Source organism: Peromyscus maniculatus, chromosome 10, assembly GCF_049852395.1.
Source record: "Peromyscus maniculatus bairdii isolate BWxNUB_F1_BW_parent chromosome 10, HU_Pman_BW_mat_3.1, whole genome shotgun sequence".
NCBI lineage: Eukaryota > Metazoa > Chordata > Mammalia > Rodentia > Cricetidae > Peromyscus > Peromyscus maniculatus.
In genome coordinates, this window is record NC_134861.1 from 93,952,861 (window position 1) to 94,024,949 (window position 72,089).

At 43.0% G+C, this 72,089-nt stretch overlaps 1 long non-coding RNA gene across 6 annotated transcripts; it reads right to left on the reverse strand.

Annotated features, from left to right (window-relative positions):
• Window positions 1-30,891: 30,891 nt before the first annotated feature.
• LOC121820980 (uncharacterized) lies at window positions 30,892-57,859 on the reverse strand. 6 transcript variants are annotated; one of them, XR_013043053.1, is made up of 8 exons: window positions 57,692-57,859; window positions 53,925-57,228; window positions 53,299-53,370; window positions 51,537-51,686; window positions 50,570-50,659; window positions 38,944-39,217; window positions 37,848-37,993; window positions 30,892-35,309 (listed from the first exon to the last, which is right to left on the reverse strand). It is a non-coding gene; the product is annotated as an uncharacterized LOC121820980 (long non-coding RNA). The 6 variants fall into 6 exon arrangements; XR_013043052.1 differs by lacking the exon at window positions 30,892-35,309 and having other exon boundaries at window positions 36,583-37,993; window positions 51,592-51,686; XR_013043054.1 differs by lacking the exon at window positions 30,892-35,309 and having other exon boundaries at window positions 36,583-37,980.
• Window positions 57,860-72,089: the final 14,230 nt, after the last annotated feature.

Here is a 72,089-nt window from a genome sequence, read left to right on the forward strand (position 1 = left end):
TAACCTTCTTTACCCTCCAACTGGAGAGCTAGATGGTAAATGCTCATGAGTGCCTATGCCTTGGTTTGCTAGAACGTCTCATTGCTGAGCTTGACATGGCCAATGCTTCTTGTTCCTTGTTTCCAAACTGATGTAGCCAGATGATATTAAATCAAATCAGTCACACTCTTGAAGGCCAAGTGGAAAGATGTACCCTTCTGTAGACACAACTTAACTCCCATCATGTTTTCATGTGTTAACATAACCAATGAAAAGCCAGAACTACTAGATCATACAAGTTCAACGATTTTTTTTTTTTAAGCAGAAAAACTGAGGAAATCCACATAGGAAAAAAATCTTAAAATTGGTGAGAGACAAAGAGAGATGTGTTTAAAAAAACAAACTTTATGTTAGCCACATTAAGAACTAAGAGTCAGAGGAATACTATTTCCCAAGGCCTAACCTCTGAGTTAAAAGAGAGGGCAAATAAATATGTTTTCTGGACACAAACAGAGAGTTTACCACACTTAGAAAAACAAATTTACAATTGTGCTAAAAATACATAAAATAAGCACGCATAGTTGAAAGGGCATCTAAAGGAAGGACGGGCTGAGTGCCAGGTCATCTGCTGGTGGGCGGGAACAAAGACCTCTGCCCTCTTACTTCATAATCCTGAATTAGAGAGTCAAAAATCTGCAAATGTTGGACTTTTTACCCCCTGACCTTTCCATAGGTCGAGTCCGTACTCTTCTCTTCAGTCCAAATAAGAAAGTTAAAAGATGTTGAACCTGTGCTCGGTGCCTTTACTGCTTCATTTGGGGAGAAGCCACGAGCATTTTAACTGTTGTTGGAAGGTCTAATAACAACTGTACAGAGTAATAGTGTCACTTGTTTGTAATAAGAATAGTGAAATAACAAATAAAAATTGCAATGATCATTTATTTTGTAGTTATATGACAAAGCTACCCAAAAGTGTCAGTCCCTCTGTCAATGGACTAATAAGGGATTAATCACCACCACCCCAAGCTGTAAGTTATCCTGCAGGGGGAATGACATCTTAGGTGAAGGGAAAGTTACCAACAGAACTTGCAGAGGACACAAACCTGAGGCTATGTCTAGGTCCTTCCATATTGTATTCTTTGCCAACATCTAAATTATTTGAGTTTCATTGTTTCCCATCCATGAAATTGACTAATGCCTCCTTGTAGTACCACCCATGTACAATTGGACACAATCATGGAGTAGCTGATTTAGTGACCCACAGCAATTTCTGTATGCCTAATGAGACTTGAATTCTAGAATCTCACACCACATGCTTCCTAAGAAATACTGAGAATGAATTTACTAGGCCAAGAAATCCAAAATTTTCTGGTTCTCACTCTTCACCTGGGTCTTTACTTCAAGCAGCCTTACACCTCCCCAGTTTGAACCAATGTGACACTCCTAACCCCCACCCCCACCCCATTCTTTAAAAACAGACCCCAGAAGGATAGCTTAATGCTTCATCTATTTCCTAATGTTCTCACTTTCTTGATCCACGAGAACCTTGTTTTCCTTGGAAGTTTTTTTGTTTGCTTTTTTTTTTTTTTTTTTAGACAGGGTTTCTCTGTGTAGCTTTGCACCTTTCCTGGAACTGACTCTGTAGCCCAGGTAGGCTTTGAACACACAGAGACCTGCCTGCCTCTGTCTCCCGAGTGCTAGGATTAAAGATGTGTGCTGCCAGCTCCCGGCTTCCTTGGAAGTTTTTATTCCCAGCATCAAGTATGGCTGTTTTCTCACTCACACACCTGTCAACAGTCATTGGTCCTTCTCCTTCCTTAAAAGCTGCAGCATTTTTGAAAATGCTGCTTTAGATCATAAGGTGCTCTATTCTCCTTGGGGAAACCATCCCCAAATCTCAACATAAATGTCATTCTCTGAAGGTTTTGGTGTCTATGCTTTCTTAAACATTGCTATTATCATTTTGACCTAAGTCAGTCTCTTAACTCTAGCTCCCTGTAAAATCAAAAAGCAAATTGTATACTTCCAATGTACAGTGGGACAGATATACATTACATTCCAAAAAAGTAGGAATGAGTATAGTGAGGAAATACCAGACCAAAATAAGACAAAAACCCAGAAAGGCAAATAACAAATCCTGTGGCCCCATGTCCTGTGTCTGGAACTTTAGTTTCGAAGGACTTTACCATCTAAGCCAAAGCTGGCTGCAATGTATGTTGGTCTCTTTAAGTAGACGAAGTGAAGGAATTGAGATGGGGGACTTTATACCTCTATAAACATCTATTTTATACCTCTGTTTTATACATTCATTCTATCATTCCTGTTATTTTAGAGAACCCTGACTAACATACCCCACTTTCAGATTGCTTTCCCTGGTTCATGTTTGAGACTGGAGATGTGCTGTCTCCGTTTCTTACTCTGGCCCCCTGTTGCCTGCCTCCCTGGTAATTATGGACTACCTCTAGAGCCATAAGTGCAAGTGAACTCTTTTTTCCACAACTTACTTTTTGTCGTTGTATTTTCTCACAGCAACAGCAAAGCAACTAATACACTTCCCTATTTGTATCCCTTTATTTCCTTCTCTTGTCTCATTGCGCTGGCTAGGACTTCAAGTGCTATGTTGAATAGATATGGAAAGAATAGACACCCTTGTCTTGCTTCTGATTTCAGTGGGAATACTTTGAGTTAACATGATGTTGGCAAAAAAAAAAAGATGATGTTGGCTATAAGCTTATCATATATAGCCTTTATTATTTGTTAATTTATTATAGTTTCATGTGTACGTGTGCATGTACATGTGTGTGTGTGTGTGTGTGCTTGTGCACACTTTATGGTGTGTGTGTGTGTGTGTAGATCACAAAGGACAGCATGTGGATATTGATTCCCTCTTTCTACCATGTGCACTCCAGGGATTTAACTCAGGTCAGTGTCCTTGGCAACAGGCACCCTCATCTGCTGAGCCATCTTGCTGGATGTTTATCTTTTGTCATGCTGAGATAGAATCTACCCATAGGTTGTATAAAACAGAAGGAGAATACAGGGGCAGGGAGTCTAAGTGGGAATGGAGGTGGGAAAGTAGGTGAGGCAAGGGGAAGTGAAGAATGGTTAATCCTAACAGAGGATGCATGAAAAAGTCACATGGAAACCTACTTCTTGGAAAAGCAAGTAAAAATTAAGCAAGCCAGAAGAGTGATAGTTTGAATAACTGAATAATACTGTACCCAACAGCCAAGGTTATTAAACAAAATCCCTTTGTCAAGTATGAGTTATTTCCAAATGAGTTATTGGTCAGAAAGGTCTCAGAAGATCCATTGCCCACCAGAACTAGTCAATAAGACCCTAGTTCTGAGGATAACACACATTTTGGGTATAAAATACAGAAATCAAACAGGAACCAAGTTGGAATTTCTTCCCTACTGGCCATGTACATTGCCAGGGAGTAATGTCATCATTGGTTTCACCCATCTGAGAGCCCTCCAAACTGTAACAGAAGCGTTCCAGGTGAGATGTACCCACTGCACAATAGTGCCACAAGTGCTATGGCGGCAACCAAGTGTTCATTGATTGATTTTGAGAGCTACTCTAAGAGGAAACCATGCCTGGTCTGTAACTATCGTTAAAAATACACACAGGCTGAGGAGGTCCTATGCCTTGGTGGGAGCTTCCTACTAGTATTTAGTTTAATTAACGTAGCACCAAGTTCTCTTCCAAATACAAGTGTTTATGCCATAGGCAAATACCATTTTGGGGCTTATTCCGAGAAGCATCTCTTTGCAATGAATCCTGGTTAAAGCAGAGATGCTTGGCTGCTCAAGATGCTTACAAGTACATCGGGATGAGTACTCATCCCTGAATAGGATAGTCATGACACCTCCCACCCCCAAAGCTCAGGGAACAATGTAGAAGAGGCGAGGGAAGGGGTGTAAGAATCAGGAGATGGGGAGAAGGGCTGTGAATGCCATCTTTGGGCATGGCACAGCCAGTGCAGTGGTGGAACCACAGCACAATGGCTGCCTCAGATGGGTCTGCACAAGACGGGCTGTCTGTTGTCCCAACTGTTGTAAATCATAGCTCAGGGAGAGACCCGTGAGATCCCACCCCTCACTGCCGAACGACGGGATACTTATGTATTCCAGGGGAGGGACAGACATTCTGTTCAGATGGCTACCCACTGATGAGCCTACCATGTTCCAACCATGGTCACACAGATTGGCCCCAGCTGATCTCAATGGGTCACAACACAACACAGAAATACTTGAAGGTAAGAAGAGGAGGACTTGTGGGGAGGAGAGGCTGTAAGGGGTGGGAGGAAGATATGAGGATAGTGATGGGGACCAGAACTTTAAAACCCAATCACGTTCTCTCTCTCTCTCTCTCTCTCTCTCTCTCTCTCTCTCTCTCTCTCTCTCTCTCTCTCTCTCTCTCTTTCTCAAACTTGATGAATGTTTGAGAACTGAAGTCAGTAACCTAAATCCTCTCTCCTGGTGAAGTCATTCAGCCACATCTGAAGTCGGACATTTTGCAGATGGCCTAAGGCAGCATCTTGGGTCCTTCCCAGAGTCATCTCTCTGCTCCTTGCTGTGACTGGCAGGCAAGGGAAGGGCAGGACTTGAGCCATTGCTCATGATTTCCATGTAAACAAATTTTCCCTCGTTCTGTTTTCCTTAAAACTTTGACCTGATTTCTTTCACATGCGGAGTTCATTCTCCTGAAATCTAAAGGTTGCTAAAAATATCAGTAAAGTCTGCAAAAAAAAAAAAAAAAAAAAAACTCAGAAACAAGAGCCCATTCATTCAAGCCCAGGACTCCTGAGTCATCATTTCCTTAAATGCACGATACAGATATATTTTGTCTCTTCTATTGATAATTTTACATTAAGGGATCATTAAAAAGCAGCTGCTGGGCTGCTTTTCAAGACACAGTAGCTGAACTCATTTTCCCCCCATTCACTAAAAAGGTGCTTAGTTCACATTATAGATTTCCGATTAGCAGTGAACCCAAAGGGCTACGTCGGGCGCTTGCTATACTTAAGGGACTGCCTTCAGAGGGAACCTTTCAAGGCTCACATCCAGGTTCTTCCTAGTGCCTAGCAAAGGCCCGTGTTTATTCCTCCAGAAGTTCTTGGTTGTTCTGTGTTTATTTTTCACTGCTGTTGACTGCTGGCACCTCTCACACAGGGATATTTGTTCTGAGAGGGCAGACCCAGGACAAGTGGAGGCAGGGAATCCAGTGCAAGCCTTCTGCTGGAGGCACTGTGGGTCTCCTTACTCTGCAGTAGTTGTATTCATTCATACCAAGAGATTCTCCAAGACTGAGGCTTTGGGTAGAGGAGTTGGAGGAGTGGGGACTGATTTAGACATTGTTGTTCACCATCACAGCCCATCAGCACAAAATGGCCTCCCCAGGGCAACATAGAATGACTGACTGGAGACTCGCAGTGAGTTTTGCAAACTGAAAGCAGGACGAGTCAGTCTGCTCCAGATCTCCTCCATCCGGGCTTCTGTGATGGTCTAGTCTGTGTAGGATGCTTCTGAGTTTTAGAGACACAGCACTTCCCAGTTCCACAACCCTCCATTCTCAAGCATGATCCACTCACAATTTAGTATAAATTCCAACCAGTATGCCATCACCTCCAGGAATTGCCTATTTTTGAATTTTGAACTTTCCTGAAGAAAACGATTATCTTCAAGATTTAAAGGCTAGCTTTAATGCCCCTGAGAGAAGTGGGTGGAACCTTCCTCTAACCTCCAAGGTCTCTCTTCCAGCACTAAGGGTGGCACACAAGGCCCTGAGGAGGGTTTGTGTTGTTTACTGTGGGTCTGGGCAAAGACAACAGGACAAATGATAATTTTCCTTCCCTTATTATTCATCATGCTGTTACTTTAGTGTTGGTTCATCTGGACTGGTGGGGGGTTTCCAAAAGGCTGAGGATGGAGGAGCTGACCAGCACGCACTCTCAGCCCAGGCAGACGTCAATATGAGTGGGCATGGTGGCATTTTGTCCTGCCCAGAGCAGCCTTCGGCCTGTGTGGCATCCATCACTGCTTGTTGCCTTTGTTTGGCTCTCTGTTTTCCTGGCCTGCTCAGCTGCCTGCAACAGCATCCGGCATTCTTCTCTTTCTATTTTCCTGGGTCACAAACTGCAATTTATGGAAGCCTTTAAGCAGAAAGGGCTTTTTGATAAAGGTAGATGCCAGGGAAATGACAAATGTCAGAGGCAAGGCACACATTTGGAAGGAGGCAACATCTGCTGTAGTATGTCCTGTTCTTATTACAGTTTGTGTCCTGAGGAAATATCACAACCTGCAGAGTAGTCAATATAAAGACAGGACCGTGGCAGAACCAATGAGAGGGCCCGGCCCTTCCTCCTTTCCAGCTGAAGGTGGGGAAACTTTGAGAGAAGTCTCAAAGGTCCTTGGTGACATAATTAAAATTTGAACCAAGCACTTCAAAGGCCTTCGTGGCTGTGTCCACCGCACACTGCCGACTCTGTTATGTCTTTGATAATGAAATATGGGGGAAAGGAGACGAGCTGGTAAGAGGAAAAAATAGAACATGATCTTCTGTGTTTTAAGAATCGAAGTTTTGCTTTAGAGTCATTTGTCCTACGATAAAATGACCATCTGGTGGTGAGACCAAATGATGTCAGAGTGGAAGAGGCCCATAATATACCCCTGCCCCTCCTACATCCCTGCAGACCCTGAGGCTGAGCATCACTTTCTTTGTAATATCCTTCGCAACATCTACTCTTTCTAGTTATATTGTTACTCTGTGGTTGATATACTGTGCACCCCAATAAACTTATCTGGGGGTCAAAGAACAGAACAGCCAGTATATTAAACATAGAGGTTAGGCAGTGGTAGCACACACCTTTAATCCTAGCATTCGGGAGACAGAGATCCATCTCTGTGAATTCAAGGCCACATTGGGAACAGAGCCAGGTATGGTGACACATACATTTAATTCCAGCACTTGAGATCTCATATATTAGCTTGGGAAGGACACACACCTTTAATCCCAGGAAGTGATGGCAGGAAACAGAAAGGTATATAAGGTGTGAGGACCAGGAACTAGAGGCTTTTAAGTAGTTCAGCTGAGATGCTTTTGGGTGACGACTCAGAGGCTTCCAGTCTAAGGAAACAGGATCGGCTGAGGAGCTGGTGAGGTGAGGTTGGCTGTGGCTTCTTCTGTCTCTCTAATCTTTCAGCTTTCACCCCAACATCTGGCTCTGGTTTTTTTTTATTGTTACTATAAGATCTCTTAAGATCTTATAATTCACGTTACATTACTCTTATAACCCAGAACCTCACAGACATGCACCAGGACCAATCAGAGTAGATATTCTAACCATTAGTCTTTGGATAGAGTCTTCTTTTAATTAGGATGAAAAGAAGCAAGAACTTGACCTTCCCACATGTCAGCATGTTCCCTCCAGAAGTCAGGACTCTCTGACTTGTACTTTTCTGATTTGTTATTCTGACGTGCTGAAGCCAAGGCCCCGTCACCCGTCACTGTCTGCCTCCCCTTACCTTTGTTCCACATACCAGATGATGTGTTTGTGGGGCAGAGCAGCCGTGGGAGTTCCATGCTGCAGGAGAATGACTGGAGAGTAACGGGGATTTTCACGGAGTAAAGCCACCCTGTCTTACTTCTGTTTAAGTTACTTTCTCTTCTAGTCACATTTCCCCAGCGATGAAGGTCAGACAGTGCCATATCACTCACACTGTTTCCACGGGAGCCCTCTGTCTCCACACTGTCAGGAGAATGAACGACCTGCACTTGCCATGCAAGTAGTCACATGCTTTGCCAGGGTGCTGGCTGCAGTGATGTGCTCTTGGGTGCTTGCTTGCTTTGGCCTGGCTTCTGTCTGTTTCCTGGTTTTGGTGTGGGGGGAAATATCTATAACTTCTGTCTATATCTGTACCTCCATCTGTGTCTATACCTAAATCCATATCTATTGCCTACAAAAGGACTTTTTCCAATTTAGTGAACATCATGAATATCTTTGGAGACATTATGTTGGAGACTCTATGAAGTTGATCGACATCAGAGAAAATGAGGCAAGAAATCCTTAATAATAATTTACCCAATATATCTTATCATTCCTCTGTAAATCATATTTCTGCTAAAAAAAAAAAGTCACAAAATTAACATGCCCCGCACCCACCTTTCAGTGAAGTTATCTTCATAAACCAGCTGCTTTGACACGGTGGAATTTATTTCTCTTCTGAAGTCAGAAGAGAATGTGGAATATACGATCAGATAAAGCAATGGGTGAAAAAAAATCAAAGGCAGTTCTTAGCAGACACATAGTGTAAATTTTTGTTTTCATTCTTATTAGCAGCACTCCAACTCAGCATGTTTGAGTGAGTGATGTGCCCCTGGGATATCACAGTATCACAAATCCAGAGAGGAAGAAGGCCTGGTGTCAAGCTCTGGAGACCGACATCATCCAGCCAGTGAAACAGTCATGTCAACAATCCTTATCATTAGAACAGGAGCGCGAAGCTGTCCTATCGTGTGTGATTAAATATCATCACAGTAATTAGACTCCTCGCCCGCATATGCTTTCGGATCTTTCAAGCTCCAACCCCTTATCAGATGGGGAGGGATGGGAAAAAGCTTGCTTGGGCTGGGGAGGTAGCTTCGCAGGTCAAGTGCTTGATACACAAGCCCTGAGTTGAGTTCAGTATCCAGAACTGACATGAAAAAGTCAATCGGCACCGACTTACAGCCCCAGAGCTGCTGATACAGAAACAGTGGCTCCCTGGGCCGCACGGTCAGCCTCCTGAGACGACCTAAAGAGAGACCTTGTCACACATGCGCGCATACACACACACACACACACACACACACACACACACACACACGAGAGAGAGAGAGAGAGAGAGAGAGAGAGAGAGAGAGAGACAGAGAGACAGAGAGAGAGACAGAGACAGAGACAGAGAGAACTTGACAGTGCCTGAGGAGCAAGGCCAGAGATTGCCCTCTTGCCTCCATATCCACACATCCACACGTGTACTTAGACACACATGAACATGCACATGCATATTTACGCATACAACAGCAGCACACATAAAAGAAAGACAATAGAAGTTCTACCAGTCTGTCAAACTCGCTCTGCTGGTGGTTGCTCTCTGAAGAAGCTTTAAAAACATTTCCCCGATCAGCATCGGAGTTCTTAAATTAATCACCAGTTCTATCAGGTGACCCAGGAGGAAGAGCCAGGGCCTGCTTGCCTGCCCAGCCCCTGCCGACTCTTCTCTATGAGGCGGAACTGCCGCGACGTTTGCTCTCCCCCATCATACGGGCACTTGAGCAAAATTCTCCCCATGTGCGCCGCTTCTCAGGGATAATTAAGTTGAGAACAGTGGTTTCCTCCATCGCTGCTTTTACTATGAGACCCCCTGCTTCAGGCACGCAGCTGACATTGGGATCTGACTTTGTTGACTTTGTGGTCATTGTGTCCTGAGTGTCATAATATCTTGCCCACTGAATAAGAGGAACAGATCAACTATTTAAAAAAAAAAATTGGAACTTTAAATTCAAAAATCAATAAAAAAAATCACAAAAATAAACAGTAACCATGTAAAATTCGAAGTGCACTAAAATAGGTCAAAACCACCAGCAAACAGTGAACAGCTTAAGGAGCAAGGAACAGTATTTTCTAGAACTATGAAAGAATCACATATTTAACTGTAACAGAGGCTCCTTCCAGCAACTGATGGAAACTGATGCAGAGACCCTCAGCCAAACATCAGGTGGAGCTCAGGGAACTGGTGAAGCGGGCAAGGAGGGATTGTAGGAGCCAGAGGGGGCAAGGACATCATAAGAAAACCCACAGAATCACCTAACCTGGGCTCCTTGGGACTCAGAGAGACTGAGCCAATAGTGACAGAGCCTGCATGGGACCAGCCTAGGTCCTCTGCGTATATGTTATGGTTGTGGAGCTGGGTGCTCTTGTGGGACTCCTAACCTTGGGAGCAGAGAGTCTCTGACTCTCTTGCCTGATCTTGGGACCCTTTTCCTTCTGCTTGGTTGCCTTGTCCAGCCTTGATATGAGGAGATGTGCCTAATTTTATTGTACCGTGTCATGCTATATTCACTTGACACCCTGGGATACCTGCTCTTTCCTGAAGGGAGGCAGAGGGGTGTGTGGGGAGGTTGTGGTCAGAATGTAACATATGATAGAAAGATATATCAATTTCTTTAAAAAGAAAAGAAACTTGACCAGGCGGTGGTGGTGCACGCCTTTAATCCCAGCACTTGGGAGGCAGAGGCAGGCGGATCTCTGTGAGTTCGAGGCCAGCCTGAGCTACCAAGTGAGTCCCAGGAAAGGCGCAAAGCTACACAGAGAAACCCTGTCTTGAAAAACCAAAAAAAAAAAAAAAGAAAGAAAGAAAAAGAAAAAGAAAGAAACTAGTTGACTGTGAGAAATAAGTTTGTGCTGTTTAATCTACTAGCCTGTGTTATTTTGTTATGGTAGCCCTGAAAGACTGCTACAAAATTAATGAGAACATATGCTTAACTAGCACAAAGACCATAGCAGAAAAATAAGAAAAAAGTCTTATATTTACATAATTTAAATTACATTAAAATCACAATTTTCTGAGAGCAGGGGCAAATATATAAATTGTTTTGATGCTGACACAGCATAGATTCCAGAATACTAAGAAGCATCCATTCCTGATTCAATCTCTTAGCAAAGGATAAATTTAAATTCATTTCCTTCAGATCAAAAACAAATTTATCTAGAACCAACCTCCAACATAACCACATTCCAGATGACAAAGAATATTTGCAAAAAAAAGGAAGCTATATTGGTAAAAGTAAGTAAATAAATGAGAAAGAATTTGTAGTAAAAAAAAAGGAATTAGAAAATACTATTTGCTCACTAAAAAAAAAACCTCTTTGGAATACAAAAAAAAAGAAATTATAATTTTTCTTAAATAAATGATATTTACTTTATCGTGACTATTCCAGATCACTCACTCCAGAATCATCCAATGCCTTCCACTTCATTCCCCCTCTCATGTAAGGTTTTCTATTTCCTGAATCATTGCTGGCTAGTTGGTTGGTCTCACAGACAGATTGCAATTTTCTCATCTATTTTCTCTCATTTTGTTATCTAGTATTATTCTTACTTACCTTTTCAGTTTCTAATTTTAAGTACCAATCATCTTACTGACTATATTCTCTTGGTGGTACCAGGCATTATTAGCTCCTGGGATGTTTCTGACTCCGTGAATACATGATTTTACCTGTCTTCCTACCTTATGGGATGTGTCCTCCTGTCTCTTGGGAACACTGCTGGTAGTTTTTCTTTTGTGTTTTATTCTACTTCCTGTATCATTTGCATACCCTGACTTCTTTTTCTATTTTCTATTTTGGTCTCTGGGCTTCATGTTGAGCCTTTGTGCACATGGCCTGGGATGTTTGTCAACCTGTTCACCTGGTTAAAGGTCTAAAAATCGAAATGGACACATCAGGGTCATGGTTACATCTACCAAATGGTGGTTAAATGGTAGTTAGTGAGTTATGATGCATTAACAAACATCCAAAATTTGCTTTGGGATCACCAAATTTCCCCCAGAAGGAAGTCCTCTAAACACCTGCTGCATTTCTGGTGTTCTGTCCATCAAGGGGAAAGGCTAGCAGGATGTTCACTATGGATCTGGTTTATATATAGTGCTTTGAGCTCACCTAGGCAATCTCTAGGGAGTATGGCTTTTGTCTTCTGGCAACTGGAACAGGGAGTTGAAAGCTTCTAACTAATTCTCAGGTGCTTACTGCTCCCCCTGAAGGTATTCAACCCAAGATGTGTGTCGTAAACCTCTTCATGCACCTTCTTCAGGGTCTCTAACTTGAGACGTCTCCGTGCCCTGTTGGACCGGTTCCCCGCCTCTGGTCTCCTCCGCCTTGTCAACTGTCAATCATCCATCACTTTTCCATCACAGTACCAATGTCATTGCCGTCGCCCACTTACCTTTCTGTTTAACCCTGTTGTAGCACTGGATGCCTTCCAACTCACAGAGCTCTGCCCGTCTTTGGCTCCCAATGACTAGAAATAAAGGCCACCATGTCTGACTGTTTTTGTAGCTCTTGTAAATTTATATGTTTTTATTCTTTATTTTGTATCAATTACAAAATTTGATGAGATAAATCCTGACTTTTGACATACTCAGTTTTAATCAGAAATCACAGTTATTGATTTAAAAGAATGGCTAATTTTTTTTTTTTTTTTTAAGTAAGACATGTTCATAGCTATGCTTACCCGGAAGGAGTTTAAACACCATCTACTTTCGAAATCTTGCTAAAAATACAGAGAAATAAGACAGACACAGGTAGCATTAGGGTTTTATCACACATTCAGGCTGTTCAAATCAAACTCAGGACTCTCTCAGGGTACACCTGTAGGAGAGGCCCTTTGATTGTGTCTCTACAAACTGGCACGCTTTGGAAGTTAAAGTTACCTTCATCCACAGTGTAAAGGACTGAGGACTTGACATCTAATTTTAGCCCTGTAAGCCCAATCCCTTGGTCATAGCAGCTGGGCCAAAGAAGCTTATCACAACCGATCTGGGTGAAAATGGCTCCCACTCAGGGAGGCTCCAAAATGTCATTTTAAATGAAGGCAAAAGCTTAGGGCAGTTGATCACTTTCTGGGTGGCCTAAAATGACTTTTATTACTTCTGTACACGCTAAATAAAAAAGGTAATGAAAGTGTATGTGCATGCCTGTTTGTGTGCACACAATGTGTGCGCGGCCCTGGGTCTGCGCCACTCTCTGTCACAGTCCTTTGTAAGCCCTGTTTGCCACCTCCCCTTTTATTCCCTCAGAGGAAATATTTTCTGACAGATAACTTCAACATGAAAAAGACAGTAAGTAAGATCTGCGGGTCACAGCAGACTTGGTGCCCATCACGTGGGAAGAGGCCTCGGCACCCATCCACGACGAGACGACGCTGGCGTGCCGCTGTGCGCAGCAGACTTGGTGCCTCTACGTGAGGGTTCAGGACGAGTCAAGCCCACAAAGAAGGTTGCTAGGGCTGAGTGCCCAGAGAAAACACGAGGGGAAAGCAGTGGGGGGCGGGGGGGCGCCTTCTATGTAGGAATGCATGAGAAAATATGGAAACAAGCTGCAAACACGCCTGTGGGGTTGTGTGTGGAGGATGATTGATGAGGATCTGCCCGTGACAGGTCCGTCCTAAAAGGAAGAAACAACAGAAAATACTCGGGGCAGCTGCCCCCTGCGGCTTGCTTTCCCCCATGGCTTTCTGGGGTGGGTACATGGCTCCGGTGCCTTCTAACTGTCAGCTGGTAGCTGCTGGGGCTTTCTGTGACGCTCCGGGTCTCTATAGCTTCTAGGAGCGTTCCAAACCTTCCCAGTGACCTGAAGAAACCACACACGTGCACACCCTTTGGGCCGGCTGCCCGGAGGCTCTGCCGTGCTGGTTCCTTGTGTCTGTGGAAACCTCTTGTTTTCTTTCCCCTGGTGTCTCCTGTGGATGCCGTTGAAAGAAGAGAAGGTGGCAGAGGTAGAGAAGGGGGCTTTCTAAACCCTGACTCGGTTCTAGAAACTCCGGCATTCTCACTCTTCCTCTCAACTGTCCTTTAGGTGAGTAGATGAGGCCAGTGTTATCCCAGTAAATGACCCAGATCCCAATATCAAAGTGTCAAATAGAAACCGGTATAAGCCAGGGGGAAAGTTGGAAAATAGGACTCAAAAACTAAAAAGCTGAATGCAGTAAGTGGAATGTTGCCATTTCTTTTTGTTATCAAAGCAAAATTACTATGTATCACCACACTTAAAACTAAACAGTCCCATTTCATGTCCTGTGAAAGTCACCTTTGTGTCTCTGCTCACAGAGAATGGACCAGTCCCTCCCTGGTCTACCAACAGCACAATACACAGTGATTAATCATACAAGCACAGAACAGTGTGCTACATTACTTTGTTTATACGTTTGCCACTATTACCTCCAAAAAACCCTGAGTTTTCTAAGAAATGTCTTACTTGACATTGAAGTTTTAGCACATGATACAGTACTGTCATAATTTAGATACATAATTTGGTAAAGAAAATGACTTCAATGTAGAAAAACATTAATTTTGTGAAAGTTTTTCCTGCCCCAATTCTTCCAAATATTCCTAGTCTGTCATATGTGAGATACAGCTGTTCCCTATCATCTCATGAAGCCAGCAGAAAACCAGTGAGTCTGTTCCATGACCTGAAGAGGTCAGACGGTAAGTGAGGTGGTTACCCCTGATTTCTGACCCCAACAATTAAAATAGTGGCCATGGCAAAACTTTTTTTTTTTTTTTTTTTTTTTGCGACAGGGTTTCTCTGTGTAACAGCCCTGGCTGTCCTGGAACTCTCTCTGTAGACCAGCCTAGTCTTGAACTCAGAAAGATCCACATGCCTCTGCCCCTAGAGTGCTGGGATTAAAGGCATGTGGCACCACTACCTGGCCACTACTCAGATTTTTTTAAATTTGCTTGTCTGTGAAATGAGGTAGATGTTTCAGAGGGTGACAGAGTCATTAAAGCCCTTCTCATGTCACCTCACTCAGAGAGAGAGAGAGAGAGAGAGAGAGAGAGAGAGAGAGAGAGAGAGAGAGAGAGAGAGAGAGAGAGGAGAGGAGAGGAGAGGAGAGGAGAGGAGAGGAGAGGAGAGGAGAGGAGAGGAGAGGAGAGGAGAGGAGAGGAGAGGAGAGGAGAGGAGAGGAGAGGAGAGGAGAGGAGAGGAGAGGAGAGGAGAGAAGAGCTCAGTGAATACCAGACCCTCTCTGAGCAGACTTTCCCCTGTGTGCTACTTTCTAAGGAGGATGATTCCTAATTAATCCCACCCTCCCATCAAAACATTAAGAGGTTGTTGTGGCTTATCTCTTTGAAGTGAAGGACTCCGGGCTAGGGATATAAAGAACTTGCTAGGCAAGAGTGAAGACCAGAGTTTGGATCCCCAGAAACCCAGCTCAATGCTGCGTGAGCATGGCAGCCTGCCTGTAAATCCAGCCTTGGGGTGGAGGGATCCCCAGACAAGCCACTTGGGTTTTGTTGAGAAACCTTCTTCAAAGAATAAAGTAGAAGAATAATTGAGGATGATTCCCAGCATCAGCCTAAGAATTGATGTGCGGCCACATGCATGCAAACACACACACATACACACACACACACACAAAAAAAAAAAAAACCGAAGAATTTATGCTGGTATAGTAACTGTAAACTTAAAATTACTTGAGAATTGGGAACCAGATTTAAGTTGTTTAAAAATATGCTTTATATTAAGACTATGGTTTTCTTAAAGAAAAGATTTCTATAATTCAGAAACTTGAACAAAACAGACTCCTTAAACATCTAACGAATGAAGGAATAAATAAAATAAACCCAGTCAACCAGACCACGTGACTAATGACTTTCCCTGAAGAGCAGAGATTCCCACCCCACCCCCCTGAAAAACACAAAAGCCCCCTCCCAATGCCCCAAGGAAAGATACCATCACAAAGTACAGGAGTTGTGGGAGACACTCAGACAGTTCTTTGAGATTTATATTCATGGTGCTGGTTTATTTTGATCATAGTCTAGACCTTGGACAAAGAATTGCATTTGGAATTTTTGCTATGTTTCCTACATGGATCATCTGCAAGTCACCAACAGCACTTGCCAACAGATGCCTTGCTTGACCTAAGCTAAGCTGCCTTGGCTTAGAGTCAAGGGACCTGGCTCTGCCAGTAGTCAGCTATGCAACATTTTATGGACATTTTCGTTTCCTCTACTTTTAAACATATTTTACAGGTGTGTATTGATTGTACAAAGTCATGGGCTTTATTATAATAATGCATGTATATAACATACACTGATTGTACCCTTCCTCCCCTCCCTGTTGTCCTTTCTGTATCTCCCTTCTTCCTGTTGGTTCCCACCTCTTCCCAGAGTCCCTTGAAATTTCTATGCCTATTTTTGGAATCTAGATTTTATATTTGGAATAAAAAGATAAAATACTTGTCTTTCTGAGTCTGGTTTATTTTGCTTAACATGATGACCTTAGTGCTTTCCATTTCCCTATGGATATATATAAACATGTAATATCTTACTTATGCACTCATAAATGGTCATCTGCTCTCAGGTTGGTTGTATAATTTGGCTATTGTGAATAGTGCAGCAGTAATTATGGGTGTGGAGGTATATTTATGGTATGTTGAGTTACTTTCAGGTATGTACCCAGGAGTGGTATGGCTTTGATTCCTTCAGAGATGGTAAAATTTATTAACTACTAAAGTATCTTTGACTTCAAAATTTGAAAGAATGTTCTGTGGTGGTTGTCCTTTAGGACACTGAAGTATTAGGAAACTCAGAGATGAGTAGAGCTCTTGTACTCTCCCTTCTGGGAAGCAGTCACCATCAGTCAGCACCCAGTCATTGGTCGGTTGTGCTTAGAGTCATTGGTCCATTGTGCTTACAGTAGCTTCAGTCTCTGGCTTTGTATGCCCAAGAGCAGCTCCTTTGTCTCTCACTCTTCCCTTACCTCCATCTCAATGTCATACTGTTCTGTCTCCTTTGTTCTCTCCCTCAGCGCTCTGTTCTGTTACCAAAACTACAACTGCTGTACCATTTCCTCCGTCCCTAACCATCAGTGTTCCCAACTTGAAAGCGTCTCTCCTGGTACATCCATCTTTTTCTATGGCTCTTAGACTATTCCCTGTATCCTCCTTTCCTTCCTGAGCGTCCAAAGGAGACAAAAATAGACAAGGAGATTGGCCATGGCTGGGCAGTGAGTGCAAGATGAACAATAATAACCTGAATATAAATAGATCCTTGAGGGTTCATAGAAGTTGCCCATTATGTGGGGACACAAGGCTGTCTGTGAGACAGGGAAACATTTTGAACTCTCAGTGGTGGGGAACTCCCCCTGTAGACCTGGTGCTAAAGGAGGAACCACCTGTGATGAAAACAAATCTTCAAAAAGTGGAGCAGTGAAAAGTCTTTAGTTGTATGAAAGGACATGCAGATGTCTAAATCCACAGACATCCTATCCCCAGGGGGCAAATATTACTCAAAGGAGCTCTTCTTGTCTCCAAAACAAATCCATATCCCTAGAACACATTTGCTGTCTGTTTGAGAAAAGTAATATAGCATTAGAAATGAAAAATACCTTTAATTTCTCTTTGAAATTAGAGTTACCACATTCTTTAGTATGTAAGTTATAGGATCTCTTAGTGTTTTTTTAAAAATCTTCAGAACACATGTTTTAAAGATTTAGTTATTTTTATATGTGTAAGTTTGTGTACCACATGCACAAATATTTTTATATTTATTTCATGTATGTATGTTTGTGCACCATTTGCATTCCGTGTCCATGGAGGCCAGAAGAGGTCATCGGATCATCTGGAACTGGAGTTACAGATGGTTGTTAGCACCGTGTGGGTTCTGGAAACCAAACCCTGGTTTTTGTAATAGCAACAGGTGCTCTTAACCACTGAGCCATCTCTCCAGCCCCAAGAACAGATCATTTCAACTTTATCCTGGGAGACAGAGTTTCCTAGGAGAGTCTCTAACTGTTGCCACTAGGAAACAAGTGCTTCCAAATGCCAGGTGGCTCCAGTGTGGGCTGAAAGCAGAAGCTGACTTGTTCATCTCACTAGCAAATAAATAGGGAGAAGATAAAGTCTTTACATATAAAATCGTATTTTCAGGAAGCCAGAGGGCTAAAATCTTCAACCTGGTGAGTGTAGAGAAGAGCTCTCTGACCAAAGAGAGAGCTCTTTTTCCTTAAAAAGAATGAAACCATAATTTCAGTAGAGGCTGCAGAAAGTAGGACAACTCTACTTTTCATTGGTCACTGGAGAGGTCGAGAACCAGGGAGGCTAGAGTGATGGACTCCAGCAAGTGTTACAGACAGAGTGAAGGAAAGTGTTTCCCGTCCTTTTAATTAACAATTCTAAGGCATACAAGCCATCCCACCACGAACTCCACCCAGTGGAGACAATCCTCCCCCACCTCTTGCCGCTGCAGGTGTCAGAGGCCCATTCTTCCTGCTCCATCAGCTTAGTGTGTAAATATTGAAGCAAGTCTGGGGAGCCCGGGAAGGGAATGATCATTACTACATTAATACTAATGAGTGAGACAGAATCCACAGTGTGTTTGGCTAATGTTGCCACAGAAGGAATGACTTACAAAGAAGGAAATCAACAGGATGATTATTGATTAAAAATAAAAAAGATCAAGATAAAATCCATGAGGTAATAAAAGAAAGAAGAGAGGGAGGAAAGAGAATATGGGCTTAGGAAATCTCTCCCTCCTTCCCTCTCCTCTCCCTGTCTGTCTTCTGTGTTCTCTCTCTCTCTCTCTCTCTCTCTCTCTCTCTCTCTCTCTCTCTCTCTCTCTCTCCCTCCCTCCCTCCCTCCCTCCCTCCCTCCCCCTCTCTCCCTCCCACCCTCCTTCCCCTCTCTCTCCTTTCTCTTTCAATACTGTCTTCTTTCTCCCTATCTCTCTCCCCCTCTCTTCTCTTCTCTCTCCCTCTTTCCCTCTGTTCTCTCCTTCCCCCTGTCCTCCCACTCTCTTTTTCCCTCCTTCTCTCCCTCCCTCTCCCCCTCCCTTCCTCCTCTCTCCTCTCCCTCTCTGTTATCTCCCCTCCCCTCTCTTCCCCCTCTCCATCCCCTCTCTTTCTCTCCCCCCCTCCCCTTCTCTGGTCTCAGAGGATCTGGATGCTCCTCTGTAAAGAGGAGTTTCGGGGAAGGGAAGAAAACAGAAGAGAATATAATAACAGCCATGTGAACTTAGAAAAGCCATTTTTCCTTTGCACCTCATTAAATGTTGTAACACCACCCTTATCAAACCCATCCAATACTTGCACAAAAGCCATTTATTTGGGAGTGGACACGGAGCTTATTTGTTTTAAAGGGTCTGCCACACAGTCGCTGTTGCAATGACACTTCACATCCTTCATTTTGGAATGCTTTCACTTCAAAGAAATTCAATGTCCTGTACTGAAGGAGGTTTAGAAAGGAGCTAGGCTCTGGGTGATTTCCAACACCATAGCTAGCTCCCAGTTTCTGCTGGTTTGGGGAGCCTCCCCACAGGCTTGGCAGCGGCTGGGGTGGCGGCAGCTCGCGCTTCTCCTAGCCAACACAAGGAGGCAGTGTGGGAAAGCTGGCTCCGGCTGGCTGGGAGCTGCCGCAGACTGCAGAGGGACCAGGGACGCGTCGCCAGCTGAGTTCCGAAGTCCCTCGTTGCTTGTCAGATTTTACACAACTAAGACTTTTTTAAGGAAAAGGGTCGATTTACCCGACCTTGGTGATAGTGTAGATGTGTCACTGGGGACAAAAACACTATAAAAACTATAAAAAAGTGACAATTATTTATTTAAAGCAGTTTTATACTGCGTGGTATATCCAGTTCCCAACACCAATGGAGGAGACATGCTGATTTCATCTCCCAAAAGAGCTCACAAAGCACAATAAAACACATCACGCCGCCTAATTCTCCATGCGTCCTTGAGATCACAACATTGCTCCGGTTTCACCAGGACCCGCGGCCCGGCCCATGACTGCAAGACTGCCTTTAGTAAGATCCCTCAATGGCTGGATAGGGACTTCAGCCTCCGCAGCCTCACAGTGTCACAGGTCACATAGACAGAAATCAGGAGTCTGGGTTCTCCCAAAGGGCTCCTCACAATGGAGGAAACAGGGCATAAAGTTCACAGCCTCCTCCTCGTAATCTTCACCCCAAAACTAATCCCCCTGCCTTGCACTCAGCGTATTCCAAGTGAACTCCTCTTTCCAGTTTTCCTCCCTGATTACTTATGGATCTAAACAGCTGCCCTTGCAAGGCATTCTGCTCTCATCTCTGCTACCTTCTCCCCTCCTACTCCTGTGGGGAGCCTGGGGAGAGGGGTTCCCTCTTCTGCAGGGTCCTCCGCCCAAGCCACTCTTCTCCATGCCCACCGGCTGTGACCACAAGGACTTGTTGGAGGTTTTCAGAACTGGAAGTCCCTCCCCTGCTGGGCTCAGCCCTGTGTGACACTCCCAGAAAAGCCATTCCAAAGTTTCTATCATCAGGTTACTACCCAGTTCCAAGATCGAATGCGTCCTGTTTGGATCACAGCTTTCCCTTGCTCCGATCCAAACAGGACACATTTGATCCAGGCAATAGCCAGAAACACACAATTTGACTTAAACTCACTTTCCAGGTCGAACCTGCTTTTCTTTGTGCAGACTGTGCCTCTCTATCCTCTCGCCTCCCCCATCCCCACCAAGACTGCAGCATCTTTACAGGGACTCCCCTTTTTCCACACCTCCACATCATATATATATATTCAGGGAAGCCCACACCCAACCCAGTCACAAGCCTTTTCCCCCTTTAAAATCCAGTGTGAGGTGAGTGTGGGCAGTAAGTGAGTGCAAGCCTGCCAAGGCACCTCTGGGTAGCAATGGCCCCTAGCTTTATCGTCACAGTTCCACCTGTGACTCACCTTTCCCATGGGGCAAATGCTCACGGGCGGTGGCTAGGTCTTCGCTTCTCTGAACGCCCCACGGCCTTTGCACAGCCTTGACACCCTTGCTCGCGGGTAGGCGTGCAAGTAACTTAATGGAGGAAAGTTGCAACTAAGCCAAAATCAAGTGTCCCATTTGCCTCCCCTATGTGCTAAAATGAAATACACGCAATAATTAAATATTCCAGCACCCAATAAATACAATTTTAATATTTATCAAAAGCAACATAGGCACCCAGCACTGTGTGGTATGCTACAGTAAGATCAAACAAACAAACACAAAGCAAGTCTGTCCCAAAGTTCTAGGGGAGGAGACAACGAGTAACTCACTGCTTTTGTAAAACTCAGTGGAACCTTAAGAGCTAAAGAATGGGTGAAGTAATGGAGGAGGGGCTGTGAAAGAAATGGATTGAGAGAGGGGTTCCAGGAATGTTTCTCAGAGGGGAAAGGTGGGACTAAAGGATGAGAGGGGGGTCAGCAATCCAGGGGCCAGGGGGAAGCTGGGGGCAGATAGAGGAAACCAGGGGGTATTAGCTGAGGGGAAGGGGGAAAACGTGATACTCTCCAGGAACGGAAGTTCATTCCTACATGGGAGGAGTGCCTTGGGGCAATCAAGACTGGATGCAGAGCTTGTACACCTTAGTAGGGAAGTAGATTTTCTTCAGAATTTGTAGAAAGCCCTTCCAGGGCTTAATCGGCATAATGATATGATCAATCTGTGCTTGTAGTTCATCCTGGCTGCTCTGAAGAGAACAAATTGAAAAAGCATGAAAGAAAAGATAGAGGAACTTGTGTGGTGAGGACCATCGCAAGGGTCCAGGGAAGAAGCAATGTGGTTTAGAAGGGGCTTCAGCGTGCTCTTGTGGGATGGGAGGCAGAGCTGGGGTGCTGCTGGCCCACTTAGTATCAGTCACAAGGAGAGCATGGCTCAGGCATTCAGCCTAGAGTTCAGGCTGAGAGTCGCAGTGAGCGGTTTCCTAATGCAAGATTGAAATAGATTCGAAGAGGAGGAAATCAATTTGCTCACACTCTCAGGCCATTTTGAGTTATTATTTAATGATGAGTACCCAGCATATCTTTTTGAGCATCTATTAAAGGTTGGATGCTATCATTAGTTGCTATAGGAGGTAAGGCAAAATCCACGCACTTGTCTCGCCATGTGGTGAAGAATGCCAATATTACCTAAGAATTCTTAAAGTTAGATAGTATCCACAGTCATAAGCAGGCATACAGATTCTGCTGTGGAGATCTAACGTAATAAAACATCACATGATTTTAAAGGTGTTTCTTGCATTCTTTGTTCATGTTTGAAATATAAAATTTAGTCAGCGTTTTGCAAATAAACCTAGAAATTTGTGGACATTCAAACCCAAGTGAAACATATTATAATTTTAGGAACAGGTGTCAGTCACACTGTTCTTGTAAGAATATGGCTTCTAGTTTTCCTCATCTCAAGCTCAGAGCATCTTTGACGGACAAGCACAGCTGGAGTATGGCCCGAAGTCACCAGCCCCATCCATTCCTCCTTCTATCACCGGGTGCCTGTTCACACCAAGAGCTTGGTGACCTAAAGAAAAGAATGAGATTGTACAATTGTACAGCTTTACCAAGAGGCCGGTCTAAAAGCTAAAGTGAGGAGCTACATGAAATTATAGTGAAGCTTGCTCTTCAGCCTGTTAGCACTTATGTTCTAAAATTTTTCTTCATATACACCACCGTTTATGATCAGACCATTGACGAGAACAACTCACCTAAGGCTAAAGGAAAAACTGTTTCTCAGGATGTCTCCTTTAAACATTTTACCTGGTCTTCCACAGTCATATATAACTAGATAATAACACATTCATTAGCTGATCACGCATGGAGAACTCCGACTCTGAACCCAAGTTAATAAAATACCCATAAATTAAAATTTGGCCACAGGATTGAGTAGCTCTCTTAAAATGCCCGCCCAGGCCAGCTGGGAGTGTCGTATGGTTCGTGTGATAGTTTACTTTTTACTTTGTAATGTTTGTCTGCCTCAGGAATTGCTTTTCCCTGGGACTGGCCCAGAATTAGGCTTGTCAGTTTTCTGACCTGTAGTCTGCCGGGGCTCACGTTGTCACAGGCACCCTCCTATGGCTCAAACTGTGGTCGTTTCCTGTGGGTGCTCGTTCTCTCCCATCTCCCCCCACATTCACTGTGTGCTGAGGTCAGCCACGAGGGTCTGGGCATGGGAGCTGACAAGAACACTCTACTCCTTCTCTGGTAACATCGCATGGATTCAACAGCCATCTGTCTTCCTTTGATCCTCGGCAAGAGCCAGCCCTTTCTCACTGAGGCGTCCTCCACGGTTTGTTTTTGATATTTAAACAGTTTGGACATCTCTAAAAGTGGAATGACATTGACAGGGAGATAAGGTGCCAATCAATTTATTAAGTGATTTTGTACGAAAATGGCAATGTTAACATGACCCTGGAGCATGGCTAATTCATCCACTGAGAAGCGTGAAGAAAGCCGCTTGTCTGTCCTTGTCTCGCACGAGCCAGGGCCTCCGCACTGAGGCCTTCTCTGCTCTCAAGTGGAACAGGCGACCCCACAGGCAAGATAGGGCTTTCTGCGTTTTAAAAGTTTGATCAGTAGACATCAAGAGTACTTCTTACTTCTAGATTTCTCTGTTTCATCGAATTATGGATACTAGGTAGATCATGAGCATGTTTGGGTCTTCTAAGAGGACCTGCCAATGTTTTATATGTCATCAAGCCTCCTGAGTTGATGAAATTTTCAGTAAATAATTTTCAAAGAGAGAAAGATTTATAGAAAAGGTAAGTTTGCTTATTCATTTCAGTCCAGAGCATTCAGGCATGACTGGTGATAAAGGTAGCCAGAGAATGCACGTAGGGTTCGGTATTTTGAAGCAAAATATACAACATTCGTAGAAATATGAGCTAAAATTACCTTTATCCCTTATTCTATGTGAATGCCAAACAACTTCAAAATGAAATAACAAAGAATTAATATGACCTTTCTATAACTTTGTTCAGCGTAAAATATCTAACTCTTGCAATGAGTTCTCCTGGCTGTCTCACAAGATCAATTTTACATAAAGTAGACTCAATCATTCTCCTGTCAGCCAGACACAACAAAAAGAGCCAATGACAGTTCAGATAGACTGCCACTGTGGTGGCTCATTTCATGTCAACTCCACTGAGCTCAGAGGTGTTCAGGTAATATTGCTGAGTGTGTGTGTGTGTGTGTGTGTGTGTGTGTGTGTGTGTGTGTGTGTGTGTGTGTGTGTTGGGAGGGGGTATTCCAAAAGGACACTGGCAGTGAAACCGGTAGGCTCCTCAGAAAGGAGGCATCATTCAATCTACTGAAGGCTGATAGAACACGAAGGTACATGAGGAGCAGCTTTGTTCCTGCTCACTCGAGGACGTCTGTCTTCTCCTGTCCTTGCGTGTGCTTCTGATTCTTTAGTTTGACCTTTAGGTCCAAGATGGGACATACACCGTTAGCTCCTCATCTTCTTGAACCTTCTTGTATGTTCTGGAAGACTGCTATCAGCTTCCCTGAACCTCCAGCTTGCCAATGAATAGATCCTGGCATTTTCCAGACTCTGTAATTGCATGAACCAATCTTACTGAACAAATGGCTTTATTTGTAAATAAATGTAAAAAATGCCCCTGTGTGTGTATGGATTGTGGGGGGGGGAGTGTTCTTTTTCTCTGGAGAATCCTGACTAATAGCCGCATTTAAGGGATAAATGAGAAAGAAAAATGACTAAACACAAGGGATGAGCAGAGAAATAGTTGGAGAATATTATGTAATAAAAGTAAATTGATATAGGAACTACAAGATGGCAGGGCCCAAGAAATGAGAAAAATAATTCAATTATTATTGACTACTATGTCCAGAGAATATGGATTATTCTGTTTCTCAGGGATAAAGGTTTTTCAGGCCTGAAACAGCCCATTACCATTTTCAGATGGCACATGACTAGTTCTCTAATGGGTTAAATTGGGTCCTACCAAAAAGATCTGCTATACCCCCAACTCCTGTACCTCAGAATATGACCTTAGTTTGAAATGAGGCTTTTAGAGGCAGTTAAGTTAAAGTGAGGTCTTTAAGGTGAGCCCTAATTGAATGTGACTAGTGTCTTTAAAATGCAGGGACACTTGAATACCGAGACAGGCACACACAAGTAAGACTGGATGAAGACACACGGGGAGAAGTCAGGAGAGAGGGAAGTGATGCTCCAACAAGCCACAGCCCGACAAAGGCGGACGGCCAGCTCCAGAGGAGGTTAGTGTTGCCGCTTGAAGCTGCCAGAGGTCACAGCCCTTCCCTCTCAGCTCTCAGCCTACAGAACTATGAGACAAGGAGCCGCCACTTTCTCTAGCCACCCAGCTCTTAACACTTTGCTTCAGCAGCCGGAGGACACAAGTAAGTTCTGTCAGACTAGGCAGCAATGGTGTCTACCAGCTTTGACCCCCAGGTAGGAGAATTCATGAACCAGAACAAAGGAAATGCTTGGGTGGAGCTGCTGGTGGTTTGATCCTGGCGGTGGGCGGCACCTTTCTTGCAGAGTGCTTACAGAATACCCTCTGCCTCCTCTTAAATCCAACAGTCCCCCGTCCCTGATTTGTCCTCCTAGTAGCAAGTGGGCTAGGAACAGGGGAAACAGAGGGTGTGGGTACCGTGGTGAACCAGGGAAGAAGCATCAAGGGCTTGGGGCTTGGATCAGGAAGTTGGAATTGTCCGTTCTCGTCCCACCCAATCCTGGCCTCCAGAAAAGCATACTTGGCCCTTTCTGGTAGTCTTTGTGCTAGATGCTTAAGGATGTGGCTGTAAATGGGACAAGGAAACTCTACCATGGAGGTTATGTTCTGGCCTGATCTCACACTATCTCATACAAATACATCTTTCCTGAACAAGCCAATCAAGACAGCTTAATCCTGCTTACACTCAGACTTTGAAAGAGTTGGATCCCATACACGATCTGGAATTATTCAAACAACCTTTCAGTGAGTATTTTTCTTCTGTAGACATTGAAATCCAAATAGGTTGATTTCTAGTCTTTCAAAACCTGACCTGAAAAGATAAACTACCAAACCTCCCCAAGTGTGTATGCACGTATGAGAGAGACAGAGACGGAGACAGGAAGAGGGGAAGGTTCTGGGAGGGAAGATGGGAATATTAATATAAATTATGCTGCTGGCACTGACGTGTGCAGCTGGTATTTCCATTGTCTCGTCTCTATGACAGTGCCCTCCTCTGGAAGCTGTTAGGCTAAGAGCTAATGTCGGGTGTGCCACACAAAGGTGATGGCAAATTGATGAGCCTGTAAAGAGATTTAGAGGCAAATAGGGAAATGCATTGTTAATGCTATTAAATATTACTTAGCCCACACAAGCTGCGTGTTCAACAGTTTAAACTTTAATTGCTAGCTGATGCAGAAACAGGCCTGGATGTATGTAAATCCTATTGAAAGCTAATATCATTCTGGCTGTTCGGATGGATTAGCAGCCACTACAATTAGCAGTGTGTGCGGCTAATGACATTAGGGCGGAATCCATCATACAGCAACCTGAGCCTTAAATCTGCAGGGAAGTTAAGGCTCTTCCCCTCACAGAAGTCCCATCCTGGGGAATCCTGCCAATCAATACACAACAGCCCTGGGTGTGAGCCAAGAAGGTTGTAGGAAGAAGAGGGCTACGTGCACCATCACCTTGAATTGTTCCTCTTACCCTTTGCGGTAACTCCAACGAAGCGCGCTCCGGCTGACACCACCTCCTTCCCACTCACTTCCCATGGAATGACGCTGTAGTCCAGCACAGAGGCAGAAGGGTCCACCCGCAACTGTTGAGCTGCGATCTCACTCCGAATGCTGTGGTCGTGGCAGAAGGAGAAAAAGCATGGCTTTTGCTCAGATGCGGCACCATCGGAGCAGGCTGCGGTACAGCATACTTACCCAAATGCTCGTGATTCCTAAGAGGCCTCGGTGACAAGAAATCTCATTTAAAACATCATTGGTTTATGGCAGTCTACAGAAGCTGTCATACTCAGAGTAAAACATCTGAACTGACTATAAAAATAAGCATTGATGTTGTCATGGGAGTTGCTGACTAGATGATGCCCACAGTGCAGTAGAGAGGATATAGTGAAGCATGGTTCCGTTCCTCAGATTGGGGAATAGCTGTCTGCTGCTAACAGATTTCCATTCCACTCTGAGAAACTTGAAAACTAACCTTTGTCAGTGAAACTTTCACTGTGCAAAAGGCTGTAGCTTTGCTTATATAATGTAAAAGATGTTATAATTGTAATTATATATATATATATGCAGTCTGTGTCACAATTAAGCTAAAATGACTCTTTACAAATAATTTTAGTGAACCTAATTTTTACAATAACTGTTTTATAATGAAATCTAAATATACCTAGGTTTTAAAAATACATATTAATATATGAGACTCCTTATTTTAAATAGATGGGTATTTTGTCAGTTAAGACACACACACACACACATATATATACATATATATAAATCCAAAAGTGTGGATTATTACTAAGTAGTAAAGACTTCACTTTCTAATTCTGCATATTCAATAACTGATAGTTTGTTCATTTAGAAGGTAGTGTGTATCATGCTGTTTGGGATGATGTTAGTGTATCAGATGTATATATAATTACAACGTAGGGAAAACATTTTGCATGCCTTGCTGCATGCTTGTTGGTGAAATGGTAGAATCTGATACATCACACACATGTTCCATACAAGGAACTTGCACTACATGAACATGATGTGTAAATACTTCAGGAAATTACCCATAGCTGGGAGCTTACAGGCCCCAGGGGTCAATCTAGGACGATGATTCTGCTAAAAAGGACCTAATATCAAACTGGCCTGTAGATTCCTATTTTTCTACCTCAGACATCATCAGAAAAGTTTCTTTGCGTAGTAGATGTTGCCAAACACAGAAACTCACAACTGGTCAAAGTGTGCAGAGCAAGTGTGAGTGGAGTGATCAGCCATGAGTGGGACATGTAAATGACACTCCTCACCTAGGGTCAGGGACTGTCATGGAAAGGGGGGCAGGGTGGAGACACTGCAAGAGCCAGAGGAGGACAGTGTCCTCTGGACATGACAGGACCACTGCAATCATGAACACCAGCAGCTGTGGTCCCCCATGCATGGTTGAACCCAGTCAACACCCCAGCATGGAGGGGGAAGGGGTTCATGAGCCCAACCTCTAACTGACGATCGATCCATGGACAGTTGATGGTTTGCAGGGAGGGGAGTCAATCTCTTTAAGGCTGTGGCTCCTGGCAGTTAGCTATGCTCCAGCACAGCCCCATACGCACAGATGAAGTTGGTGGATTAAGAAAAAGAAGACAGGAAAGTGGGTGGGTGGAGAGGTGGGGTAGGGGTGGATCTGGGAGGAGTTAGGGGTGAATGTGATTAAAATACATTGTATGGAATTCTCAAATAATTAATGAAAGTATATATAGATGTGTGTGGGATTCAGAAACCAAACTTAATCACAAAGTTTTTGTTTCCCATCATTTAGAAGAAACTTTGGGCAGCATTGCTAATCTTGTTCTGTCCTTCGGGGATCTCATATTCACATGGACAGCAGGCCCAGGTGAATATCTGTTGGTTTGGACTGGGGACAATCTGTCGTCCTAACAATGCTTTCCAGTTACGCTGAGAAAGCTGTGCTCAACAGAAGGTCAAACATGCCTACTTAGTGCAACCTTTTATCCTGTTGTGAGAACTTCTCAGTTGTTCATATGAGGTGACTTCGGTGTATTCTTGAGCTAGAGAAAATAGATGACACATTTTCACTAATAAGGTCTGTTTCCCAATAAATTTAAATCAAAATTTACTTCTGGCTAGTTCTTCTCCAGTCTGCATTGTGATCGCAAGCATGTTTTTTCACTTCTTCCAAAGTGTGTGATATCCTAATATATGCTTCTCAGGCTAGAGGGGTAATTGGATGGCAAGCATTGTGTGTATGCAGAGTCATAACAGCAATAAAATAAGGCTAACATTCATTAATCCTTACACTCAGCATTCAGTGGGGGCATACTAACTACAAGATAGTCTGGTATGCTCCCTTGGTCTTTTGCTTTTCCTGAGGAAGGTAATAGCAGGACCGGGGAGATAGCTTAGTCAGTAAAATGCTTCCTGCACAAACCCGAGGACCTTTCAATTGCCGACTCCCATGTTCCACTGGGTGTTGTGGTGCATGCTTGATATGCCAGCACTGGGGTAGCTGGGAGAGGAGGACTGCTGTGGCTTGTTGGCTAGTCAGTCTAGCCTAGTAAATAAGCTCCAGAGTTAGTGAAACATCCTGTCTCACTTAGGTAGAGAGTGGTTGAGAATTCCCAGTGAACATCTCTAACTTCCAGATACACACATATACATGTGCACCTGCATACATATGTGCACACACACACACACACACACACACACACACACACACACACACACCAATTGCTTAGTGAGGATAGGACAAGATAAGCCTAATCAACATAAAATTATTTATAGACAATGTATTGACAAATTGTGTTTACAATCTGTATCCTAGATTGTAGGGGATCCAAGTCTAAAAATTTAGGCTGCCTTAAAAATGAACTTTTTAATGGTAGGAACCATAGTAGAGCTGTATCAATTAACAAAGGCACTTACAATTTTGTGGGGTTCTTTTTCTAGTAAATTTCCAGGACTGCATACATTTTGAAATACATATATTGAATTCTCTCCAAATGTTCAGAGAGTCGGGTCTTAGAACAGCTAATTAGGTAACTCTGACCTTCGCCATGAACTGTCTGGCCCAGGTGTTGCATTCCCTACTTTTGGGGTCGTCTAGTGTCAGTAAACATCAACAGTCTCCTGTTTCTTCCTAGGGGACTCTCAGGATTATAGGCTCGAGTTTATCTTCATAATTTGTATATTTCATCAATCAGTTCATTTTCATAACTATAAATTATTTGGCTCAGAAATTCTGAGTGGTAAAATAGTCAGAAAATAGATCCATTCCGATTACTCTCATTTTACTGTCAAAAAACCTAAAATGTGAAATATCTGGATTCCTGCCATTGCCCAGGTGGGCTTTGCAGTGTCAACAGAGGGAGAGCAGAGTGCTTACTTCAACTTGCCATAGTGTCCATCTAGCAGCTGCTTTGGGATGTCCTTCTGTGCTCTGTGAATGTGTGTTGCCCTCATTGTTAATAATAAAGCTGATTGGCTGTATCCAGGCAGGAAGTATGGGTGGAACAACCAAACTAAGAAGGAGAAGAGAGTGGCAGAGTCAGGCAGACACTAACCAGCCGTTGAGGAAGCAAGACATGTAAAAAAAAAATGAAATAACAAGCCACCAACCACGTGGCTAAACTTGGACAATAATTATGGGTTAATAAGTGTAAGAGCTAGCTAGTAATAAGCCTAAGCTATCAGCCAAACATTTATAATTAATATAAGCCTTTGAGTGATTATTTGAAAGCAGCTGTGGGACTGGGCACGACAGAAATGCCTCCATTTACAAGCAGTTAAGTACACAGAGATAGATGGTTGTTTAAAAAATAAAAATAATCACTGTTCTCTGAAGTAAGGTCACATTCATTGTGTGTTTGGGAGGGTTGTTCAAGACATAAATGTTTACTACAGTTATTTTCAAGTGGAGCCTCTTACATCCCACTTCTAATGTACCCAGGACTCATTTTCTTGTTCTAAGCTTGCTTCTCTTCCTGTGTTCTCCAACTTGGCATCACGTGTCATTTGTCACATGCTCTGAAGATCGCACATTCCCTTTCGATGCCTTTCCTTACCTGTTATGCTGAAGGTCAACAAAGCCAACCCACCAATGCCCTGATATCTCTTTTATTGCCAATCCTGAATCCTGTTTCCCCTCTTGTCACTCCTGGGATGTGCTCAGCATTGCATCTCTCCTGGGCTATTGGACAGAGACCTTCTCAAGAACCCCTTGTCTCCATACTCCCTTCACCTTCCATACTACTCAAAGAAGTCCCTTCCCCCAAACACACAGTTGCTTTTGAAAGAGTGATTACTTTCTAATTGGAAACCAAGAACCTAAAAAACAAACAAAAACTTTGAGCTCATGGTCTCCTGTTGTCATTGTATGTGAGCTAAGCTGTAGTTAGCTTGGACTACTCTGATTCTATTGAGAATTTTCATACTTTCACGTCCCTAGATGCATGCCACTCTACCTACTTTCTCTTGGTAAATATTTTTTCCTCACTCAGATCACTAATGCCTCCTCTCAAAGCTTTCTCTAATTCCATAAGTATTCATTGAGCACCCCTAAGAAGAAGAATTTTAGACCCCAAATGCCCAATTTCAGATTCCCTATATTTTCTCCTTCACAAATATTTGGAAATGGCCAAATATGTCCCAAAGGCCACACTGGGCTAGGAACACAAAGCAAGATAAATAAGGCAAATTTCATGGAATTTTTATTTTATTGAAGAAAATAAACAATAGCTTAAAAACAGGTTTATTTCAAATAGATGAGAATAACATGTGTGAGTAATCAGGAAGATAAAGTTTTGAGTTAAAGGGTTAGGGACTTTTGGGAAACAAATGGCAGGAGGGCTGTAAGAGCCAGAGGTGGTAAATAACCTCAAGGAAATTCGATTTCTGGGTACAACAGGCAGCTGTACATGTGAACTCACCATGATTGTAACAGTGTGCATAAGATCTGTGCGAGTTCAAGCCAGGCAAAATGCCATCACAGGACGGGGAGGGATGGCTGTGAAATCTACCACTACCTGAAGAACTACTGTCAGTTGATAGTCTCCGGGAGATGGAGAGTCCATTTTCTTTAGGGAAGTGACCCACGGTAAGTCGACCACACTTCAGGGCACACCCCACTTCCAAGAGTAGCTGAGTACAAAAACTGAATACAGTGGGTTTAAGGAAAAGGGGAAGAGGAGGAGGGAGGGAGAAGGAGGAGGAGGGAAAGAAAAGGAAGAGGGAGGAGAAGGTGGAGGAGGGAGATGGAGGCTGGAGAGATGGCTCCATGTTTAAGTGCATCAGCCGCTCTTCCAGAAGATCCAGGTTCAATTCCCAGCACCCACATGATGGCTCATAACTGTTTGCAACTCTGATCACAAGAGATCCAGTGCCCCCTTCTGGCCTCTCTAGGTACTACACAAATGAGTGGTGTGTAGACAGCCATGTGGGCAGAACTCCATTACACACATTTTGTAAATAAAATAAACCTGCAAATAAAGTAAATCTTAAAAAAATTAAAGAAAGAAAAACCAAAGCTGAGTGAATTTTCCAACTTTGTTTTATTTTATAATTAGGATTTCAGCTCAAATATTACTTTTTAAGAGATATTATTTGTCCATTAACAAGGAACATCAAAGTGTCCTTCATAGCTCTGATTCCTCACACATACTACTCTGTTCTAGGAGAAGGACAGTGAGGGAGGATCTGTAAGGAGTCGGGGAAGAGAGTGAATATGATCAAAATATGTTGCATGAAATTCTCAAAAAAGTAATAAAACGTTTTTTAAAATGTTTGTCAAAATAAATTTTGTTTTGTTGGGGGTTTGTTTGCAGCCATTGGTGTAACACGCTTTAAATAGGTGACTCTTCATTATTTAAACTCCCGAGCTTACTTTAGGGAACATTTCAGGAGCTTTTACACCTAAACAAACTGGTTTCCTCTATTGCACCATAATAAGTAAATCCATATTTCTGTGTCCTGAAACAGAAATTGTTTATCTCTCAGGAAAAACACGGGGATGAATGACCCACGTTGGTCTTATCTGGATAGGTTTTAACTCTTGGGTTTCTCTCACCCCTTTCTTCCCGTGAGAATGACAGAGGTTCAAAAACAAGCTGCACCGTGTGAGTGGCTTTCAATAACTCTGCTTACAGCACATCTGTTACCATGTCATGGGCCAGAGCATGTCCCATGGCTGAGCACAGGTGCCCTGACTTAGCCATGTGGTAGACTATGTGCTATATGTATGTGCATATCTATAGAGTGCGAATGTATGATGTATACATTGTATGTGAAAACATACAATTACACGTAATGATCTACATAAATGTTCATTGCCTTCTAGTCTGAGTACGTTGCTCCTTTTGACCTCTGTGTACATCTGCACTTTCAACCTCTGCTTCACAGATTTTAAGGGGCATCTCTAGTCTTTCTGGATGGGCACTGTTCTGGGAGTGGAGCCGTCACAGAAGGAACAGTCGGCGATCTTCTAGACAGTTCTTCAGATGGAAGGAAAACCTCGAAGGAATGTATTCCAATTCACACCCAGAGAAGGAAGCGGCGCTTCTCCCCCGCTTACTGCAGGCTTTTAGGCATGGGGGCATAAAATATGGCTGCAGCATTCTTTTAAATCCTTTTAAGCGGCAGTCATCCTCCTCTGCCCCCTCCTTGGTACTATTAAGCCCTTCGCAGGTATCCATCGTTGGGAAGTAGGAAGAACTGCACTTTAAAAGGATTTTAAATAATGTCTCCAAGAAATATAGCCGCAGATTGTTCGGTGTAGATTACCGGCCAAGAGTGTGCTTAAGGGGGAGGGTTCTCTTTGAAAAGGTCTTTAAATAATGTAAGTGTGCTTCTTGGCAACGTTTCCCAGAAGCATTTAAAGAACAGCCATCTCTGCCACACCTATCCACCAGCAAGGCATACCTGCCAAAAGATTGGAAGAGGCACAGGACAGATGGCATCCCCACACCCTTGACATCCTCACAGCACGAAGGTGACCTCTGTGCCTGGAATACAGAGTGCGCTACAGACTTTCTTAGTAAATGTAGCCTCCCTCCAGAGAGTCGAGGTCAAACACCTCTAAGAACATTTGCAGGTTTACACGGTGACATTTGCAGGGAAATGAACTTGCTGTGCTTTCTAGAAGCGTCCTAAGAAAGGAGTAAATGCTTTAGTTTCTCTTTTCTTTTCCTTCTCATAAGACTCAGCTTCGAGTTTGAAAATCAACAGAGTCCCATATAGGCCCCAGGCTCCAAAAAGCCAGCCCATGCACCAAGGACAGGTCCCGGCTCCACTGCCTGGTGGCCTCCCAAACAGTTCAAGCTAATCAACTGTCTCACTCATCCAGAGAGCCTGGGGACACTTTGCTCAGCCTTGGTGTAAGGAGGAGGAGACTGGACCTGCCTAGGCTGAGTCTACCAAGCTGGGCTGACTCCCCAGGGGAGACCTTGCCTTGGAGGAGATGGGAATGGGGGGGGTGTATAGGGGCGAGGACTGGGGAGGAGAGGAGGGAAGATGGGGGAATCTGTGGCTATGTGAAATTAAGTTAATTATAACATAAAAATATTAAATAAAATAAAAAGAAAACCACCAGAGTCTAAAGAGCCTGCTTGGTCTTCCCCTGACTACTTCCTCTCCACCTTCATTCTCTGTGTTCATTCATGTGTTCTGGTTAATGGAGAAGAGGTAAGCATGGTGTAGGGCTTATGGGCTTTGCCTCTGGAATGGGAGGATGTGGCTTCCCGATACCGGTGACTTTATGAAATAAAAGTGCCCTGCTGAGTTTCACTCCTATCTGACATGCAGGCTTTAAACATGTCTATTTCTGGTGTGGTCACTAGGATAAAATGGATTCAAAGTATATAAAATACTCAACTCCATGCCTACTGGACTCTAAATGTTGATCACATGACCTCAGAGAACTGTGACCATGGATACTGTGATTATGTAAGTATGGCTTTCTTATTGAGACTATAGGAGGCACCTGCTTTAATTGATCTGGTTTGGTGAATTCAAGAGTTAACTCTGATGCATAACTGCTTCCTGTTTTAAAGACAGCTGTTTGCATTCTACCTGAAACCCACAGGAGCTTTTCTCTTGAGAAGGAAGAATGAACAATCAATCCACATTCAGTGTGAGCTGGGCATAGTGGTGCATGCTTATAGTTCCAGCACTTAAAAGATGGAGACAAAAAGATCAAGAATTCAAAGCTAACCTCTGCTACATAGGGAGTTCAAAACCAACCTGGGCAACATAAGCCCATGTTTCAAAACAAATAAATAAATAAATCCGTGTGAATTTAGTGGACTGCGGAGTTGGCTATCATTGTGGAAGACACTTGAAACCATAGATTTATTAGAGGAAAGGGTGTATTTTTAATCATAGTTTCAGATAGTTTGGATTGATTGCTCAATGGTCTTTCAGTTAATAGTTTTAGAGAAACAAGGCACATGCCAAGGAACACGTGATAGATCAAAGTTGCCCACCTAGCAGGAGCCAGGAACCAGAGAGAAGAGAAAGAGAGGCCAGGGTTCCAACACCCTCCTTAAGGGTTTCTTCCCAATGACATTTTTGCCTCAAACAAGAAAGCAAATTGTAGGAAGACCAATGGTAGATACGCTAATGCGGTTGATTTAATCTTCCTATGACGTATGCATAGGTCAAGATCTTCATCATACAGTTTAAATACACATAACACAAACAAAGACATATGCAGTTTCCCTTCATGGTCTAGAAGAGTTTCAGAAATGAGAAACATCTTTATTTATTGGATTTTGCATGTGTTATGCACTTGTGAAATTGCACAATGTTAGGACCAGGATCAAAGACAGCCATGAAGGATACGGAACTGCCAGGTGATTGGAAACAATGCAGCTCCAATGATGTGAGAGAAAATGATGTTCCTCTAGTGTCCAGACACTGGAGCAGGTCTTGTGTCATTGACCACAATGACAGAAAATCAAAGTGAACCCCATTAAGGGGAAAAGCCATCCATTTTCGTTAGCTCAGCAGGCACTGGACGCTCTCTCTTCCTAGTGTGAAAAGGATGGCGGGGCACTTGGAAAGATAGAGGTCTCCATTCAAATGACTGTGTTTGCACCTCCTGGAAAGGATGGATCTCTTTTAAATAGGAGAGATTGATTTTGAAAACAGTCCTCTTGGCTATGTTAGTTCCTCTCCTGCCTCCCATGACAAGAGGACATGCTTGGGTGAGGACCTTTGCAGTAAGCTGAGGTGAACCAAAACACAGGGACCATTTTTTAACAGCAAAAAAGCTGGCCAGCCTTATGTTTTCTAATGCTTGAATTCTGATCCATTAAACAGTGATGCCATAATAGGGGGAACTGGAGAAGACCAGAGAAATTGAGACTACAGAGAAATGAGAAATACATTCAAGAGTGCCTTACAACACTTTGTCATCGCTCAGAAAGGAGATGCAGACAGAGTGGCTTTCACTCTTTCCCCAGGTTCCCTGGTCTGCAGTTACCTGATGGTACAAACCGACTGGATGGACTTCATCAAGTGAGGTGAAAGTCTAAAGCAGCACCTGGGTAACTCAGGCTCCCCAAATGTGTGAGCTGCAACCCAGGCTCCCCAAATGTGTGAGCTTCAACTCAGGCTCCCCAAATGTGTGAGCTTCAACCCAGGCTCCCCAAATGTGTGAGCTTCAACTCAGGCTCCCCAAATGTGTGAGCTTCAACTCAGACTCCCCAAATATGTGAGCTGCAACCCAGGCTCCCCAAATGTGTGAGCTTCAACTCAGGCTCCCCAAATGTGTGAGCTGCAACCCAGCCCCTCCCCCCAAATGTGTGAGCTGCAACTATGCCGTGCAACGCAAGTCTACAGAGAACTTTCAAAATACGTTCATTTCTGTTTCATGTCAAATCTGCATCTGATTTCCCTGAACCATGCTCAGAAATGCTGTTAGGAAGGCATGCCCCATACAACATTTATCTGCCCATTTGGACTGGACTTTGGATCTGACTATAAATATGCTATGAAGTCAACTGCTACTGTGCCATAAAGCAAAGATGTACATTGATCTATTTAAATAAGACAAGGGACAGCGTGTGACCATCAGATCTCACAACCAGGCTTCACCAAGTACCACATGAAGAGGAGGAGAAGTGGGATATCCTTGAAGTGAACTGTTGCTGACTTTAGGTCACTTGGGCAGGTCTTAGGAACGGGATGGATTGTGGGTCTAGAGATTAATTTCAGAGGCTCTTTCCCAACTCAAGAATGAGAAGATCCAAGCCAGCTTAGCAGTCCTGATCACATGATGAGATGAGGGGATCAGAGGAGGTGTGTACCCATGTTATGGAACAATTCATATATATATATATATATATATATATATATATATATATATATATATATATATATGAAATAGAGTCAAAACCACTGGCTGACTCATTGAAATCCTGGCATGTTTCTGCCCTTGGCACTGATGTTCTAAACAGAGATAGGAAATTTGAAGGGCAGCAAATCTGTGCCCTTCCCACCCCCCACCCACACTGGACAGGCTGCACAGCGAGCCTTATTCAGCCTGGTGGTTGTGTTGGTTCCAAATCATGCGAGGTGGGTTGGCCGGCAGCTTAAAATGTCCCCATGGCGTCTGGATAATTAACTCGGCAGCTTGAGCTATTCCAAATGTTGTTCTCTTGTCGGAGAGAAAGGATAAATACATTGGGTGTGAGTGATGGCCAGCGAGGGGAAGCCGAAATGTTTGCTCAGCCTCAGTTTTCTGCGAGCTGAACAGCTTTCCAAAGCCACTTTTTTTCTCCTCTCCAGATGTTCCCGAGGAAGATGCAAATGAGCATATTTTAATGTTGCAAAACTGTCAGATGTTGTCCAAGGAAGCTAACAGAATGCCATCACACCCAAGAGGTTCATCTCTGACGGGGAATGCCCACTGCCGTCAGTTCGGTTGCCAGATAGTTCATGACAAAAGACACTCAGACATCTCCTAAAGATTTTTCCTGAGTATCTTCTTAAATTCCTTTTCCATAAATACCAGCTCAAAGGTGTCTTCCCATCATACATATGCAGAGCTTTTCCTTCACGATGTGACCTCTGTGCTTTACCCCAGAGCAGAGCATCTAAGCTGCTGAACATCCCTGCCTGAACAGAACCCGGTGAAGCACCCCTACCACCCCCTCCCCTTTTTCCTTCTGAATGGACTCTGCCTTCTTTTCAGGTCGCATGATGTTTGAGCTGTTAATTCTGTGCACTGCTAAGAGTACAGCAGATGAAAGTGGGGAGGTTTGCTGGCCGTGGCGCCCTGAGAGAAAGGTGGGCACCGCAGGATCTGTGCCCGACCTTGACATAGTCCTGCCATCAGAGCATCCGTCCTGATGGATGGAGGGCCTCCAAAACTGAGCCCTGAGCACATGAGGATAAAGCCTTGGGACTCTTGGCTAAGAGGGGAAAAAGGCTTTGAGGAAGAGGGAGGGGAGGGGACGGTAATAGAGCACATGTGACTTGAAGGTGGGAAGGGAAGCAGAGGCAGAGATGGAGGCCAGGAAGATGGGGGAAAGGAACGGGAGGGCCTCCTGTGGGATCAAGTGAAATTAAGTTTGTGTAAAACGCCATCAAGGAACCTGTTATTTTGCATAGTAATTTAAAAATAATACATTACCAGTCTGAAAATAGATCTGCCATGTGACCCAGCTATACCACTCTTCGGTGCTTCCCCCGAGGTCTCCAGGTCGAGATAACTCAGGGACACTTGCACATCCATGTTCACTGCTGCTCTAGTCACAATAGCCAAGCTGTGAAATCAACCTGGTGTCCAGCAACAGGGGAGTGGATAAAGAAAGTGTTGTACAAATACACGGCAAAAAATTTTTTTTTTCATAAAGAAGAACACATACGTGTCATTTACAGGAAAAATAGGTGCATCTGGTGATAATCATATCAAAAGAATTAACCAAGCCTTATGCAATGGTCATGCTCACTCTCATTTGAGGCCCCTATATTTTGGATAGATGCATAAAGTGAATGTACATGCAACATGGAAATAGAAATGGAGCTGTTTTGGGGAACAAAAAGGACTAACCAGAGTGGAGGGAAGTCAGAAAGGGATGGTGTGGGGTAAATATGCTAAATACACAATACGTATTTCTATGACATTTGTAATGATTCATTTTAATTATGTACGTGAAGAGGGTGTTTTGTGCACTTGAATGCTAGTGCCCACAGAGTCTATGCTAGAGGAGTCCGATGTCCCTGGAGCTAGAGTTATAAGGGATTGTGAGCCACTGATTGGGCGCTGGGAACTGAACTCAGCTTCTCTGCAAGAACAGTAAGTGCTACTAACCACTGAGCCATTTCTCCAGCCCTCTATGAAAAATTTTAAAAAATCAAATAATTTTTTTAGAAGTCTGTAGATACCAGAGTGAGAAGAGAGGGGAATATATTTAAAGAGGAAGATATGCTTGGAGAGGGAAATTTTCTCATGTGCCTACTATCTACAAGTCTACGATGCCAACAGGCTAATCAAAGCAGGAAAGCTCATTCATGTAAACATTTGTAATATTTTTGTCATTGCATCCTTTAAGAAGTATGCAACATTTTATTATTCCACTTTTCATCAAGGATTTTTGGCTTGGTGAAAACATAGCCTAATATTGAGTCTACCAAGAATATACCATAGGAGATAAGTCCACCAATTATCTCATTATTTTATGATACGTGTCATAGTTAATAGACCAATATTGGTAGATAATCATTACCTAAGCCCATAGTTAATCTGGACGTTAATTTTCCCTGCTGTCTTCTCTTCTACTCCAGTACACAGCGCTGGGTGCCATGCTGTATCTGGGTGTGATACTGCATCTCGTAACCATCTGCGTCTGGTTACCTCAGCCTCCTCTTGGGCCTGGTCTCGTCAGTCTTTCCTTGCTTGTGATGACTTGAGACTTGAGTACTTCCAGGCAGGTACTGAGTACTTATCCAACAGTGAAAACTCGCCTGGTGTTTTCTTCTCATCATAAGGCTGGAGTGAGGCTTTAACAGGAGAAAGACCAGAGACTTATGAGGGCACTATCACATGAAACCAAGGGTTCTTGCTATTACTAAACATCTTGATTGGCCAGGACCTACCCTCAGCCCAGGTAGAGTTAGTAAGGTTTTCCTACAGTGATGTTGCTCTTTCCTGCTTTTCACACTGTGCATTTTGGAAATAGATTACTTGTATCCTATGTATTTCTCTTCTTGGGGGCTGAAAATCCACAAAATTTGTTTGAAATGCTTCTGTGGGGCAGATTTAGCCATTCTTCTCCATGTGTTACTTTATTTGATCATTTGTTTATGAGTATGAACACATGAATATTTATTTTACACTTTGGGTCGGAATCTCCTACTATATGGATTCTATTGTCATATTACAACTTCAGCCTCCAGATACTTTGTCAGTTGGCTCCAATGCTCCTTTAATGTATACCATCAGAGTCTGTCTGTCTGTCTGTCTGTCTGTCTCTCTCTCTCTTTCTGTCCCTCTCTTCCTCTGTCTCTCTGTGTCTCTGTCTCATCTCTGTCTCTCTGTGTCTGTCTCATCTGTCTGTCTGTTTCTCTCTCTGTCCCTCTCCCTCTCTTCCTCTGTCTCTCTGTCTCATCTCTGTCTCTGTGTCTCTGTGTGTCTTTGTCTCTCTGTGTGTCTGTATCATCTCTGTCTGTCTGTCTATATGTATGTATCTCCTTTCCTCCCTCCCCTCCTCTTGCTCCAGTGTCATTACATTCTGACATTATACAATGTCCCAGAATGCTCCAGACTTACTTGGGATAGTTCTCATCACACTTGGAGAGTCAGCCATTTCTGCAGGGAACCTTAATTATGTTTACTGAGAACAGTATTAGACACCAAGGCATTTCATTTATATTATCTCATCTGGCCAAGCAAATATATATTTATGTCACTCCAGGTATATGCATATTTATAAATACTTTCCTACATAATTGCATATGCTAAGTATACATACTTTATCTGTTTATAGTACTTAATAGCATGCACAAACCCTTGAGTCTGACCTCTGGGCTGCCAAGAAGTAAGCACAGACTCTTAGTCCTTCTAAATACAATATTGGATTAATTCTTTGAGGATTACAGGCATGCATACTATGCATTTTGGTTATATTCACTCCTACTCCTCACCTTAACTCCTCCTCTGTACATCCCTCATTTCCCCAACCCTTCTCCACTTCATGTTCTCCGGTTGTTTTTCTTTTCTTTTTAAAAATAACCTACTGAGTCCAATTTGTGCTCCCCATATACTCAAGGAACATGATCAACCTATCAGAGGCCACAACACTAAAAAAAAAAGCCCACTCCCCCTTTCCCAGAAACCATCAACTGTCCATAGCCCCTCAGCTAATGGTGAGAGCTTGTAAGACCCTCCCCACTCCATGTTGAAAAGTTGGCTGACTAACTGTGTGCAGGTCTTATTGCAAGCAACCACAGCTACTGTGAGTTCATAAGGGTAGTGGCCCTGTCACATGCAGGAGGTCCCATCATACCCTCTGAACTCTGGCTCTTACAATCTTTTTACCCCATTTTCCTCAACGGTCCCCAAGTCTTAGGGAGAGGGAATATAATACAGATGTAATACATTGATGGCCGAGCCCTCTACAGACACCTTTCCTCTGCGCTTTGACCAGCTGCAAGTTTCTATGTTAACCACCACCCCTGCACAAAGAAACTCTCTGATGAGGTCTGCGAGCTGCACTAATCTGTGGGTAGAGAAATACAAATTCCCAGGGCAGTTTTACACTATGTTCACTTGACAAAATACTAGTGGTGGTTTACCCCCGAGGCTGTGAGCTCCCCAACCGTGGGTTCCTGCCATCATTTTCTGCTGAGTAATCAAGAGCCATGGTGATGGGTTGTGATGTTTTGGAGTCTCCAGGATGCTCTTGACCAACAACTAGAGGGAAGCACCCCACACCTGGCACTGAGCTTTTAATTTGGCAACCTATGGCTTCTAGGAGAAAAATTACCCCTTGTGTAGGGGTACATATGAATCTAGTTGTGCATAAGTGTGCATATGCAGCTCGTAAAATGGTGGGTTTCCAAAAAGGTTAGGAGCTTGAAGTAAAAGCTTTCAGATTCTGTTTCAGCTGAAGTACTATATGTCATTATGACTCAAGACTTTACTTTCTTCTCAAAAGAGAAAGCAATTCTCTGCTGAATACATATATGTTATCTCTTATCCATCAAATTATAATGTGTTATATTTATAGCCTAACTTAAACTTAGAATTCAAGACAAGACTCATATTTATTAAGGTACTAAATTATAACAGATGCTCAAAAATGCAATTACATGTACAAACAGCTTCAAGGAAATCGTGTACATGAAAATCCACTGTATTGTTCTTGAAAATACTCACTGGATTTTTAATTTAAATAACCCATTATACCAGTGTACTTTAGATTAGCAAAAATTTTATTTGACATGTTGGTTCTCAATAGATTTATAGCTACAACAACAATCTTGGAAGTTACCAAATAACTTTCTATTCTCTATTTTTTTTTCATTCCCAACCAACACAGTTCCACCAACACAGTTCAGGTGCACAATAAAATCCGTGTTTTAAACCACAAAGTCTTGAGGTGATTTATTGTCATGTCTTGCAAAAGCTTTCTTTTCCTCATAAAAGTAGACGCTAAGATTGGGATTTGATTGCAAGTAGATGGCTTAAGAGCTAATCCTAAGAAGCGTTTTAGACACTATGGGAGTAGGGCAAGGGAAAGAAGTCAGTTGTTAGGTGTGCTAGTGAGCAGGTTACCACTGTGGCCACATGGCGCCACTTGCCAGGATTCCTGAAGCTCGTGGGGAAAATGGTTCAAGTTCGGCTTCCTGCTGGATGAAGAACTGGGCACTGCGCATGCGTGGACAGACTCCTAAGACAGCCATAGGTGTTGGTAGAAAGAAACTGTGGGGCTGGAACGTGGGGTGAGAGGAGCTTCAGGTGGAGCCTCCAATCCACAGCTCAGGAAACGGAAACCCGAGGAGCCACACTTGGGCTCAATGCTCAGCCAACCTCTGGAAGCTAGATTTGAAATTCCACACGTGTGCCACCACATAAGTGTTCTTCTGGAGTGGTAGCCCAAGATTTCATCAGCTTCTCTAGCCTGGGCAAGTGAGGATTAAGGTGACAAGCGAGAATAAGAATGGAAATTAATGAAATAAGCTGATACAAAGAAAATCCCAAAAAGCTTTCTCATGAGTGCTTTGGCATCAAACTTGAGCAAACCTTTCTTCTCTCAAGCTACTCTCTTATTATAGGAGGAAGAGGGGAGGAGGGGAGGAGGGAGGAGGGGAGGAGAAGAACTAGTTCCCAAGGAAAGCTGGTCTAGATTCTCAAGGTTTGGCTCCATGGCAGAATTTGGTCACATCCTCCCATCTTTCAGTCCATTGGTATCAAAATGAGGACTACCACACTGCCACATCGCTTCTCTAAACCTTAGCCTCTCCCAAGAGTTTATTTTATAAAAATTATTTCCTTCAGTTTGTTACATTGACTTTATGATATTTATTGTATTTATAGATGTTTGACTAATCCATCATTAATCATATTCCTAAAGAGTTCTCAAGAATTCCATGTGAATTCAAAGGTGGGAAAGGCAAATGAGTTGAAATGAGCTTCATGGCCTTAAAAGCAAAATGGCATCACTTCCACATCTAGCACTGTGGGCACTATATTCAATTGCTTTTGATACAATAAGTCTGTGACTTATATCTGAACCAGATATTTTCAATGAGCTGTAGGCAGTCTTTGGAGTGAGACTATTTCTCCTCTTCTATACCCTCTTCCCACCCCTTCCCTCCACAAAACAAGTAACTCATCCAAAGACCTTGCTAATGTTTTCCTCACAGCATCTATCAATGAAAATTTATTACTACAAAGCCCTTAATGACTTTCAATTGTAGCGTCTATGGTAACATGAAACCATTTAAATCTTAGTGGATGCCTCTGTCTACCTCCTTTTCATGCAGAAACAAAACAATATTCTTTCCAAGCATCTGCATTAACATAGTTTATATTGTCCTAGAATAGATTAAGTGAGTTACAAAATGGTAGTTTCTATAATAACTATATAATATGACTTAGTCTAGTTGGAAGAAAAGAGAGTGATCCCTCTGTGTCAATTTGTCTATCTATAATCCATGTACAAAAGAAACAATTATAATTTAAAATGTACCCAAATTGTGTTCTCATGCTACTAAACATAAGAGTCCTAGTGAATATCTGCATACACCTTGAACTATTTTATCAATCAAACAAATATCGTTTAAGAAAATGACATTGTTATACTTGAACCATTTGCCCATCTATACAGTGTAACAAAAAGTTCATCCTGTCTTGAATTGAATTCAAATTAAAAACATATAAACACTAAACTTGTTTCAAAATTTGGATCAATTAGCTGTTGATATACAGCCTCCCCAAATATTAAATTGTTAAGTTGAAAGACCAGATAAACATATATATGACTAATTAAGTTATATTGACCAGTTACTTTCATAGACATCTATTAGGAAGAATAATACATGCATTAAAACTTCGATCACCAAATGACTCTGCTGGTAGTGTTGTTTGTTTGAACAGAAGTCGGGGAGGGGTTATATCACCTCAAACGAACAAAGGACTGTAAATGCATAAGGTCAAGGGCCCGATGGGAGGACCCTTCGGGAACCAAATTAAAAACAGTGGAGAGTCTATGTAGGTACTCAGGAGCATCTTAGCACTGAAGAGTCGGAAGCCAAACCTTCCCATGGAGGAAACAAGAGCAATGATGATCACAAGGGGTTGAGGAGAGGCAGAGACTGAACCTGGGTGGCAGTACAGGACACATGTTGTAGCTGGAGTTTTCTCCAGTCCTGCCTGGTCCACAGTCAGAACAAATCTCTCTCACCTGCCAGTCCCACAGCCACTCAGACCAAACCGAGTAAACACACAGAGACTTATATTGCTTACAAACTGTATGGCCATGGCAGGCTTCTTGTTATCTAGTTCTTATATCTTAAATTAACCCATATCTATTAGTCTATAAGTTGCCATGTGGCTCGTGGCTTATTGGTACCTTACAACATGTTTCTTGGCTGACTATTGTGTGTCTGTGGGTGGTTTTGCTGAACTGAATGAATGCCAAGCATAGCATATGTGAGCAACCATTGAGCAGGATCATAGAGACTTGATGACTGGAACACCTGGAAGCAATGGTTCTCAACCTACTAGTTAAACAGAAACTAGTGGAAAGAAAAATCAACTACCCGCTAAACACAGTTTGAGTGAGAGTAACCTTTAGAAGTTATCACAGATATCATCACAACACAAGACTACGTTCACAAATCTGGTAAAGACAAGTTGATACTGAATGAACAATCAGCAGTGGATACTGTAGCTTCTCCTCATCAACCACCCACCCTGCTCTTCACATGGAAAATGAAAGTAGGAAAGGCTGGTGCTGACTGGATGCAGTGAGAGACCGTGGAGCTGAACTATTTGGTACTTCCAGAAACTTCTCTGGAAGTCACAGATCCTTTAATTCTACTAATAATGCCATTGGGTTACCAATATGCAAAATGAGAACTCGCTGAACGTGTGCATTCATGTCGATGTTTCCTAAGATCCCTTTTCTGAGTCACGATCAAAGATAAAACAGGGAAGCCTGATACCTATTTCTACAATAAGAATGTTAGCAGTAAACTTAAAGACAAGACCAGGCATTTCTATGAACACAAATAAAAGTAAGACTACTGACTTGGGGATCTCTCAGCAAATCCTGGAACAACCTTAAATCCAACAAAATCTGAGTGAGCATGTCTGCAGTTAAAGAGTCTTTGTCAATGGAGTGTGCTTTTCCTATTTTCAGCCAAGGGCATTTAAAGGGAATCTTGAGAGGAGAAGCAGAGATTTCAAGGAACATGGGAAAGAAGAAGGTAACAGGATACACGTTGTAAGAAAGCAGAATGGGAACTAACTGAAAGGAGGAAGAGAATCAGCCAGAGGATCAGGGGAAGGCATTACAGGGGAACAAATGAGCACCGAGTATACTGAAACTTGTGTTCAAGTTTAATTGCCATTGAAACAGTAGTAAGATGATGTGTGACCTTGAAGAGGTGATGAAGCCCTAAGAGCTTTGACTATGGATCAATATTATTCATTTTCGGGTAGCTACAGGAGCAGATTTGTTATCACAGCAAAGATTTCCAGATTTTTAAGAAATGAGACCAGCCTGGCTTTTCCTTCTGTCTCTCATACTCGCTTTTACCTCCTACCTTTCACTGTCCAATGCCCGGTGTGGGTATAGTTCACAGTCTTGAACTTTCAGGCCTCCAGAACCATAAGTCAAATGAGTTTATAATTTATCAGTCTGTGGAATTCTGGCTCAGGTGTCCTTCCTTTGGGGTTCCATAAGTGTCCTCCACTAGACAAGCTAGTCTACAACTTTAAAACTCAAAGCCCACAAAGTTTCAAAGATGGACAAAATACAGACAAGTTATTTGCCAGAATGTAACACCAATGGTATCTTGTCAAATTCTTGACAGTCCTTATCCCCATCTGAAACCTCATGAGGGCCTCTGCTATCCATAGTTCTGCTGGCATTCCAGTCCTCCCAGTGCTCACCAAAATCACTCTAAGCTCTACTGACAGAATCCTGGGGCTTCTCTAGCCCCACATCTCCAAACATTTCAAAACTCCTCCCACAAAGCAATTTAATTTTTAAAATGACAGAATATTTTTATAAATGTCAGAGTAAAACTGAATAAGAAAAGTTGTTAAAACTGCACCTGGCAATGTGTGATTATGCCCATCAAATTATGAAAAAAATAAATTAACAACTGCTTTAATTTTTAAAATATTTATTTTTGAAAATGTCATAGGAAATATAAAGTGTATCTTGACTTTGGAACCACATTACCAAACAATCACAGCAATGGCTGTATTTCTCAGTCTCAATTTTCTGTGTTAGTCACTTTGCATCACCGTGACAAATATCTGAGAAATAAGGCTCAAAAGAGGAAAGCTTCCTTTTGGATTCACAGTTTCAGAGGTATCAGTCACTGGTCAGCTGCTCTGTTGCTTCTGTAGTGTAGAAAATTACAGAAGGGTTTGGTAGGGCAGGACTGCTCAATGTCACAACCAAAAGGACACAGTTGAGCAAGTTTGTTAAACGTCACCACAAAAGGACGTGATAGAGTGGGATTGCTTGCCTCGGGAAGTCGGGAAGCAGAGAGAATATGTCAATGTTAGCGGCTGACTTCTGGTTTTGCACTATTTAGGCTAATCGTTGTAAAACTTCCTAATGCTGCGACCCTTTTTACAGTTCCTCATGTGGTGGTGACCCCCAATCATAAAGTTATTTTCATTGCTACTTCATTACTGTATTTTTCTACTGTTATGAGTCATAATGTAAATATCTGTGTTTTCTGATGGTCTTAGGTGACCTATGAAAGGGTCGTTCAACCTCAAAGGGGTCGTGACCCGCAGGTTGAGAGCCACTGATCTAGGCCCTCAGTCTGCAGGATGGAATAGCCTGCATTCAGGGTGAATCCTTCCTGCTTAGCTAATAATTTCTGGAAAAACCCTCACCAGACAAACTCAGATGTGTGCTTTCCTGATTTCCTATGCATTCCTCAAGCCGGCCAAGTTGACAATCAAGATTAACCATCACATCTGATCAAATGCAGTGGTAAACTATTTGCACAGGGATTGAGCTGAAGTTTACATTTGCATTGTCTATATAAAATTATGGATATTGTTAGTAAATGAAAAATCTCCAGGGGGAATACTTAAACAAATGGAGAGAAGGGTTGATTGGCACGCGTTCCCTCACCTCTCTGTCCTTGGAGAATGTAGGAGGATTTCCATACAGTTAGAGGCAGAGAATGGATTGTATGACAAAAAAGGGTGACAGAATAAAATTCTAAACAAAAAATTCAGACTGGGTGTTACACAGCCTTTCAAGTAGGAAGACAAGGATGAAGACTTTGTCATTTGTCCTGGCTGACATGTTAACAGATAGCAAGCTTCTGGTAGCTTTTATATGCCTACAGCAGGAACAGTACCACATTTGACAGTAGACAGCAGCTTGTACAAACTCTTGTGCTGATACCATTCTATCAAAGAAACAGCTAGTAATAAGAATGATGAAACTGGGCAGTAATGGTGAAATTAATCAGATCAAAAAGAATACTGACCAATACAGTGCAAATGGGGAGATTCTGCCAGGACTAGACTTTCATTAGAATGACTAGCATTTCAGGTATAGAATAGAGGGGTTAATTGTCTTTTTTTATATTCCTCATTCTCTGTTCTTTTATTCATCTCAAATGAATTTGAACATTCCAAAGCTTAATTTGGTAAAGATCTTTTAGAAGAGAGTAGAGATAGCTTCAAAAATATATCACTACAGATACTTAAAAATTAGGTATAGACAATGAATTCAGGTTTACTAAATTATCTGTCACTAATTATAAGTATCATACATGAGTTGTTGCTTTGTTTATTGAATCAGGGTCTCACCATGTAACCTTTTCTGGTCTAGAACTCACTATGTAGACCAGGTTGGCCTTGAACAGAGATCCACCTGCCTCTGCCTCCCAAGTGCAGAAATTAAAAGTGTGCATCCCCATGAAAGTGTGCACCAGAATTAAAGGATGTAGACAAGAGCATTGTTTCCTCAAGTTCTCATTCAGGAGACACACAGAGAAAAGTTGTTGAATATGAACATGAATGAACCAAAAAAACAAAAAACAAAAAACACGTGTATAGAAATTTCTTTGGTAAGGAAATAAACAAGGTATGAACAAGGAGAGTGAATGAAGGTCCGTGGGTGGTAAGGGATATCAGAACAGGCGTCATCTAAGCTGTAAATAAAGAGACTGGATAGATAGAGAGTGGGAATGACCAATGCAGGCAGAAATTTCTCCTGTTCTGCCTTGCCCAGCAGTCCTGTAGCCGCTTATAAAATAATTACACAGAGGCTTATATTAATTACAAACCGTATGGCCTATGGCTTCAGCTTCTGGCTAGCTAACTCTTTCATCTTAAATTAACCCATTCCTATTAATCCATATGTTGCCACGTGGCCGTGGCGTCACCGGTCTGCTGGCATCTTGTTGCTCCTTCGGCGGCAGGCTGCTGTCTCTCCCAGCTCTGCCCTTCTTCTCTCTGCTTGGACTTCCTGCCTGGCTGTAAGCTTTCTTGCCATAGGCCAAAGCAGCTTTATCTATCTATCTATCCAATGGGAGCCACAGATATTCACAGCATACAGAAAGACACCCCACAGCAGATCAAATCACTAAAAAACGTGAAAGGGGTATGGCGAGGGTAGAAAGGAAAAGAGGCAAAATAAAACAAAAAAACAAAAAGAGAGACAGAGAAGAGTAGAAGAGCAAAGTAAGAGCAAAGTGACTGCAGCAAGGTGATGGAAAGGGCATGCACCACAGCGGCCACCGGCTATAGTGCAGGCTAGCCTCAGACTTGCTACACAGCCAAGGATAATGCTAAACTTGCGATCCTCCTGCCTCTGCCTCCTAAGTCCTGGGATTACATGTGTGAGATGCCACACTACACTTATGAAGTACTGGGAATCAAGCCCAAGACCTCATGCATACTAGACAAGCACCCCAATAACTGAACTATGGCCCCAATCCTCTACGCTTTCGAAGGATGGCCTTTCTTCTAAGTGGAGAATGTATTACAGGAAGAGTTTAAATCAGACCTCTTGCTAGAAGAAATACTTTGTGGCTTGGATAAGAGCTCGTGGCAGTTTGAGTGGAAATGGAAAGAAGTAAGTGTCTTTGATAGGTAATTTGGGGATATGATAAATAAGATTTGCATGTGGAATGATATTGATGTGGCAAGTGGAAAAATCAAGAGTGTCTCTTGGATCACAGCCCTGAGTTCCTGAGATGGGAGATGAATAGAAGTTACATGAGGGCCACATAAGAAGGCCGTGTAAACATCCAAAGGTTAGATGCTCATTACTCTAGAAGATAGCTGCTCAATTTTAGCATAGCTTTAATTATTCTGAAGTTCTTCATAAGGCTTAGTATTTGGTTCCACTACAAACACTAACCTTGGCTTTTCACCTTGCCATGAGGCAATACTTCCCCCATACTTTACCTATTGTCTCTCATATCGATGTTAGAACCCTGGTTCGAACCTTGCCCCTATCTACTCAATGTCAACATTAAACATAATTAAAATAGTAGATTTAGTTTGTTTTGTTGTTGTTGTTTGGGAATATTTTGTTTGGTTTGTTTTTTAGTTTTGTAATTGCCTTTAGCGTTCTGATTTCTGTACTTACAAATTCCCAATCTCTTTTTCTTTTCTTTTTTTTTTGTATGTTTTCCTTTTACATTGTGGGCAATAGTATAGCTTATTTACCTTCTAGTAAAAATATATAATTGCAATCATTTCCTAGTCGTGATCTGCAGTTAACCTAAAATTAAAAGAGAACACTGAACAAAAGAATTAAGTGAAATACTTCTATTTCTACTAGTATATTACTTTATCAACTTTCAAACTCTTATTTTCTCAACTCAATTCTTAATGCATTGTTATTTGGGGAGACATTTCTAACTTTGGGAGACAGCAGAGCTAAATATAGTTGTCCAGAGTCATGTTAAACAAGAAATCTAACAATAAAAATTTGCATTCTTTTTTTCCTCTAAACTTATTTACTTTTAAAAAGTTTATTATGGGGCTGGAGAGGTGGCTCAGCAGTTAAGAGCACTGGCTGCTCTTCCAGAGGTCCTGAGTTCAATTCCCAGCCACCACATGGTGACTCACAATCATCTATAATAGGACCTAATGCCCTCTTCTGGCATGCGGTTATACATGCAAGTAGAGCACTCATATAAAAAAAGTTTATTATGTTTTATTCTTAAATTTAAGGCTATAAACCTAAACCCAACCAGAACCAAATATTTTGGTTAGTATATTTTATTATTATATTTGATCATTATATTGTACTTGAATAGTAGGGAAGCTTAAAGGAATATAAAATTAGAAGATATATAAGCTGATGTTATTGAGTATATTCATGATCATTGGGTCAAATAAGTATTCAGAGATATAAAATGTAAATGTGAAAGAAGTACTGGTATTTCATGGATTTATATACCTAATATCTTTGGTCCTTGAAAAGGCTGTGTTAGAGTCACACAGGTTCTCTAGGATATGTGGCAATTTCAAACTAAGCTCCCCGTGATGCAGGGATTCCAGCCAATTCTGACTGAAGGAAATTGAAAGCCTCCTCTTCAACCAACAGATAAAGAAAGGAAAGCGTCTTGAAGTCTCTCTGAGCAAGGACTACACTCCTCTCTGTATGGAAGATTGATCATCACCTTTCTGTTCTCTCAGATGATTGTGGAGTCATTCATCATGTCTGGCTCTTGCAATCTTTCTGCCTCCTCTTCTGTGTAGACTTGTAAGACCTGAGGGAGGGGTTTGATGAAAACATGCCATTTAGGACTAGGTGCTCCAAAGTCTCCCACTCTCTACACATTGTCCAGTTATGGGTCTCTGTGTTAATTCCCATCTACTACAAGAAGAAGCTTCTCTGATGTGGGCTGATTGAAGCACTGGTCTATGGTTATAGTGGTATGTCATTAGGGCCATTTTATTCTAGGTTTCTTTAGCAAAATAATAGTATTAGATTTTCCCCCATGCCCATGCTCTATCTAGTCTTAGGTTATTACACACTTTAGTAGTGTCAGGTGTGGGTTCCATGTTATGGAATGGGCCTTAAATACAATCAAAAGGTAGTTGGTTACTGTTAATTCTAATGACCAAATTAATTAGACCAGGCTTTTTTAATTCATTCACATGGGATTTTTCTCCCTAAAGGCAGAGTTCAAGAGATCAGTATTAGACATGGGTGAGAGAAGTGTTTTTATAGTTCAAGAGTAGGGGGTTTCCAAATGGGGATTTGGCAGGCAAATAGGCTGGGCTACAGAGTCAGAACATAAGCATAGCAAGTTGGTCATAACAACCTGCTAAAACAAAGGCATGGTTGCAAGGTGGTCATAACAAGGTGATCATAACAAGGTGGTCAAAAGAACTTTTTAAATAAAGCCATGGTTGTCATTTCCTAGAACAGGCTGTACAGAACCATTTTTAGTTAAGGTTACAGGTGGGGCATAGCCCAATCCTTGAGAAACAGATTTCATCTACAGAATCTAATTTAATAAACAGGAATGAATCTAGTTTATTTTTATTATACGATGGCTGGCTTTCAAGCCTAAGATGGAGGCAGGCTAGTTTGTCAGTTACTTCCATAACACTTGTACCACTACTACCAGTGTATCTTACAGGCAGGTCACTGTGTAGGTTGTAGGGTCCACAGCTAGGTGACATCGATGATTACCTTTCTCTTCCAGGAGCATGCTGAGCACCACACAGAACCCTGAATGCTACCCAGTAGGTGTGAAGCTTCTAGTGAGGCACCAGTTTGACTTCTCCCTGTCAGAGGACATAAGTAAGTTTTGTCTTCAGTGATAGGGCCTTACCATCCATCGAGTTGTGGACAGTAATCAATAGCCTTGGCAATAGTCTGGGTTGTTTGACCTCTTTGGCCAACAACTCAATTAGATGTAGCTCATTCCTGGCACTAGAGGTTTTCCTTTGATAGTGAGAAGTGTCAAGTTGGGATGATGTCTCCCCTATTATTTGGTTACTCTGCTTAGATTCCCATTTTTATATGTATATACGTATGGAAGTTTCTACAGTCGTAGGTTTACATTTGGTTGTTCAAATGACCTTTTTGTCAGTTTGTTCCTCCCCATATTCCCTCCTTTACCATTCTTTCCCATCCCCCTCCCTGTTTAATCCCCCTATTATAGTTTCCTCTTTGTCTCTCCATGACAAGTTTTCTATTTCCCCTTCCCTGGGAGATCCTCTCCTTCACCCTAGTCCCTTACTAGGTACCTAATCTCTGTGGTTATTTGGATTATAGTACACATTGAAATCTTAAAAGCTAACACCCACATATAAGAAAAACTTACAGTATTTCTTGAGGCAGGGGGGCTAGGTTATCTCAGGATGATTTTTTTTCTGTTTCTATCTACTTACCTGTGAATTTCATACTTTAATTTTTCTTAATAGCTGAATTAAGGCCTGCATAGGTTCGATAGAGACAGAGTCCCAGCACTAAGAGGGTCCCACCTGGAACCAAGAAACTATCTACAATTGATACCCACAGGTCAAGGGGAAGTCAGTTTTCTCCCGTGAAGTCTCACTGGGTGTCAACCAGGCTCTAGGGCAGGCCCCACGCCTAGGAGTAGCTTGCCAACATAAAATGAACTCAGTGGTATTTTTGTGGACTGTGTTTTGTTGTTTTTTGTTTTGACTTTTTTGTCTTATTGGTTTTTTGCTTATTTGTTTTGATTTTCATTTTTGTGGTGTGTGTGTGTGTGTGTTTCTTGGTTTTGTTTGTTTTTAAGAGAGAGAAAGAACATAAAGTTGGCTGGATGCAGAGATGGGGAGGATCTAGGAGGAATTGGGGGAGGGGAAGACAGGATCAAAACATATTGTATGGATTTTTTTTTCAATTTCAAGAAGATTTTTGTGACTATCACTCTGGGGTCAGGGGGTCATAAGAGAGCAGGGATTGGAGGGAAAGTCATCAAGATTAGTGTATGAAAGAGGATAAGAGACAAAAGAAGTCTGGAAACCCTGCGCTGCCCACAGGTAACGACAGAACATGGGTCAGAACAGCCAGCAATGTACAAGTAAGGGCAGAAAGGCAGCTGCTGTGTAAATGACCTTAAGGGCCATGACCTGGGGTTCCTGCTTCTCAGTGTAGTTTAACCTCTCCCTTTCAAGTGATTTCCCTTCATAAACAGTCTCTATTTTCATATCTGAGAGAAAGACTGGGAGTTCACATCTCTTCTAAGGAAAAATATAAATATATTGGCAGGTAGGTTTCTGGTGGTAGCTATTCACAAGTCAGCTGCGCATGTTCTCGGTGTAAATATTAAAGTGCCACTAGCAATAGTTTTTTTTTTATCACTGTGCACACTTTGCTTTCCATGAGAACAACTTGCTCTACAATTGCCTGCAAAAACATGCTCACCACCTTTAGAGCAATCATATAATGGTGGAGTCAGCTGCTTCTCAAGGATAAATTCTCCTTGAAATACAGTTTCTTCAGGAAAATAGAATAGGAGGGAAAGATAAGTAAGTAATATGGATTTGAGGGTCTCAGGTCATTAGCTTAGATGCAAATCTGATGTCCATTAAGCAAATGTTGCATACTCTAAGTATCAAATGATAATTCATGTCAGAGTAGGGAGACTTCAGGCAGCCAGCCTACTTATATTTCACACTGCTCATTTTGGCTACAGAAATACTGCCAAATAGATTACGAACCACCTTACAAAGTGTCCGTAGGAAAAGGTGAGAAAGGGTATAAAAAAGGCATGGTTATTGCTGGATACAGACAGTTGTTCAAGTGATTTTGCTCGAAGGAAATTCTTGAAATGATTTTGACCCCCGCTAGACCAGTAAAATACAGGTCCATCTTTTCCCCTTCTTCCTCCACCACTGTTGCCTTCGTGCGGAACTATTCCGTGGTTCTTGTCTGTGATTCTTGAGGAGTCATATTCCACCTGCTCTCTCTGAGTCCCCTCTGTCCACCCATAAATGTCTACTTCTGGCCTCAGCTAAGTTATGAATTTCAACAAGGAGTCAATATCTCACCTTTTATTTTTGCCGTTGTATAATACTCTCCAGTCTCAGACGTTCAGCTGTAACCCCCGAGACAGTGACCTCTCACACTCTCACTCTGCTTGCTTCCTCTCTGTTGCCAGGATGGCTGTCAGTGTTCCCCATGTACGCATAACTATGCATACAGCCATGGTTGCTTGCCTATGCTTCCCTTGAGCGATGGAATTTATGGCATGGTTGTCTGCATTTGTGTCTCCTAAGGGATGGAATTTCTTTCTTCACCCCTTAAATCTAGGCTTACCCCCTGACTTGCTCTGGCCAATAGGAGGTAGCAGAGGCACCATTTAGTGAGTTTGTTCTAGTACCCTGTCATGGGTTTGAATAGGAATAGCCCCCCATAGACTCGTATATTTGAATGCTTGGCCCATAGGGAATGGCACTATTAGGAGGTGTGGCCTTAATGGAGCAGATGTGGCCTTGTTGGAAGAAGTGTGTCACGATGGGAGACCTATACTCAACCTATGCTCAGTGTGGCACACAGTTGCTTCTGCTGCCTGCAAATCAATATCTAGAACTCTTAGCTCCTTCTCCAGCACCATGTCTGCCTGCATGCCACCGTGTTTCCTGCCATCGTGGTAATGGACTAAACTTCTGAAACTGTAAGCCAGCCCCAGTGAAATGGTTTCCTTTATGAGAGTTGCCATAATGGTGTCTCTTCACAGCAATAGAAACCCTAAGACAGACCCAAAATACTTTGTGTGGTTTTCTTCTTGATGCTTCTGAATCCTGCTATGAAGAACTGGCTTAAGCTAGTGTGTTTGACGATAAAAGACCCTGAATAAAAATGTATAGTCATCCTAGACATACCAGTTGTGGCTGCCATAAAGCTTGACAACCCACCAGGTAACCACAGATGTAGGAGCAAAATCAACTGAAATTGGTTGAGACTGGGAAACCTACCTGATTGAGCCTGCCTTAAATGGCTGATACCCAAAATTGGGAGCTAAGTAAATGTTTTTGAGGGCTTAGAAATACTGATTTTCCAAACTAACAACCACTCTTTGAAGAGAGACCTCGGTTTCAACTATGAATTGTCAGTAAAAGGAAATAGCATTCCTAGGAGAAATGGCTGGTTCTGGAACTGCAGTAAGGAATATCCATGTCAATCCTTGAGCCTCACAATCAGGAAACACATAAGCACAGGAAGAATGCACTGATGGGATAGATATACTGAATGGAAGGGGAACCAAGGAAAAGAGCCCATACTGCAACTATGTAACACTGGGATGTGATCCCAAATAGGAAGGTAGGCGTGGATGTATACTGATGAACCAATAAGCCAGTGAGTAAGAGTGGAGAAGTCTTCCACGCAGAAGAATTACAACCAAATTATGCAGATTCCCCACCCCATGTGGGACCCTGTAAACCTCTCAGCGCATATGTACATCAAGGGTTTCTTATCTGATGCTTCTCCAGATACAAACGTCATTGACAACCCCTCTAAAACATGCCATAAGACTCCATCCTGTCTTGGTAGCTACCAGCAAGTATAGGCTACCAATAGACATGGACGGGTGCACAGCCTCTTGACCAAGACCACTCATATGTACTCTAACATTACCATATCCCGTCGTCTACATCAGCCACAGAGCTCCACACACTGAAGAAGAAGCAAATTAACCAATAAAACTGCATTTTCAAACTCAGACTAAAACTCAACGTTCATGATTTGAACCCCATTTACTTTCTGTACTAGGTCCCATTTAATTCTCCTTGTGTTACACATCCCAGCAAATCTGGCCTGCTTTAACATGCCCTTTGCATAGATTGTCTCTGTATAGTGCTTCGCATGACTGGCCCCTCCTGCCACACATCTCAGAGGCTATCCTTGAGCAGCTAATCCAAAGTCACTATTCAGTCTCTCTGATTGGTCGTTATTTGACTTTCTTCTTGCAGTGACTATTACGGGTTGGTGACGCCCATGTGTTAACCGAGCAGTGTTCCCCCATGAGGTCATTTGGGGGCTGGACTGATGGCTTCTGTGCAATTCTTAGCCTGTGACTTCTCGATCCACACTAAAAGGCTGCATGTTAAATGAGGCCACATGGAGCTGCACATGAAGACAAGGGAGGCTGGAAAACGTAGTCTTTGGAAGCTTCCTCCCACTGATGACTCTGCTCTGGAGAAGGGGAGCATAAATTCCAATACACTATTAGCCTTCCATGCCTCAGTTAACCTCCAAACAACAATAACTGGGCTCAGCCGTCCATCTCCAACAGAACCGTTGTTAGAGTCACCAGAGAATAAACTGTCTGAATGCATGGTCATCGCCCATTGCATCTGCACAGAATGTAATTTGCTTGGGAGTGCACTGCACCAGTCCCTGATGAGTTGCTTTGATCAAAATACTCCACAGAAACACCTTGTAGATTTATCTTAGCTCACGGTTTTGGAGAAATTTCGGTTCCTCGAGGCTAGGAAGACACAACAACGGGAGACGTGTCTGCAGCAACAGGCACACAAGCTATTTACTTCCCAGCCAACCGGTAAGCAGAGTGCAAGGTCCAGCCACCTAAAGGTTCAACATTCCCCCCTCAGACCAGCTCCACCATCCAAGGAACAAGCCTTGAAAGCACAGGCCTGTGGGGGACATTGCAGATGATTCAAATCACAACAGCCCCACTCCCATAAGGCAAAATGCAGTTGGTTAAATTTCAAGAGTCCCTGTGATCTTCATAGTTTCAATACTGTTCAAAAGTTCAAAATTTCTTCCAAGGCTCAAAGCCAACTCTTATTTGTGAGCCCATATGAAACAAAAGAAAGGGAGGGAGAGAGAGAGAGAGAGAGAGAGAGAGAGAGTTGTATACTGCCAAGACAGGCTGGTGCCAAGTAAGCATCATTCCAAAAGGGGAGATGTGGCCAGACCAAAGCAATACTGAAACCTAGTAGGGCAGACATTAAATCCAGTAGCTCTGAGTCTGGTATTTGGGGCACACGGTATCATCTTAGGCTTCCCACCTCCATCCAGGGCACACAGTAGTAACAGCGAAGCTCTGAAAAGCATAGATAGCCCTCCCATACCGCCTCAGCATGTGCACATGGCCTTTCATTTGGCCAGTCACATTTAGTGCCCCCAGCTGTCCTCAAGTAACTTCCCCACATCCTTGTCATCTCCTGAGATACCCATTGCTACTTCAGCTTTGCAGATTCATAGACCAGCCTCCCAGCAGTTCTCGTCAGGACGCTGATCTTGCTGTCCACTGTGTAGCCTCGCTGGCTTTTCTCTAAAGCTTCGGTTCAAGCCTCCATAGCACTGTAATTCTTTCATTCCACAAACCTGGAAAACAAACACCACAACTATCATGCCAGCTTCCACTGCAAGCTCAAGACGTTGTCAGGCTCATCTGGACTTGTGTGGCATAACCTGGGAAAGCACTTGGTTAGGCAGAGCGATTTGAGAAGGATACCCCTGAGACTCACTTTTTAAATGAAAGGTTGTCAGCAGGGTTTGTTTGCCTGGGAGCTTCACTGGGTGGGGTACAGTCCTCAAGGAATGTTCTTTATTGTTACAGCGAAAGCTGTACAGTTCTCTTTTAAACCACATGCATCTTCTCAACAATGACCTGCTTTGTCTGTGTTCAACATGCCCTCTTCCTGACCACTCTGCTTGTTTTTCACCTTTCTATCCACGTCTTGCTCCTGATTGCCATTGTAAATCTGTTTAAGAAGCCAGTACTAACCACAGCACAGTCTAGATGCTGTACTCAGTATTTCCCCCACCTAATAAATTAATATGTTACCTTTATGTTCATCCTCACTCAAATTTTCAGGGTGTGGGTAGAATTTAGACAAAGAATTGTCAGAATGCAGTACAAATGTTCCCTAGTCTGATCCCCAACAGAGTCTTGTCCCATCTGGATCCTCAAGAGCATCCATCCATGCTTCTGTCTGGGTTCTAAGTCCCAGCAGAATTCTCCTTCGTGTTCTGTCTATAGCATTCTAGAGCTTCTCTACCTCACACCTCAAAACTCTTCCAAATTTCTCCACACACACTAGTTCCAACGGCCTGAGAACACTATGGTCAGGTTTCTCACAGCCATGATGTCATTTGCCTGACTTTCTGTATTAGTCAGTTTTGCAGAGTTATGACTAAAATCTTGGGCAGAAAGAATTCACAAGAGGGAAGATGTGTTTCAGAGTGGTGAGTCAGTCATTATTGCATAGTGGAACGTATGTCCACGAAAATGGAAGCATGAGGTAGAAACTGTTCACATCCTAACCAATCAGGAAGCAGAGAGCAGCCAGGGCTAGGACTGGTCTACTAACCTTCAAAAGCATGTCCTTAATAACCTACTACTCCCAGAAAAATCCCTGGACACAGCACCCCAACATAGTACCACCCGCCAGAGGACATGCATAAGCCTGTAGGGGACATCCCATACTCAAGCTTTAGCACACAGGAGTACAAATGCACAGCCCATAGATCACCTGCTTGATGCAAACCCTCGAGTTAATCCCACTGCCCTTAGAATGCCTTGCAAACTCTTCACCACAGTCCAGAGCATCCTGAAGGTTCCACTGCCTATGGAAGAACCCACTGCTCTCCCTCTGTCCTCTTCCTCTCTCTGCTCTGGCCATACTCAGTCCCCTGGACCTTCACTCAGAGCCACATTTCCACCATCGAGCCCCCCATGTATTAGGCTGGATTTCCCCTGACTCGTCAGAGCTGATTTACTCTCCAGACTTTAGTCCCCAGTGTCTCTTTTAGCCTGGGGGAATCTTCACTAAACAGATTTCTGACATCCCCTGCCTAATCCATCAGTTTTCCATTGTGTCACAGAAGCCATGTCCCTCTGTAGAAAGCTATGCAGTGGCCGTCCTGTTTGCTATGACTCTGGTTTGCATGTGGGTTTCACGAGCACAAGAGTCTCCTCAGGCTTGTTAGCGCCATCGTCCCCTTTCCTCTATGCAACGCCCCCAGCACACAGTTAGCACACGATGAATACTTTAGTGAACAAAAGAATAGACCAAGAGGGGTCCAAAATGTGTACTTTGGATGGATGTTCTCACCATTACCGCAGAAGAAAACTGTGCGAGACCCTGACCTTCTGGCAGCTCACCAATACTGTCTATGTAAAGAGAGAGAAGGACTCGGGCATTGCATACTGCTGCACCACGCCCCTCCCCTGGCCCGACACTGGATTTCGGATAACCAAAGGAAGCAGGTTGGTCATCGATGAGTTCCAAAAATAACTTGCCATCGCGTTTTCCATGATGAACAGACTACAAAGGAAACGTGATGGAGATGGTTAGTGGCAGGGACCGGTGGAGCAGGGAGGGGTGAGCGGTCACACGTGACAACAGTCTGAAACCAACAAGTTCTTCCGACAACCATCGTCATCCTTTGGACAGGCTTGAGTTAACCTTCTGTGAAAAGGGAGGAATCAAAGTCTGTTTTTATTGGAGGGACAGAGAGAAAGATGTAAATGCAGGGTCTGGCAGTGGAGAAGAAGCAAGGAAGGAGACTGATAAACAGGCACAAAACCATTCTTGACAGCCAAAAAAGGTGCTGTATATTAGCTGCTATGGTGTGAAATGGCCCAGCAGAGATCCGCGCAACATCTGCCCTCCTCATTTCTTGTGTGTCTACATATTCATGCCCAGCTTTGGAATTCTCGGGAGGCACTTGAGTATATAGGAAGATGAGTTCCAAGGAGCGACAGCCTCCTGCTTTGCTGAAGGGGCAAACAAAAAAACAAAACGCCCTGTCTCCCTGATTCCGCCTCAGGCTCAAGCATTTGGGGTCCTTTATGAATCAATGAAGACATTCGGTACGTGCCAAAAGGAAAAAGAAAAGGAAGATGAAGCAGTAAATGTGATGAACGTGCCTGGCCAGTGTTAGGACCACATGCTGGAGAAAATGGTGATGGTCCTGGACTTAGACGAAATTGGTTTGCATCCTGGCTCGCCCTCCTACAAGCTGTGGGGGTGGGGGGTGGGGGGTAGGGGGGGTGGGAGGGGTGGGGGGGGTGGGGGGGTGGGGGGGGGTGGGGGGGGGGAGGGGTGGGGGGGGTGGGAGGGGTGGGAGGGGTGGGGGGATGGGGGGGGTGGGGGGGTGGGAGGGGTGGGGGGGGTGTCACTCACCCACCTGAGCTTCAGTGTCTGCATCTGAGAAACGAGCAACTGCCCGGTGCTTCGAGTGGGAACTAACATTTGTATACTACTGAACATGGAATAAACAGTAAATACGTGTTTATCATTCAGCACAACTCAAGCATCCATTGACCTCTTCTTTTACTTACTGAAGTAAATTTTACAAAGACCTCAGATTTAGGATGTTTGATGCAAAGGCTGATGTACATAGAGAATTTTAGATTTGATCTCAGAATGCCTAATGTTCTCCAGATATATTGTTGGAAAGGGCAAGTTTCTGGGTCAAAATGTATGAGAAGAAGAAATGAAGAAATCTTCATGCTTACAAAGACACACACACACACACACACACACACACACACACACACAGGATCATATAAACCCTACCTATTGGTTACAGTTGTTGTCACTGTGACAAAATGCCAGATGGCATCAACTTATGGAAACAACATTACAGCCAACAGTCTCACAGGATCACAGGGCATCATGGTGAGGAGGGTGAGGCAGGGCACTTCCATCCATGGCACTAGGCACTTCCTTCTGGCACAGGGCACGTCCATCTGTAGCACAGAGTGCTGTGGGATGTTCTGTAGGTCCTGTGGGAGCCCATTCTCAGGTTCTTTGTGGCGTTACCCAGCAGGTCCGTATAGAGGATGATTAGGACCATGGGCCTGAGTGCAGGAGTTTGAGATGGTCTGCACTTGGCTGTGCTGGGGGATGGTCTGTATGTCAAGTTGCTCTGATTGGTTAATAAATAAAACCTGATCGGCCGTGGCTAGGCAGGAAAGATAAGCGGGACTAACAGAGAGGAGATATAAAAGGACAGAAAGGCAGAAGGAGACGCTGCAGCCGCCGCAATGACCAGAGAGGCTGCAGCCGCTGCCATGACCAGAGACACTGCAGCCGCTGCCATGACCAGCAGCATGTGAAGACGCCAGTAAGCCACCAGCCACATGGCAAGGTATAGATGTATGGAAATGGATCAATTTAAGATAAAAGCACAGTTAGCAAGATAAGGACAGTTGGCAAGAGGCCTGCCACGGCCATACAGTTTGCAAGCAATATAAGTGTCTGTGTTTACTTGGTTGGGTCTGAGCGGCTGTGGGACTGGCGGGTGACAGAGGTTTGTCCTGACTGTGGGCAAGGCGAAAAAATCAAGCTACAAATGGCGCCCAACATGGGGCTAAAGAAAAAAAGGGAAGAAAAAAAAAAGGGACTAAAGAAAAAGGACAAATGAACAGGGATAAAGGCCGGTGTTATGAAAAAAAAAAAATACTAAAGACAAAGTCCCTTAACCAAGAGGCGCTCCAATAAAGTGTGATCTGAGAAGAATCCTCGCGTGGTGGTAAAGAGGATTCAGAACTCAACACACGGAGCGGTGATGTCGGTAAGTTCTCCAGGAACGGTGACGTCGGTAAACGCCCCACAGTTCCTAATTCTCTCTCTCAAATGAGCGGCAGCCGCCGGTTTGAGTTACTGGCGGGTTCCTGGGGCTTGGAAGAGAGAGGAAAAGGAACATAGACAGTTATATAAAGAAATAGAAAGTTTAAAAAATTAAAGTCGTTAAAGAGAAAATAAAAGTAATATAAAAAATAAGCCATGTAAAGATGGATATCACACAGAGAGTTTGGATTATATTGTCTTTGGGATTTTTAACTGCAGAAAAACATTTGATCGTAAAAGATGTTGAGTTAAACCAATATGTATATATTAAAGATATCTTGACTTTAAAATTTGGATATAAGGATGTGTTACTTTGGAAAGGAGACTCTGCTTTTATCTCTACAGAAAGCCAGAGGCTATGGATTTTTTCCAGATTGAGATACATCAGGTTTGACCAGCCAAGACCACCTGAAAGGTCTCCGATGACACCATGGCCCAGATGATCCAACATCCAGAATCGTTTCAAGGCAACTGGCTCAGACGATACGGTCTCACGGACTACTCCATGATCCTAAAATTTTCTTTGCATCCCCATAAGATACAGCGCCCCCCTCCAGCAGGAAGTAGTTAAGAGAAGCTACGCCCAAATTCCCAAATATACCAAGCTGACTTTGGAGATGTGTAAAAGTTAAAACCTTCCTTTTTAAAAAAAAAAGAAAGGGGAAGTGCTGTGGGATGTTCTGTAGGTCCTGTGGGAGCCCATTCTCAGGTTCTTTGTGGCGTTACCCAGCAGGTCCGTATAGAGGATGATTAGGACCATGGGCCTGAGTGCAGGTGTTTGAGATGGTCTGCACTTGGCTGTGCTGGGGGATGGTCTGTATGTCAAGTTGCTCTGATTGGTTAATAAATAAAACCTGATCGGCCGTGGCTAGGCAGGAAAGATAAGCGGGACTAACAGAGAGGAGATATAAAAGGACAGAAAGGCAGAAGGAGACGCTGCAGCCGCCGCAATGACCAGAGAGGCTGCAGCCGCTGCCATGACCAGAGACACTGCAGCCGCTGCCATGACCAGCAGCATGTGAAGACGCCAGTAAGCCACCAGCCACATGGCAAGGTATAGATGTATGGAAATGGATCAATTTAAGATAAAAGCACAGTTAGCAAGATAAGGACAGTTGGCAAGAGGCCTGCCACGGCCATACAGTTTGCAAGCAATATAAGTGTCTGTGTTTACTTGGTTGGGTCTGAGCGGCTGTGGGACTGGCGGGTGACAGAGGTTTGTCCTGACTGTGGGCAAGGCGAAAAAATCAAGCTACAACAGAGCACTTCCGTCCTTGGAGATCGAAGCATGAAGCTGTGGTGACTCACATCGTCATCAACCAGAAGACAGCCATAAACCTCTTCTCCATATTGAGCTATGTCAACACTTTCAACCCTTGCCTGAGTTTGGAGAACTACGTCAGTTCTCAGTCAGCAGGAGCACATGTGCATGGCATCCAACACTAAGAGTCCAGTGAGGTGAACTCGAGGCCAGCCTGGTCTACAGAGCGAGTTCCAGGACAGCCAAGGCTACCCTGAGAAACCCTGTCTAGAAAGAAAGAAAGAAAAAAAAAAAAGAGTTCAGTGAGCATGTCACAGCCGCCAGTCTCCTACCTGTCCCTTCTGCTTGGCCTCTGGGTTTTTTCATCTGTCAGAATCCTTGGGATCTCCCAAGGTTTGCTGGGTTCTTCAGGTCAGACGCAGAGTCCTTTTCCTTGGCTCCTATTTCTCCACTTCCTCAGGCATTCTATAAACAAGTATTAAGAGTCTGTGAGAGTCCAGGACAGTTGCCTAAGATATAACAGTAAATAAGACAGTCCCATTGCCGCAGCCCAGAGGAAGACTAAGAATTGAGCAAAGGATTCCATTTGAGCATGACCCTTGCAGGTACAGTGTCCACATGCACCCAGAAGCTATGGAAGAGGCCCTTGTACATCTCATCATGGTCAGGTTGCTTTCCCTGCACTGCAGTTTATTACAGACATTTTCATTCTCCTGGTTACATGTGAACTCCTTGAGGACAGATGCTATCTCATTTACCATAAAGTCTTTTAAAGACTTGTACACTACATTGGAAATTAGTGGGTACCCAATGGACGTGTCCTTGTGTTATGTGACTTTTCCTAGGAAAATGTGCAAGGCCATCTAGTCACACCAGGTAATCACCAACAACTGAAGAAATAATTCCACCCAAGTCTAGCTTGGTAAGCCAGTGAGTTTACTGGAGTTACCTGAAGGAGCATGGGTGTTTTAGAGGCAGCTGCATCCCCCCCACCCCCCGAAGACCCCACCCCAGCGTGGGTGGCAGCTTGTGAAATCTACATCCCTGGATCTCACTGCACACTTTACAAGCAGCTTGGCTGGTTTCAGAGTCCCTTATGCTCAGCCCTTGGTACTGCTTATAAAGCCACAGGGATGGAGGTCAGGCGGGCGGTGTTGTCCTTATGAATCTTGTAAGTTTCAGGTGCTTCCTGAACTTTGTAAGTTTTATTTGCTTCCAGAACCTTAGAAGTTCTGTTTACTTCCTGAATCTCAAGGAGCCTTCTTCTAGGCAGAATGTTTCACTTTGGAGGAAACAGCTACACAGCAGTTTTGAATGTACTGTTTATATGTCAATGTGCAGAGGCTATGGGCAGGAAGCACTTGCAAATGCCTGGGTCTGTCTGGGGAAAGCCGTGCACATGGCCTAGTGATTACAAGAGCTAGGGTGGTAAAGCAGATGGCCTGAGTTCCAACTCCCCTAACAGTCCTGAATAACTGGGTACATTAAGCAAAGCACATTTTCTTGATTTCTTCTACTGAATAAAAATAACAACATGTACTATGTGCTGTAAAGATGAAATGGGTTAATCTGTTCTTTTAAAGTACTTTACCAGAGGGCCTTATTGGTCATTTCTAATAAACATTAGTTACTACCTCCTTCTAAACAGACTTGAGCCTCGGTTCCCACAGGACATGAATGGCCATAGGCAGAGTTTAAATCTGACTCTGAACTTCCTGCCAAGCCTCACTATAGTCTATTAAAAATCTAGAAACTTGCAGATTCTTGACGTTTACAGGCCAAACCTTCACCTTCTCTGGTCACATGAAAACAGTGATGTCGTCTTGGGAAAGTTTGGTTTCAAATCATAGATCAATGTGAAAAGCCCTGTTAAGATAATTTTTAAATGGATATTTTATTATGTTCCTTCTATGTGCTGTGTACTTTACGTGTATACTACTTTCTGTCTTTAAAACAGTATTCTAGGTAGGTAGACATTTTTGTACCCATCATACTCAGGGACATCAAGTCATCCCTGCAAAGGTCATCGCATGGTACCTCATGGTCTGTTTGACCTCAGTCCTGCCATTCTGTCTTTGTCTCTTACAGACTTTAGTTGGTTCTCGGGTTCATTATCCATGATCTACTTACAGTTGAAGAACATTAACATTCCAAAAAGAAGTCAAAATGGTAACATTTAAATAGAATCATTGAAAATGCCTTAGTGTACAATTCCCGTGATTTAATATGATTCTAGGTAGAAACTGGGTTTGAAGCAGCCTTCTGACCCCAGTCTGAACTTCTAGATAGCTCGGCTACAAGGCTGACTGACATGCGGCTGCCAATCTCTTTGTCTAAGGTTGTTAGGCAGGCACATTGCAGGCCTTTTGTTTGCCAGTTCTGATCTTTAATAGCCAGTAATCTAGTTTATCCTTTTTTGCGTCTTGGTGCTCTCTTTGCATGCTAGGCCCATTAGCTTTTACTCTGTCCATTACAGATTCAGAGAACAGCTGGTCATTGCTGTCTTTATAATTATCTTTCCTGTGGCCAGCAGCAGCACTGTCAAAGAGAAATATACTGTGAACCACATGGACAATTTTAAAGTAACTAGTAGTCAGTTTCTAGGAAGTAAATGAAACAGGTGGAGTCCATTTCAATACCATAGTGACCATTTCAATAACATAGTTACTATGATAAATCACCACAAGCTTGGTGACCAAACACGATACATTTATTCTCTATGAATTCTGGAAGCTCCGGGTCCAAAGTCAGTACTACTGGGCTGAACTGTCTACAGTGCTGTTCTTTGCAGCTGCTCTGGGAGAAATGTCCCTTGTCCCTTCCAGCTTCTGGTGGTGTCTGGGTCTTCCTGGCTGTGCTGTGGCACTCCATTCTTTGCCTGCATCTTTCAGGCTACCATCTCTTGTGCATGGGGCTAACTCCCTCTAGTTTTCTTTTATAAAAATACACGTTTGCAGTCAGGTTCAGGTCAAGTTATCCAGAGTGATCTCCCCATCTTAAGATCGTGGCTTTCATCATATCTGCGAAGGTTTTTCTTCCAAAGAAAGTAACAGTTACAGGGACTAAGGATGAAGGCTGTTAGTCTCCCCATTATGAATAATGTAGCTTACCTGATCAATATACCCATGAGATTATCATTTCAGTATGTAATTCCTCTATTCCATATGACAACTTCTAAGTGTGGTGATCGGCTTATAGCAGATATCAATCATAAATAGCCACTTTTCAAGTGCCCAGTGGCCACATGTGGGACTATATTGCACAGTGCAGAAAGAAACTCTTTAGTGTCTTGAGGGGATGATTTTCATTCCTTGCTCAGAAGCAAAGCATTTTCTAGCTGTTTCTGCCTCGGATATCTTTGTTTCTGTCATCATCCGTGCAGTTACTCACTTTCTGTCTCACAGAATAGCTGTGAGGATCAACTTAGGAACGCTCTTGAAAACCATAAATGATTGCATGGTCCCTTCAGGAGCTGCCAAATCAACTGTCAGAACACTACAAGAAAATAGAAAAAGAAAAAGGTGGAGCGGGGCCACTCTGCAGACTGGCATTGGGGCTTAGTCATGGTAAAGAAATACGGGGGAGAGAGGAAAGTGCTTAGGGAAACACTGAAACAAAAATCTCTCTGCAGCATGGGTGGTATCCACATACACAACCAATTCACTCTGTCCTAGGCATAATGCTAGGTGCTGGGTGCAATGCTCAATAGTTAAAAAAAATTTAAAAAAAAATACAGTTCTTTCCTTCTGGCATTCAGAGTACAGAGAGAAGACAGAAACAAAGTACAAACTGCAACTCTGAACTTTCTGCCGAGGAACAAAACTGGTTGTCAGAGAGAGGAAAAGGATCCTCAAAGAATCGAAGGTTCCCTGGAAGAACAGCCGTGATGCTATGAAGCATAGATAAGGATCATCTTAGAGAAGGAGACGGAAAAGGACATTGCAGGTGAGGGACATTCATGCACAAAAACCTTTTCGTGGAAAGAATCATAGCAACATGGCAGACAGAGCCCAGATGCCTTCAGAGTGGAGAACAAGCAGAGGGTCCAGGCTCAGGAAGAGGCCAAGCAGGAGGGATTTGATTGCACCGACAAATAAGATTTATTATTTTTTTCCTAAAGTAAGCAGTAATCTGTGGTTTTCATGTCTTAGAAAGATTCTGGTGAATTCGAGAGTGGGTAGGTAAAAGGCATGAGGAAGTACAAGTAGATGCTGAGAGGGTACTACAGAAATCTGAGGTGATGGGATGGTACAGAATGATATGAAATGAGCCCCACAAACCCCTATATTGCACAGGCTACATCTAATCCCTTGCAAAGGCTTGTTAGTTGAATCCAAGTGGCTGCTTTTTGCCATCCCTAATGTTAACTATAAACCAAGTTACTGTAATTTCTCCTCTGGATTACACCATCTGTCTTTTCTAGAGTCCAGTATTAATTCTACACGTGGAAGCCGAAGAGATCTTCCTTAAACACAAGTCAAACCATAAGGCTACCTCAACTCTCCTCAGTGACTTCCCATCTTACTCAGAACAAAAGTACTTCAAAAGCGCTGCAAAATCTGGGCTTGACCAAGCCTGACCTCACCTCCTACTGTTTGCCACAGTGATCATCAGGTAAGCCAAGCATCATCCCGACTCAGAGCCTTGGCATTTGCTCCATCTCTGCACAGAAGAGCCCTCGACGGGATCTAGCCATCCCATCTCCCCTAGCCTTCTTCACTTGGCTTCCTTATTTAAAGTTATAATTCCATATTTTGTGCCTCCAAAGATAAGGGAACAAGCCCACAGAGATTCTTGGGAGAACGGATTCTAGGTTGTAGGAATCACAAATGTAAAATCCTGGGAGAGGATAAAGAGAAGAACAAGGAAGTCAGAGGTCTGCCTCATAGTCTCCACGTGCACATCACCTCGAGGTCAGTAATCACATCCAGTGACAGGAAATCATCAGAAGGCTTCTATCAGAAGGATGGTGGAACCAGGCTTATATTTTAAGTGATTCAGTGTTGAAATTGGATTTAAGCTGGGTAAGGACAGAAGCAAGAATTGTAGTCAGAAAGCAGGAGCCAAATGCTGGTGACTACCCTGATGCTAATAACAATGGCATAATGAGAAAGATTCAGATTCAACATATGCTTTGCAGATAAATGTGTCAGAATTTGATGACAGACCAAATGCATGGAGTGAGAGAAAGAGATTTGGAAAATCCAGAATTCATTGCTGAGATTGAAAAGCCTACAGATTAGAGAAGTCACCAAGAGCTCCATGTTGGAAGTCAACTGGGACTGATCATCTGACATCTGATTAGTCGATTCAGGATACTGCTACAAAATGCCGTAGGCTGAGTTCTTATGAAGGAAGGAAATGAGTGTCTCTTCATTGTGGAAGTTTAAAGCCAGAGTTCGAGCACTTGGTTGGACTCTGCTGAAGACTCACCTCTGGGCTGAAGATAACCACCTTCCCTCATATCCTCAGACAGCAGGAAGAGGGTGAGAGAGCTTTCTGGGTGTTTTTTTTTCCTGTTTATTTTTGAGATTGTAATTTAGTTACATCATTTCCCCTTCTCTTTCTTCCATCCAAATTCTCTCAGATTCCCCTCTCTCCTTTAACTTTATGGCCTTTTTCCCCCAACAATTATTACTTGCTTGTATGTATTTGTGTATACATATGCATTCTTAACTATAACCCATTGAGTCCATATAACGTTACTCGTATGTTTGCTTTCAAGGGTGAGCATTTGGCATTGGACACCAGTTGGTGTGTCTTCCCTGGAGAGGACCACCTTTCCCACTCCCAGTTTTAGGGTCTCATGGGCTTTTCTCCATGCAGTTTGGCATGTTCATTGTGTGTCCTTCTTGTTCAGCTCCCATTTGGGAGGTCATGATAGTGAGACTTTATGTGCAGGGGAATTGCTCTGTGTCTTGGCAGCTGCTCCCAAATAACCTCAAAGAGGCTTATTATTAATTATAAATGCTCGGCCGGTAGCTCAGGCTTATTACTAACTAGCTCTTACAACTTAAATTAACCCATTTATATTAATCTACATTTTGCCATATGGTGTTACCTCTCTTTCATCTTGTACCTCCTGCTTCCTCTCCGAGTCTGGCTGGGGACTCCTCTGACTCCACCCTTCTTCTTCCCAGTGATCTCTCTGTCCTGAGAATCCTGCCTAGCTATTGGCCAATCATCTTTTTATTAACAACGAGAGCAACACATTTTTATAGTGTACAGGAGGATTATTCAACAGCATTTGTGGGTATAACTTCTGGTCCTCTGGCTTTTACAGTCTTTCCTCCCCCTCTTTCATGATGTTCCATGAGCCTTGGATGTGGGAGTGTTTTGTAGATGTATGCATTGAGACTGGGCTCCACAACTCTGTATTTTTGATTGGTTGTGATTTTCTGTAATGATCTCTATCTGTAGATAACAGAAGTTTCCTTGATCAGGGGTAAAGACTAAAATTATCTTAGAGTATAAAGACAAGTGTTTACAGATTATTATTATAGATTATGCTGGCTTAGTAAATTAATGGCTGTAGGTTTTTCTCTGATAACTAGATCTCACTAGCACTAAGTAGTTGGCCAGGTTTCCAGTACCAGGCATGGTATCCCTTTGTTGAATGAGTCTTAAGTCTGATTAGAGGGCTGTTGGTTACTGCCAAGGTGTGTGTGCCATTACTGCATCACTATAGTTTTTGATCTGGTTCACAGGTGTCATAGTGGATAGGACTACTGATTGTTTTCCTTTGGAAACTTGTACGGAGCTTTCCGGTATCATAAAAGATATTCCCCAGGAGGGGTCTTCAGGGTTTTTTTTTAAATAGGGGCACTAATTCCATTGATGAGGGCTCTACTATTATTATCTAGTTATCTTCCAAAACTCCATTTCCAAATACCACTATGCTGATCATCAGAATTTCACTCTGTGAATTTTGGCAGGACATAAACTTTCAATCCATTGCAACATCCAAGTGGAGATATCAGTAAGGCCACCCCATATCTAAGTTATACTTAGGAGGGAAGATCAAGCTAGGTATATGTGTCTGGGCTTCACCAGGGTCTGCACGGTATTTAAAGCCCCACACTTGGAAGAGACTATGAGAAATGCAGCTACTAGCAACAAAAACAATATACTGCTGGTTCCCAGTTGTAACATGCTGACAAGTTGGTCATTACAGCCTAGAGCCTACACAGAGAGAAGGAAATACCATTGGTGGGTTAAGTAAAAGGAAATGATGTGGGCAGGAAGTTGCAGCAGAGTCTGAGCTACCGCTCACAGATGCCTAAGTCATAGCTAACTTCATAGATGTGTGACCAAATTAACTCTCTGGCTCAATCGTCTGCTTTCAAAGACTCAAATATCCTCCAGGACCAAAACTCTTACATGAGTTAAGATGCTCATATCACCCCTGAACTGATTTATTGTCCTGAGCATAATTTTATATGCATTCTTCATCCAACCATTTATATTCTGCTTCTGTGATTCATCAAAGCTCCCAGAATACAGTAATTACAATGAAGACTGTAATGATCCCAGTTTCCTGCCCTTAGCTAAAGGAAGAGGAGAGCTCTCCTCTGGAGTTTCTGGGCAGAGCAGATGGCAAACCTAATTTCCACAGTCATCTACTCCTCACCTCAGCTTTACCGGTTGCTTTGGGTTCTCTATGGAAGTCTGATCTGGAGCGCAAATATTAAAGTCATAGTACTCCATTTATGAGGTGTGGAAGATAATAAAATGTATAAGATGTGATGGATGGGATTTCACATCCACTCTGCTTCCATCACTTCCATCAACATCATCACCAGGAGGAGTGACTTTAGTATGCCCAGAGGTCAAAACACAAGTTGCTATCCCTTTTCCTTCGCCACCCAGCCTACAGCCATGGTTGGATGACTCCCAGTCTAAAGAAGCAGCCAGTGCCATGCCTTAGGCAGTCAAAATTAAGGACATTGCTGGTTTTTATACTTTATCTACCAACTCCTTAGCATCCTACCTTATCCATTGCCTGCCTATTTACCAAGCGGCTACTCATTATTAACTACTTAATAATGACATAACTTCACATGAGCTAGCCTATAGCATAAATTTCCTTTTAGACTAGAAATCTCAGATGATCCTGTCCCCATTCATTGGACTGTGAGATGCATCGTTTCAGAATGTAGACTTCCCTTTGCACCAAGAAGACATGACAGAACTTTCATGTGGCTAAAACTATTCACTCAATTAGTCATTTAAAAATATGTGGAGCTCACCAAACACGCTCCAGGGATATATCTAATGTATGAGTTGAAGGATGATGGCTGAGTAAATGAAAATATAGTGGTGATCGAAATAGTTTCCTTGCATTCATAGAATATAAAATTATGATAGAGGACAATAGTAATTGTATTAGAATTCTATAGATTATTGGTTCTCAACTTGTGGGTTGTGACCCCTATGGCAAACCTCTTTCTCCAAAAATATTTACATTTACATTATGATTCTTAACAGTAGCAAAACTGCATTTATGAAGTAGCAACAAAAATAATTTTATGGTTGGGGGTCACCACAACATGAGGAACTGAATTAAAGGGCCCCAGCCTTAGGAAGGTTGAGAACCACTGCTACAGAGGAAAAGAAGTGAAAGATTAAATATATATTAGAATATATATTAAAAGAGGACTTATTACATTGGCTTATGGTCTGGGTAGTCCAACAATGGCTGTCTGCATGCAGGAGAGACTGACACCCAGTGACTGTTCACTCAGCCCATAAGGCTGGACACCTCAGCAGTACCAATCAGGCACTGAGACCTGAGTGTTCGTAGAGAGCCACTAGTCTTCAGTCCTCATTGGAAAGGAGAGGCGGCTGGGTGCATGTCAGTTGAGGACAGCATCATCATCAACAGTAGTGGAGATGCGGCAGCAGCAGGGTAGATGAGCTTTCCAGCAGACCAAAGTAAGATTTCCCCTCCTACCTCCTTATATCTGAGCTGCCACGGGAAGGTGCTGCCCGTGTTTAGCCCCTTCAATTAACCTAATCAAGAAAATCTCTTGTTTATTCGTTGATTCCAGATCCTATCAGATAACCAAGATAAATCATTAATAATCACACATGTATCTATATAATAAACACATTGTCCTAGATACCATGATAAGGAAAAGATAGTTGCTACAAGGCTATTGATCGGTAGATTATCCTATTAATATTATGTAATTATGTCTAGATAGATAAATAGAGATAGACAGAAAGACAGACAGATGATAGAGACAGACAGATAAGTCGAAAGATGATAGATAGATAGGTAGATAGATAGATAGATAGATAGATAGATAGATAGATAGATAGATAGATAGATGATAGAT